The 72089-nt window shown below is 34.5% G+C and overlaps 1 pseudogene; it reads left to right on the top strand.

The window, feature by feature from the left end:
• Positions 1-38168: 38168 nt before the first annotated feature.
• LOC120196459 lies at positions 38169-39162 on the top strand (annotated as a pseudogene).
• The last annotated feature ends 32927 nt before the right edge of the window (positions 39163-72089 follow it).

Genomic DNA, 72089 nt, shown 5'->3' with positions numbered 1-72089 from the left:
GTAAACGTATGTTATGTGATTCTGATATCAATTATGTGATAATAAAATATATGAATATATGAAAGGTGAAATAAGCTAAATAATATTGACCTATGTGACCATGTGTGAAAATGTATAAGCCATGTGAATATGAGTTATGTGATTATAAGTGATATGATTACATGATCACAAGAGATAAGCCATATGATATGAATGATATGATAAGAAGCTATAAGAATATGTGTCTATGTGATTTGAGTATGTGAATATGTGGTAAACATAATAATAATGCCCATGTTATGTGAAATGAGAGTTAGAGGTATAGTTGGCATGGCAAGAGTCGAGGGTTCTACGTGGTCTTTCGGGATATGTATGTAATCATTTGGAACATATATACGGTACTTCGGTACACCTATTTGGTCCATTGGAATATGTATGTTATCCTTAAGGAGTGGTCCTTTGGGACATATATGTGATATGTGGTCCTTCGAGACATCTATGTGGTCATTCGGGACATTTCTACGCGGTCTTTCGGGACAAATTCATATGTCACTAAGTGGGAATTATACGAGCTATGGCGACAACATATGTGCACAACTTCTATGTACTCACATATCTTTAGTTCTTAGAAGTATACATGGGCTAATAAAGAGATAATAACAATTATACTATATGTGAGGTATATGCTTTTTTTGATATGAAATGTGTTACAAAATTTATATAATGATGTGTATATGGTTTGGTTAAAAATGTTAGGTACAAGAGTATATGACTAAGAGATAATAATGAAAATACTGCTAATAATGATAAGAATAATAATAAGGATCATGAGATGATATGTATATGTATGTATTTATGTTTTGATGCATAATGTGTTTTATAGTTTAATATGATTACATGAAGTGTCCATAGTAAGAATTATTATTGAGATGTTATATTTAAGTTTATTTATGTCTCACTAAGTCAATGAATTAGCGTGTGAGTGTTTCACACGTAGGTTCCGGGAACAAGAAGAGGAGCGAGACATGTCAACCTCTCCTTTACGAAGTTCATATCAAAAAAGAGTTCTGAATCATATTTATGTGGTTATATTAAATGTAGTTGGAATGTACTAATATATTTGAGTTGGATATACTCTGATATGTTTTCTAAAACCAATTGATTTTAATTAATGTAAAGTATTCATTTTATTGAATTATGAATTTAAAATTTTAACCAATTTGTAAAGAAAAACGTTTTGAAAAGTCAATGTGACACCTCCGACTCGGATCCGGGTCAGATACGGGTTGGGGTGTTACATTAATCCCTAAAATCAATTAATTTATTAATAAATTTTAATTTGAAAATTAGGGGTGTGACATAAAGTCTTGAATTCAAGTTCTTATGTACGCAGAAAATCCCTGTTGGGAGACTCACCCGCCAATGCTAGGTGTGCGACGTGGGTCGATCCGAATTAGTTAAGGCGAAGCCTTAGAATCGAGAGGGCAACAAAAAAATTTAATATACAAATGTTTGAATAATTATTTAATATCTAATATACAAATACACACAAATATTTTAAAATTATTGTAGGTACATGGATAATATTTTTTTCATAACATTTTTTTTTATATGAATACTTAATATACTTAATTTTGTATGTAAACAAAGTGTGTGGTTATAAACATTTGACCATTATAGTATCAAGTTTATGCATATTTTTGCTTAATAACATATCATTCTTAATATATATAATGTTTAACTATCTTACTAAGCTTTATGTTTATCTTTTGTATTCAATCACTTTGTAGGTATTTGATATTCATAAATCTATCGAGATTGTATTTAAGATATTGCAAGTCACCTCCGAAATAATTTAGTATAATTATTTGTTTGTCTAAACTCTTAGACGGTGGCATATGTCTTGTTATCTAATTAATAAGTAGTTCTTGAAGGATAAAGCCTGCCATAAAAGTCTTAAGATATATTAAATGATTTCATGTTGCATGATTTATGTCATTTTAATAATGTTTTATGTTCTTTGAATCTTGAATATGATGAAAGTCAATTGAGGATCATGAGTGTATTATGTAAAATAATTTCTTTGGTATGAAACCATATTATTGTTTGTACTTTGGTGGTGAATTTGATATGACCATATAGAAGCATGTATTTAATTGTATGTTGGTTATAAATGCATGTTAATCTTGATTCTTATGTATTTTGGATGATTCATAAATTTGCTTGTGGATTAGGTCATTAAAAATAGGATTTTTTGAGATTAAAGTATTTTTTTAGATTGCAGGGTAAGAATTTTGAAATTTTTGCTCCAGTTTCGAAATTTTACATTTCAGAAAATTTTGGAGTATTAATACTTTATAAAAGTTTCGAAACTTTGACCTCTAGTTTCGAAACTTCATGTTTGGAAGGTGAAATATTTTATTTTAGTCCATAGATTGACAATACTTTGCTGATTGATCCCTTTTCATGACTATTAAGTAATAAAATGAATTTTAAGATCTTATATGATAAAAATAACATGTGTAATTATGAATTACCCTTGTATTAAATATAATAAGAAATTCAAATATATTTTGTAGGATAAATTCTTAACTTTTGAATAATTACCAATTTACTCTTTGAACTTTTATACCATTATAATTTAGCCCCTAATAAAAAATTAAGGTTAATAATGTATTAATAATATTCAGTGTTTTTAAGTATATTTTTAAGGTAATAAGTTAATTTACGATTAAATTCTTAATAGATCCCTAATAAATATCATAAGTCATGAAAGGATAAATTGTATGTAGTTTATCTTGGACTAATTTCTAATACTAAGAGATATTTTATACGTTCAATATGATAAGATTATTAAAATAAGACTAATTACACATAGGTCCTTAATTTTTTAAAAGTTTCAATTTGGTCCTTAAGTAAGATAACAATTTTAAAATTACTAAGAATAATGATAATCAACGTGTGAGAAATGATGGGATTCTTATGTTAATTTTTATTATAATTTATAATAGTTGAATATAGAATTATGAATTTAGATAAATTCAACATGGTCCCTATTGTAAAGATAACTTATGAGTTGATAATATTTGATAAGTGTAATGATCTAATTATATATTTGTATTAATCATACTCTTAAGTGTCTCGTTAAGTTCAAGGCAAAAAGTTTATAAATTTATGAATTCCTATATTTACATATAGGTCCATTGACTTTTAGAAATTTGTAAAATAATCTCTAAGTATGAATTCAATTTATACTGTGTTAATGATTGGCTAATAAATAATAATTCCGATGATGTGATTTGAATTTTGATGATTTTATTTTATTTTAATGATTGTAAGTTGATATTATGCTTGTTCGAAGGACTGTTTCATTTTGGTTTAAGTTCTGTTAATATCCCGATCCAGATTCTATCTAAACCGGATAGAGGACTTTACACACAAACTATGAATAGTAAACTAGTTTAAGTGGATGAACCAAATCGATTAAGAGAATTATTCAAGTCATTGTTTCAAAGTAATTAAAAGAGGTTGTGACTTTCCAAAAAAGTTACTATTAATTTTTAGGGTAAAGTACATAATGGTCCCCCGATTACATGACGTTGCTTTGTTGAGTCTCCTACATATTAAAAGTTACAAAATGATCCATTGACTATGAAATTTTATATTTTTGAGTCCCCCAACTAATAAAAGTTACAAAATGGTCATCGACTATGAAATTTTATATTTTTGAGTCCCCCAACTAATAAAAGTTACAAAATGGTCATCGACTATTCATATGTTTCAAAATCGTCATTTTTGTTAAAAATTTGATGCTCTTCTAAGATGGACGTTAACCTACTGACTAAGATATGATAAAATTATATTTTAATAATTTCTATTGACACCGTCATTGCATTCAAGCACTGACTCGCCAGAATAATGTTTTAATCATTAGCTCAACAACATAATGTAAATGGAAAATCGATCCACAAAATACAACTAAAACGATTTTAGGATCATATTTTATCGTAACTCAGTCAACGAGTTAACGTTTATCTCATATGATCGCTATTTTTTTAATGGAAAGGGACGGATTTGGAACATATGAATAGTCGGGTGATCATTTTATAACTTTTAATAGTTAGATGACTCAACAAAGTAACGCCCTATAGTCATATAACCATTTTATAACTTTTAATAGTCATGAGACTCAACAAAGCAATGTTCTATAGTTAGGGAACATTTGTGTACTTTACTCAATTTTTTTAAAATTTGTGGCATTTCCTATTTCTAACGTGGAATAAAATAATATATAAAAATTATACTTCTACCTCGTTATTACCTACTAAAAGTCATGTTAGACGTACAATTAATTTTTTAACAACAAATAATTTAATTAATACTATTTAAATAATTAAATAACCTAATTAACAGAATTAATAAACCTACTATCTAAATAAAACGTACTCCTATCAAAGTTTCACCTAACAAAACCACGCCGGAGGTTGGAAAATCCTCGTCTGAAATAGTCTTTTACATTATTAAGTTTCCGTTTAAACAATGGAATACGATGGTGTGGAATGTAAAGTCAAGACAATGATTTTGCTGTTTCCATTTCTCTATCTAGATAAAAAAAAATAAGTAGTTTTGTTTTCTTCTTATTGTTGTTATTATTGTAACCCCTAGACCCAGGCTCAAATCTAGACAGTCACATATCGCATTCAGAAATTGTTTTCATATTTAAAACAACGTTAAAATCAATAAGAAAGATTCATATGATAAACATATATGTATACTGTAAACACGCATTTTTTGTCCGGGTCTCGAAATTTTATTATTATTATTATTTAATATTATTATTATTATTTAATATTGTTATTATTATTATTATTATTATTATTTATATTACCTATTACATTTTGCAGGCCTAATACCGAGGCCCAACTGAGGCCAGCCCCACCAGCCCAAATACAAGACCCAGCCAACCAAGGCCCAAACCAGATATTTCCCAATCCAACAGCCAACTACTGACCCGACTCAGTTCACATCCGACCCTGATCCAACCCACACGAGGATCCGAAACCTAACCCTAGGGGTATGATTTGCTGCCGCCGCTGCCATACTCTACTACTGTCGCCGCTACCACCAGAGTCAGTTCATGTGTTCTGCCACTGTCACAACAGGATAAGTTGCATGTCAGGAAATCATAAAGCATCGCAACCTAGCAAATAGATTAGGTTTTTAGTTATTATTTTAAGATAAATCTATGTGAAGAAAGGGTTATAAAACCCGAATGAATGTAAGAGAACATAAGCTTTTTTCCTCTCGATTTTTCTAGAAAAAATAGAAGCAAAATCAAGGGTAATTTCTTGTGTGATCGAAATACACGCAAACAAGTTTTTTTATGTTCGAAATACATGCAAATTATGTATATAAAAATAGTGTTTTTAGCAAGTAAAAACTCATGCATGTTACCTAATCTAAAAGAGAAAAGAGTGAGGGTTTTACCAAGGGGTGTCAGCTCATCTCCTTGGTGGCCGGAGTGAAAGGAAGCCCAAGCGCTCTAGTGGTTTTAGTAGTTATTTAGGACCATTTTAGTGGATTTGGGTTCAGGGAAGTAGATCTAAGTATTTGGAGTGTTTTAGGAGGATTCGGAGATTTCGACCACTGTGTGCGGTGGTCGGACGGTGTGCAGGGCAGTCGATAGCGGACCGACTGAGGGAAGTTTGTGAGAGCTCTCGAGAGCTCTATCATTTTTTCTGATTTTTGGGTGAAAATGAAACAAAAAACCAAAAGATTGATATATATATAGGGAAAGTTAATGGGTAAGTTTCATTTTAAATACCTCCATTTTAGCCGTGTTTTTACATTTTCGTCCCTGTAGGGACCAAAATTGTTATTACACCTATTTGTTATGCATGTGCTAATTATTTGGTAAATTCATTATTTTAGTTCTTCAAACTTAGTCGTGTTTTTACACTTTGGTCATTGGACCTTTCGTTTTTAATTTATTGTAATTTTATTACTCAGTTTTGTTTTATTTCAATTTAGTCCTTGTTAGTTTTTGATTTAACCACTGTTATTTTACTTTTTGCATTTTGATCATTGTTTATTTTTTATTTAGCTACTATCTTATTGTTTTCTTGCATTTTAATCATTATAGTTAGATTTTATTACAATTAGGTACTTGTATATTTTAATTTTCTTTATATTTTTTTTGTTGTTTTTACTATTTTATTATTTGTTATTTTAATTAAGTTTATTATTATTTAATTTGTTTCATAATTTCAATTTCCTAGATTTAGTTTTCAAATTAGGATTAACATTCGAATCAAACATAGAAATTAGGACGACACTCTAGTTTAATTAGGGAGCAATTCGAGTCGAGATTTCACATTATACACCCGATTACTCGAATTGATTGTTCGATTCTAAAATTAATTAATAATTTCTAAAATTTTTAGTGTAATAATTTAGGTTATAATTAGATTTTAATTAGCCCCCTAAATTTAAAAGTTGTCGTTTTAGGTCCTTAGTCTCTTAAGTCTTTTAGAACTCGGTACTTTAGAACTTGACCTTTTTAGTCCCTAAACTTATACTAGACTCTTAATATTGACATAATTAAATAGGATAAAATAGAGCCTCCACTTTTAGATTTTTTTAATATAGTCACTCTAATTTAGGGAATAATCCGAGTTGGCCCTCGAGTAAATGCTTAGAGGATCATCTTGGTTATTCAATTCAATAATTATTTAAAATCAAATAGGATTAATATTAGAGCCTACACATTTAAGTTTAAGTCCCTAGGTTCCTTAATTATCATAGTTTGACACCTTAAGTTAGGAAAAGCCTTAATTTACCTTAGATTAATTAGGATTGAATAAATTTTATTTGATTGCATTTTATTTTAACTCTAAGGCACTGTTCACTTATTTAAGGAATTAATAGTATATCTCCTGCAATCATGCTCAGGGGGTGACTACTGGTGATTCCCTAAATAGTCAACATCCTTTTCAAAACCACATCACATTTTCTAATAACGAGGTAATGTTCGATTATTAGACACAATAATTGATCTCCCGTATTTACGCTCGGGAACGAATGCTATCGGTCGCGATAAACGAATACCCTTTTCAACTTTACATCTTTAATAATTTTTAAATTAAATAAAGATCGAACTCAAAATTTTTTATTTTAAATACAAGGTAATCAACTAGGTATCAATTTTGGGCGCTTGTGGGGGTGCTAACCCTTCCCCACGCGTAACCGATTCGCAAACCTGATTTCTAGATTTTCACAGACCCAAAACTCGATATTTTGATAAAAATAAAAATGTTTTATTAAAATCACCCGGTTTTTACGGTGTTCCAATCTCACCTTAAATAATTGGTGGCGACTCCTCACATTTCGAAATATTTCAAAGAGAAAATCCCGAGTCGATATCGGTGTTTCCCCGCCCAGGCGAAAAATGGTATCGACATATACATATCAAAATACTGTAGAAAAGTGTATAAAACATTTACAGAATAAAATACCAGTAATACAGATATATCAAGACCGTATCAAAACAAATGTCATCAAAATATAACCGAAAGGTATATAGAAATATATACAGTGGTACAAAATTAGGAGAAGTTGGTCCTCTTGATGCCAAGTCTGCTAGCCTAGTCTGCTATTATCTGAAAAGGTTAAAATTTACGGAATGAGCTAAATAGCTCAGTGTGCTCCTTACGGTGTATAAAAATATACAGATAAAATATTTCAGTAAAATTGGTTTATCAAACATGTTTTAAAAACATGAACACTACCCTCGTCCGATCACCAGAATGTGTAGGTTCCCCATAACCATACACCCACATATACACCAAGTAAGGGCTTACCCTATGTACAAAGAATAGGAGCCTACAATAAGGACTTACCCTGAGCACAAAGCCAAGGAGTCTACGGAAAGCGGTAATGTCTTACAAGTCATAGTCTAGGCATGAGATACTTTTTTCAATAAAACCCCCAATGACAGAAATAACATTTATATAGTCGAATGAAAATTATAGTTTAATCCATTAAAACATGAAAATATTCCATTTTTAGAAATAATATAAAAAATATAGTAATCCAGAGATCATATTAGAAAGATAAAGTAAATCAGATATCAGATAAATCGTGTTCAGAAAATCAGGTATTGTGTCATCAAAATATTCAATATTATCAGAAATCTCAAACATTTCAGACAAATAGTTGAAAACAGTAATGTAACACCAATATGAAACACACTTGTATTGGTCTGAGTAATCTGATAGGGAAGCCTACTACTGAGTTTGTCAATCACAATCAGGGACAATGCTAGATCCTATGAATAAAAAAATCAATATCGGAATCCTAATATAAATAATATTAACCTTTATTTAAATAATTTACGGAAACCTAAAGGTATCTCTTGTAAAATATGGATCGAGTAGATCTGACGGACGGGAAACACCGGATCTAACTGACCCTCGGTCAGGTGAAACACGAGTACCTTCATAAAAATATCTTATTGGATCAATTTTATAACCCAATTTCAAATAAATAAGAAAAAATGTTAAAAATACTAAGCATTTTCCTGTTAACGAGCTTGATTCGGAGCTTTCAGGTTATAATTTGGCAAAAATATCTTTCTGAGTAAGCAAATACTTCAGACTCTTATGAGCGGTATAGATATAACACTTTTCTCCGTAGAGATAGTGTCTCCAGATCTTTAAATAAAAAACCACGACAACTAAATCCAGATCGTGAGTGAGATAGTTGCACTCATACGGCTTTAACTGATGTGACTTATAAACGAAGACCTTCCCATCTTGCATCAAAACACATCCTAATCTAGAGCTAGAAGTATCACTATAGACAGAAAACTCTTTCCCAAACTCAGGCTGAATCAACACTGGGGCTTGAGTCAGAACACTCTTTAATTTCTCAAAACAAGCTTGTTGGTTCTCAGACCAGACAAATAGAACATCTTTCCTCAATAGTTTCATTAGAAGAGCTACAATAATGGAGAACCTCTCAACGAAACGACGGTAGTAACCATCTAATCCCAAGAAACTACGAATCTTAGAGACCTTCTTGGGTTGCTTCCAGTTCAGAATAGCCTCCACTTTACTCAGATCCAACCGGATACCCTCAGTAGAAACGATATGTCCAAGAAAAGTCACTTCGTTGAGCCAGAACTCACACTTTCTCAACTTGGCGTATAACTTATTTTCCCTTAGAATATGTAGAACAATCCTTAAATGCTCATCATGTTCTGCTTCAGTTTTATATTACACCAGTATGTCATCGATGAGCACAACTATAAACTGGTCCAATTAAGGTCGAAACACTTGATTCATCAGATCCATAAAAGCAGCAAGGGAATTAGTTAACCCGAATGATATCACTAAAAAATTGTAATGCACATATCGAGTACGGAAAACAGTCTTTAGGACATCAGAATCTTTCACCTTGAGTTGGTAATAACCAGACCTCAAGTCTATCTTTAAAAAGATATAAGCCCCTCGAAATTGGTCAAATAGATCATCGATCCTAGGCAGAGGATATTTGTTTTTAACCGTGAGCTTGTTCAGTTTCCTATAATCAATACAAAGTCTCAATATCCCATATTTCTTATTGACAAATAGAAATGGGGCTTCTCTTGGTGATACACTGGGTCGAATAAATCCTCTATCCAATAACTCCTGGAGTTGGACTTTCAGTTTCTTAAGCTCATTTGGGGACATACGATAAGGAGCCATCAAAATCTGGGTAGAACCAGAATAGACTTCAATCTCAAAGTCAACTTCTCTATCTAGCGGTAATCCAGACAACTCTTCAGGAAAAACATCGAGAAATTCCTTAACAATCCGGATGCCTTCAATGTCAGATCGGGAACTCCTAGTTTCTAGAATATAAGCAATAAACGCCTCAGAACCCTTCCTGATCATCCTCTCAGCTACCAATACCAACAAAACATTTGTGAGGAATCCACAACGTTCCCCGAACATCACAATTGAGATGAACTCGATGCTTGTTCAACCAATCCATGCCAATAATCAAGTCAAACTCCTCCAAAGGTAACTCCATCAGGTCGGCCAGAAAGATCTCTCCATGGATCTCTATAGGACACCCTCTAAAAATACAATCTAACTTTATGGAGTGACAAACAGGAATTTGATCTATCACCGAATGCTCAATATTCTTAACAGGGATATTAAGACCCTCAGAAATGAAACAACTCCAGCAGCTACCAAAAACTTCAAAATGTCGACCGCATACATATTTCTAGAGACTCTACCAGTTCTCCTGAACATGCAAAAGATAACTCTATTAAGGGGGGTGTCCTCATCCATATCAGTGTCCTTGTCCTTAGAGACGGGAGGGTCTCTCGTAGGAGTAACCGAATCATCTCTAGAAATAGCCAGATCTATATGTGGGACAGAAGGATCTGGAGGTGACATAGGATCATCTATCGTAACAGAAGGTTGAGTCGCTCGCCCTCGACCAAAACCTCGGCCGAGCCTACTACCTCTAGCAACACTCATCGGACAAATCTATAAGGCTCTACATAAAATATTTTGAACCTAAATTAGACTAGCATCAGGAACCTCAAATATATTTAAACTCATAAAATAAGGTGACATGGTTTTTTAGAAAAATATATTGAAAATCCAGATTTTTAGACTCATCCACAGTATGAGTGTTTAAAATCAAAAGCTCTGATACCACTAAGTGTAACCCACTAAACCCGACCTGGACGCTAGACCCAAATCTAGACAGGAACATATCACATTCAGAATTTTTTTTCATATTTAAAACAATGTTAAAATCCATAAGAAAGATTCATACGATAAGCATATATGTATACATATGTCAGAAAACTGTATAAAACATATACATATCAAAATACCGTAGAAAACCATATAAAATATTTACAGAACAAAATACCGGTAATACATATATATCAAGATGGTAGCAAAACACATGTCACCAAAATATAACAGAAATATATATAGAAATATACACTGGTACAAAATTAGGAAAAGTCGGTACTCCTGATGCCAAGTTTGCTATTATCTGAAAATGTTAAAATTTACGGAATGACCTAAAAAGCTCAATGTGCTCCTTACGGTGTATAAAAACATACAGATAGTTCAGACAATAAATTAGATATTAGATAAATTGTGTTCAGAAAATCAGGTATTGTGTCGTCAAAATATTCAATATTATCAGAAATCTCAAACAGTTCAGACAGATAGTTGAAAACAATAATGTAACACCAACAGGAAACACACATGTATCGGTTTGAGTAGTCTGATAGGGAAGCCTACTACTGAGTCTGTCGATCACGATCAACGGCAGCGCTAGATCCTAGGAATAAAAAAATCCATATCGGAATACTAATATAAATAATATTAACCTTTATTTAAATAATTTACGGAAACCTACGAATAACTCTCATAAAATACAGTTAAGCAGATTTCACGGACGGGAAACACCGGATCTAACTGACCCCCAGTCAGGTAAAACATGAGTACCTTCATAAAAATATATTCTTGGATCAATTTTATAACCAAATCTCAAATAGATAAGTAAAAAAGCTAAAAATACTAAGCATTTTCAGGTTAACGAGCTCGATTCGGGGCTTTTGAGTCAGAATTTCGAAAAACGGACTTCAGAATCGGACTTAGGACCTCAGAAAACATAAAATATAACTTTTCAAAAATTTTGACTTTTTGGATCAAAGTCAACGATCAACTACCAGTCAACGGTCGGACCAGGTCGGGTGGAACACAGGTTAGCGGGTTAGGTCGGATTGACCTATTTCTAAGCAGTCCACCAGAAGGTGGAATTTCCCCACACCCAGGGACAGTGCGTGGGGGCACGTGCATGACCTACGGTGGTAAAAAAAATTCTGTAAAAATTCCTACAGCTATTTTAAGGGTTTTTGAGACACTTATCAAGCTCGGTTCACAATGGAGAGCTCGATTTTGAAACATCAAAAACTTGGTATTCCTCACCCCTCACACGCCGGCGACAACAGAGATAAGAAGGACACCGTTGGACTCGAGACGACGCAAGGAACACGATGGTGCGGGAGGTGTAAAAAACGGAGCAACTATCGGCAATGAAACGATGATAAAAGATTTGTTTATAAAAGAGAAAAATATTAAAGAGAGTAAATAAAAAAATTGTTTTTTTTCTAGTTTTGGGGTTATATAAACCCTTAAAAAGAAAATGGTAAAATCACACTATAATTCCTCCATCTTTAGTTACTTTTTGAATTTGAATCCAAATTTAATAAAAATTTCACTTTGGTCCCCGAATTAAATCAAAATTCAATTTAGTCCTTAAAAAATTTTAAGAGAATTTTCGACCCTATTTTGGGTTGTGACAATTATTAGGGTAAACTATACTATTCATCATTGAACTTTACTCTCTCTTTTATTTTACTCAATGTAAATTTTTCAATTTACTCACTGAACTTTCAAATTAGTCACGTTTTAGTCACTCTGAATTATTTTATTATTACTATTATATGATGTGACATTTTTTATCATTATTATAATAAAACAAGATTTTATTATTATTAAATTAAAAGATTTAAAATAATCACCACCTCTTCTCATCACCGTCGACCACAATTGACCTTTGAAACCAACATTTGTTTGATCCCAAATTGTATCGATATACTTACTTTGACACGCTAAGTCTGAATTTAGTGGTTGTTTCACCGAAAAATATCCCAAACCCATGGATATCGACTGAAATATTTTGGTTTCCTCACTTTCAATCTTCTATTCATGGACTTCGGAGCATGTTTCAACAAAATAGAGGTCAGATTCAGACTTAGGGGGTCTAGGCAAAGCAATCCAAGAAATCTGAGATCGAACGACCACCATCTACAGCGGTCGACATTTCGATTTCATCACTTTTGATCATATTCGGAGCATGTTCAGACAAAATAGAGGTCGGATTCGGACTCAGAGGGTCGAGATAAAGCGATCGATGGAATCTGGGATCGAATGGCCACCATCTACGGCTGTCAACGATGGCGTCCCACGATGACGAACAATGAACGACCACCATATGGTTTTAATTTTATATTTTAAATTATTTTTATATTGAATAATAAAAAAAATACCACGTCATAGAATAATAATAATAAAATAATTAAGAGTGACCAAAGCATGAGTAAATCAGAAGTTCAATGAATAAATTAAAAAAATCGAAAGAACAATAAGTGAAATAGGAGAGAGAATTAAAATTCAATGATGAAAAGTGTAGTTTACCCTTATTATTATTAAGCTAGTTTAAATTTGATTTTGTGCTTCATAAATTTAAATATATATTTTTTATTTTGAAACTACAAGCTTTTCTGAAAATTGCGAATGTAAATATTTGAAAAATTGGAATAATATATTTCTAAAAATAGATGATCTGTACATTTTTGTTTGTGAATACAGGTGATCATCGTTCATCCATTCTAATGGTATAGATTAATTATCGTCTATTAATTTTCATAATTAAAACAAAAGATAATTTTATCAAATCAATTCGAATTAAAAGAATAATATAATACTCACGTCAAGTATTTAACTAATATAAAAGAACATCTAGTCTTCGTATTAAACTAAGAAAAATCTTATTAATTTGAATTCGGTATTTGTAAGACGTATACATTATTAATGATTAAAAAATTCTTAACATATATTATTATATAATCACTACTATTATTTTTTTAACTTCATCTCTTATCTTTCTTTCGGTTTTCCTAATTCTTTTTATTAACTGAATATTTTGAAATTATGCCGAAAATAATTCTTTTATTAATATGAAATAAATACAAAATAATATTTATTTAAAAATAAATTCTCAATAATTTAACAATAAATACTTACACCCTTACATAAAACTTAGAATTGTACCGAAAACAGTTGAATAGTCATCATCATAAAGAGAGTTGACTTCAATTATTGCGAGTTTTTCACTGCTGTATCATGCCTACTCCATGGAATACTGCTCAAATTATTAGCTTTCTGAACGTTGGGCATTTATAATCTACCTATATTAAATCTGAATTTCGAACATTAAATTATTGGGTAAAATACACAAATAATCCCGACTATAGGATATTGATTTATTAAATCTCTTGATTATCAAATGTTATAAAATGATTCCTTAACTATTAAAAATTAATCCTTAAGATTCTAAGTTCGAGCACCATGAATGTCAGGAGTGTGAACATTTAATGTAAAATAGTTGAAAGTTATCGTTATTACCTTATACTTGTCCCAAATTAATAAAAAATTATAAATTCTAATGTTTTGAATTTAAAATTCATATATCATCTTTTATAGAAATAATTAAACTAAATTTTTGATTAAAAATCATAAACTATCCCATTGTGTATTTCAAAAGTGAAAATGTCGAAATAATTGTTTGGCAGATGACTAATAATCTCAAAGCCGGTTCAGATTCAAGTTGAAGACGCTGTGTATATTTTTAAAATATCTAACGACCTTTGGCAGTTAGAATGTTGTGCTCAAAATATATTTGAAATAAGTTCTCAGTCATATATATATATATATATATAAAGAGATATTCAAATATTTCTCTAAAAATTCATTGCATAGAAAGGACTCAACACCAGTTGTAATATTGCAGAATGATGTTCAACAAATTCGCCTACTCTCTGCCAATGGCTGCTTTCTTTGCTATAATTATTTCTCAAGCAGGAGGACTTCTAGGACACTGAAATCTTATTTAGACAAGTTTTAACACATTAGGGTCCCTTGCTAATGGTTTCTTGTCTGTTTTCTACTGTGTTTATAGGGGCATATGACTCTTTAGATCCTACTGGAAACATAATCAAATGGGATATCATGTCCTGGACTCCTGATGGCTATGTCATAAGTATAGCTTCAATTCAGTTTTATGATGTGTTGTAGTAAAGTTATTCTCGTATTATATTCGAATATTAAACCGTTAAAGGGTTGCCATTGAGGTAAGAGTCTAATTATAGTTTGTTTGGTAGTATGGCAGCTTGCAAGACATTGGATGAAACTCGATTATATTGATTGCATTCTCGTGGTAGTTTTGGTGTATGTCGAGTATAACTTTGTGTCTTGATAATTGAGTAGTTGTCGTTGTCCTTTGTTGGTAATTTCTTGGGGAGCTTTTAATATTTGTCCGGGTTGTAATATTTTTACAGGCCTTTATTGGGAGTTGATCAGTAGATTGATAAGGGGTTATTAGATGCTATAGCAAATGAGTTTTTGGAGTTGGGTTTTTTTGTTTTAGGCGTGATTCTCATATAGTTTTCTTAGGGGATCATTTTATATCCAGTGATTGTGGATTTTAATAAATAAAATATTTGATGTGCGAAAAAAAGAAAAGAAAAAGAATGCAAGCTTATATACTGGTATTATAAATAGGGATGTATCGAAGGGGATTGTTGGGGTACTTAATTATCTATGATAATTTAAAATTTTCATATATTTTAGATATTTTCTATAATAATCTGTGTGACGATTATTGTACACAGGCAGTAGTAACAATGACTAACTTTCAAATGTATCGGCACATAATGAGCCCTGGTTGGACCCTGGGGTAGGATTGCCGAAGAAGGAAGTGATATGGTCAATGGTGGGTGCCCAAGCCACCGAGCAAGGAGATTGTTCAAAGTTCAATGGAAACATCCCCCACTGTTGTAAAAAAAAAAACCCCACCGTCGTGGACTTGCTCCCCGGTGTCCCCTACAACCAACAGATTGCTAATTGCTGCAGAGGTGGTGTCGTTTCGTCCTGGGGCCAAGACTCATCCGCCGCAGTTTTGTCCTTTCAGCTCAGCATCGGTAACGCCAGTACTTCCAATAAAACAGTGAAACTTCCCTTGAACTTCACTTTGCTTGGCCCTGGTCTAGGTTACACTTGCAGCCAAGCTAAGAAAGTGTGGTCCACAGTTTTTATCTCTGCCGACGGTCGACGGAAAACTCAAGCAATGAGTAAGTTTTTCTCACCGTTTGTCTGGAACATGGAATGTGACATGGAATTACTTGTGTTGTAATTTGTTTTTTGCACTGACATGGAATGTGACATGCACATATTATCAGATCCTGGCTTCCCGATACCCTAGCTGTTGTGTCTCGATGTCTTCTTTCTACAACTCCACAATCACTCCTTGCCCTGCATGTTCCTGTGGCTGTCAAAACAAGAACAACTGTATCTCGTAAGCTCACACTGCCTTCTGAATGTGGATTCGAATCATATAAAGAAATATAAATACGGAATATGCTCTCGTTCTATTGAAATTCGAATAAAATTACAAATATACCCAAAATAAAGCCCTGAACCTTCCGAGGCCGATCGCCTCTGCCGGCCACCACCCATGGTGGCCGAAAAATTACAAATACACCCAAAATAAAGCCCTGAACCTTCCGAGGCTGAATCCGACCTTAGTTTTTCCTAAAAAGCTCCTAATCGGAGTAGATATACAATAATACCTTCGACATTTCAAAGGTTTTGGCGGCACGTAGTGTCTCCGGTCACCGCGTGGTCTCCTTGGTAAGCTCTCTCTCTTTTCTTTTCTTTCTGTTTTGGTTTACTACTGGTTGTGGGTTTGTGTTTGTTGTTGGTTACCTCATTTTTTTTTCCTGTTGGTTGCTCTCGTTCTTCTTGCTGTCTTCTCCATTTTTGTTTGCTTTGTAGGTGGTCGATGGCCTTTATAGGTCTCGTCGATGTCCTCTTCGGATTAGTTAAAGGATGGAAGCCTTGGTGAGTCACCAAAGCTATGCTGGTGACTCATCGTATTGGCGACGTGTGCGGCTGTCATCGTGGCAACAGAGCTTCTGGAGGCTTCGGTGGTGAGGTGACGTGGCACTGGAGTGTCGGTAGTAGGCGTTGGACCACCTGGCAGAGACGTAGCGACTGGAAGCTTGGAGGCGGCGACTAAGTGGCCCTAGGGGGATGATACCCTAGGGTTTTATCTGGTGCATCTGGGGACCGTTGAATCTAATCAGATCCAACGGTTGATAGAAACAGTGACTGTTGGAATGAGGTATAAATGCTAATCTGGTTTAGGGTTTGTTTTAGGCTTCTGGATCTGGGCCACCATGTTTGGGTCACTGTTGGGCCTGATGTAACCGGGTTGGGCTTGTAATGTATTTAGACCTGTAATATTTATTTAATAATAATAATAATAATAAATAATAATAATAATAATTTTAAAAATAAAAATGAAAACATTAATGTCTACAACTGCCCTTCTTTGCTCATTATTGTGTTAACAAGAATAGGGCAAAGACGAAAAAGACAATAATTTTTTCATTTGGCTTCTTTTGAGTAGGATGGAAATGTTGAAAACATTCTTCCTAGAGGTCTTATGAATGGCCCTGGGGTCTTATCATCTTGCACTGTAGGTCTTACAGATGACCCGGAGGATTTAAGATCAAGAAACCTTTGAAAATTAGTTTCTTAAAATCTCATTTGAAAACATCCTGCACTGGAGGTCTTATGGATGACCCTGAGGTCTTATTATCTTGCACTGAAGGGCTTACAGATGACCCGAAGATTTTGAAAACATCATGCACTAAAGGGCTTATAGATGACCCGAAGCTTTTGAAAACATCATGCACTGAAGGGCTTACAGATGACTCGAAGGTTTTGAAAACATCATGCACTGAAGGGCTTACAGATGACCCGAAGGTTTTGAAAACATCATGCACTGAAGGGCTTACAGATGTGGAAAATAGTTTACTAAGTAAGAAACTTTGGAAATCGTTTTCTTACTATTCAACAATTTCATTTCCAAAAAAGATTAAATGAAAAACTTTGGAAATCATTTTCTCATTGTTCAAAATAACTTGTTGATTGGGTAACATGCCCCATTTCAAAATAATGTTTCTTCTGTAGATTGCGTCCATCTATTCTTCAGATGTTTGCGTGATTCCTTTATTTGAGGTTTTTAATTCTACCATCTTCTTGTAAGGTATTTTTCATCATGAATCTTCTTTTTCATACGAAAATATGAAAAAACCTTATGTTTGAATACAATCAAATGTATTAATGTAATGCATTTTCTATTGTGCAAATGATGTTCTTATGAATGCATGAATGTTGATGCAATCTTCATTTGACTTCAAAGTGGAACTCAATCTTCCTTCACTTGATCATTTAATTCCAGGGTTACCTTTGGATATAAGTGTAGCAACTTATGCTATATTTCTGAAGAATCATATGATCAATCTGCATTTTTGTGACTTATTTGTTTCATGAAAGTCTCAGAAGAAATGTTTCATTTATGGAACTCTTGTCGTAGTCAGAACTATGACCCTTGATACCCCATTTTGTTCGAGATAACACCAACTTTCTTTGCATGGACTTGTGTAGAAATCCAATAAAGCTTTCATCTTTGAAAAGAGAATCTATCATCATTGAAAAGAGAATCTATCATCTTTGAAGAGTGTATCTATCATCTTTGAAGAATGTAGATGTAGATATGTCAAACTCAGCAGAGATTAATTAGGAAATCAGCGTCTGTTCTGATTTGACTCTTGAAACACATCATAAGGAGGATTTATCCTAATTCCTTTCATGTCCCCACATCTAATTGGATCTCAAACAAGGTAACTTGGACCATATCATGTCGAGATGCTTAACAACAACCTGTCGTTCAACCTTAGTTGGATCCACTAGTTTATTGTTATTAAAATTTCTGCTTCCCTTCTGTGGAAAGAAATCTCATCATATCTCACTTCTAACCTTGAGGTTGAAGAAGACAGACTTCATCTTGGATCCATAAATGGAAATACCATATGATTGCAACATTGGTTCAGCACCAGAATAACTAGTTCGTAAAACATTTGACAACACATTCATCATTTCTTGTGATTTTTGTACAGATGTTTCATAAACATTTAACAATACATTCATCATTTTCTGTGGCTTCTGCTCAGATGTTCGTAAAACATTCGACAACACATTCATCATTTCATGTGACTTCTTCACAGATGTTCGTAAAGCATTTGACAACACATTCATCCTTTCTTGTCGCTTTTGCCCAGATGTCTGGCCAATGAAGCTCTTTTCATAGTGTTTAAATCTTTTGTATGATGTCACAAGACCTTTTGAGAACAAAACTCAATGGGAATATAAGTGAGATGTTGGCGTGTTTCATGACCAAAAAGTTAGTCAAATTCATAAAATATGTTAATGCTGAATTGAATAAGAGATACCAACTGATCTTTATATCATCTTGAGCAAGGCAAGTGTGATACCGATCACGTTTTCTTCCATAATGAACATTGTAGGAAGTAAAAACACATCATCTATAGGATCCATGTACAGAAGGAAGGTTCATGGAATTCTTGCTGTTGTAGATGAAACGCACATGATAAACCAAATAGATGAAAACTCAGTTCACCCTGAATGGCAATGATAACCCAGTAACAACGGGAATAAAAATAACATAAGCTGAGCCTGTTTCTTCGATGTTATCTAGTAAGCGAAACTGTTGTGAAAAACAGCTTTGTAGCCCCAACAGTATGATTGAAACTAACCGCCAGAAACCTCAAAGAAATATTTCTAATCATCACCGATACATAAAAGTCAAAATTCAAAGCTGAGATCTTGAGGAACTGAACCCTAGATTGAATGGTTTGTATGGGGATCATCTTTATCCTTGCTGAGTAGATATTTGTTCAACAACATGATCCTAATGTAACTGCCTAATGAACGAAGCAATTATGTATAGTCAGCTCTACTGTCACTTTTTCACCATTTTCATTCTTCATTCCTTTCTGTCTTATTGGAAATATTTGCTAAAGTCAATGATATTTCCATAAGAAGATATGGATCTTCAGCATGCCCCAACATTAGCTAATACAAACGTTCAAAGTACATCAATATTCCTGATTCTGATTGAAAGGGGTTTTCAGCATGGCCCAACATTGGCTAATACAAACGTTTAAAATGTGTCAATATTCCTGATTATGATTGAAATGGGCTTTAAGCATGCTCCATCATTTTCTTCTTGTTAATCTGAGCCTTCAAAATGCCCCACATGGATCTGTCTGAAGTAACCTTTAAAATGCCCCAACAGTTGCTGATACAGATGTTAAAAACGTGCTCAACATTACTTCTTGCTGAGATGAGCCTCCAAGAATGCCCAAATATCCATATTACTATGAGCCTTCAAAATGCCCCACCATTCTATTTCTGGTTGAAATGGGATTTCAAGATGTTCCGTATGGATCTGTCTGAATTCGGTCTTCAAAATGCCCCTAACCTTCTAAACTGTAAGGCTTACTTTCAATGTTTGTTTGATTTCAATATCATGATCCGCACGAGGTCTAATTTTGACAATGTACTGTTGTGGGTACTTGTAACTTTATCCGTGCCCCAAATCTGTTTATCTTGAATACTCTCATTCTGGTGTCACTAAACAGCAGTTGTCAAGTAACATGAGGAGTTTTCTTCATATTGTCACAAATTTAAGAAGTACTCAATCATTCTGACGGAAATGTCTGAGATATATGCCTCTTCTGAATGAGGTGTCCATTTTTTTGGATCTGGAGGGATCTAGTAGGACAGAGTGGTATAAATCGCTTGGTAATTCATTTTAGGCTGACACAGTGAACCTCGTTTTCAGTGAAGGCTATTCCTGGAATATACTTTTCTATGGGAGAGAAACAAATTTATGTGAACATTAATCTTATTTTGATGTAATAGCAAGACTACATAAATAGTGGTAAAGGCTCTTGAAAAGTCCGCACCCATGCAACATGTTGATTCTGATAACTACTCATCTGATTATGAAGCGATCTTTCAGGATGATTTCACAGATATTGATAGTTCTTCTGATACCGAGGAAATCCTGAATTCTGATTATGATGAGGAGAATAAACTGTTATACTTGACGAAAATGGGGTACTCAGAGGCTGAGGCTTCAATAGCCATGGAGAGATGTGGTCCGAATTCATCAATTGCAGAGTTGAAAAATTTTATATGTGCTGCTCAAATGGCTAAGGCTGCTATCGCACTTATTTTGGTAGAAGATAGGAAGCCATTATACAATGATCCTAATTACAAGAAAAGGCGAAACTCGGGCTATGATTTTTTGAAAAAGGAAGAAACAGAGGAAACTTGAAAAGAAGCTTCTTATTGAAGACGATCATGCAGTTCATCTTCTAAATCTAATGATTAGTTTTGGGGTTCCTACCGAACCAGATCAGATAACTCAAAGAACACTTCCAGAAGATGCTATTGGGCCTCCTTATTTCTATCACGAGAACGTGGCACTTGCTCCAGTTGGTGTTTGGATCGAAATGTCACGGTACTTATATGATGTAGAGCCAGAATTTGTAGATTCAAAGTATTCTTGTGATATTGCATGGAAAAGGGGCTATATTCATAATCTGCCAATTGAGATCATATTTCCTCTTATTCCACTTTCTCCATGCACCATACATGATGCTTTTCCATTGACAAAAAAATGATGGCCTTCCTGGGATCCAAGAGCAAAGTTGAACTATTTACAAACATGTACAGGAAGTACCAAATTGATAGAAAGGATCCGTAAGGCTCTTGAAGCTTATGATGATGAGCCACATTCGAGTGTTCAGAAGTATGTTCTTGATGAGTGTTGAAAATGGAATCTGGTATGGGTTGAAAGGAATAAAGTTGTTCCACTTGAACCTGATGAGGTGGAAAATGATTCTAGGTTTCCCTAAAAACTATACACGAGGAGGAGGATCTGCTAGAGACATATTCCCTGGTGGTATAAAATGTCCTGTCTCTTTTTTCTGGGATCAGTGATGCAGAGGTTGCCTTCTACTGTCTTGGCATACCTTTGAAAACAGATGCACAAGAACTGAATGGTGATCAGTTAGAGCAATTAATGAGTAGATTTGGTGAATTTGACCTTGTTGTTGGTGGCATCCAGTGTAACAACCTTACCGGAAGAAATAAACATCATCGGGATGAACTAGAAGATTCTTGTTGGTGCATTTTCTTGCAATGACTGCTACAGTGTCTGCCTCTTCTGCTGCTTAAAGATATATACCTACATATCCCACTATTCCCAAACCATAGAAAGGTTTAGTTGATAGTAAAACTGGTTATCTTTACTTTTGGAATCCTGTTACTCCATATGAAAGGCCTAAAAATGTAGAATATGTTCCAATATTTTATTCTGTGCCTATAAGTTCTCAATTTCAAGTTCAACAATCTTCTGAAGGACATAATGAATATAATCCTGACAAGGAAAATGATTGACATGGAGGAAGCAGCAATGATGTATCAAGACTTGAGCCAACATCATGGTATAAACAGAGTACAGGTGGTGGACTTGTTCATTCCCATAATACACCTAATGAGACTTATGACTTTGTGATGTAATCTACTAGAGAACATGAATTAGTGGCTGGGGAAAATAATTTGTCTGGTGATGCTTATCGCCCTCAGCATGAGATAAGCAATAATCTTTTTTGATGGATTGCTAATGATGTCACAGGAGAGCGTCATAAGTTCAATTCTCCAAACTTTCTGGCTTCTTGGACCACTTATTTTCAAGAAAGTGAAATGCTTCATCATTCTGGCCTCGTTCATTCTTTTTCTTCAATAGAGGTATAATAGACAACAACTTGTTTCAAGGACCTTCCTCATTTGAGACTGTCCTGTTTGAAAATGTTTTTCTCCTTTCTTTATCAAAGAATGAAAGAATTTTGTAAAGTATTGTCTATCACAGATTCATAATATAATTAAATCATAACCATGAGTTTAATGAATGTCAAATAAATCAACTATACTTTTAAATCAAAAAATCATAGTCCTATGGCAAATGTCAAAATTATTGACTGATTTAAGGTGTAGGCTGATTTTGGTAAAGTAAGGTCTCTTCAAGTTGGTCCAGCATATATGTCTCTTTGAGCTTCCACTATCTTGAAGGAATGGTTGTTATGCCCATCTTATAGAAATACTTCTTAACTCCAGAATCTCAGGAACATCTTTGGGATGTGTGGTGCTTCATCAAGAGCTTAAGATCGTCTCTTATGTCGTTGTTGCACCATTCGATATTCGAGCTACCTTTTCAGGTTTTCAACTCGAATCCTCCTTTGGTTTCAAGATGTTATTTAAAAATTTACATCTTGAACCCCCTTTTTTCATTTTTCATATCATGCATTAAAGATTTTAAAAACCAATTTTTACAAATAAGAATCAATCTTAAGGGGCAGAATAAAATTTGAAGATAGTCTCTTTCATATAGAAATTCATGTATGATTAGAATGGAATTTTTAGGTATGTAAAGTAGGTCGGGGTTCATGGTTATGAAAGAAAAGGATAAAAATGCCCAAACAAGTGTTTAAGGGTAATTGAACCAAGGATCAATTCATCCTGATGCCTTCAATCTTACATTGCTTGACTTGGATCTGCTTTGCTGGGGATTTTTCCATAAGATTCATTCATCTCCAACATTTCTTGCGCTTCTTGTTGAATATGAATCTTTGAACTAATTGCGTTTGATCAACCTTGTAGATTGAAGCTCAATGAGTCACCCATCTTGATTCAATCAATTTTTTTCTTTTTTTTCTTTTTTCTGATGAATGAGTATATGACTCCAATTGCCTTGAGAACCTCATTTTCCTTTTGTATTTAGGAAATTCTTTCGTTATTCATGACTGGATTGATCTTCAAGTACTTTGCATTTGATCTACCTCGTGGTTCAAAAATCTCTTTATTTCATGGAGATTTGCCTTCGTAATAAAGATGGATTAACAATCTTTATTCTTATTAGCAGATATCCTTCACCTTGCCCCCCAATATGGAGGGTGATCCTTGGTTAGGGTTGAATCAGAAAAAAAATCATTCAGGCTCAAAAGGGGACACAACAAGGGATATATATTTTTTCTTTTGTAAAGGGATAAATGAAAAAAATGCCGTTCATCATTTCATACACAAAAGTCTTTGTAAAAAGAGGTATCCCCAGGGGGATGAATATTCAAGATTAACTTTATTTACATGAAAACAATGTAATTAATGCATGATATAATCATTCAAATCAATCCATCTTCTTTTTTTTCGTTCTTCTTACTTCAAGCATGCTCCCATTACTCGAAATCATCTTTGATAAGTTGGTCAATGATGCCTCATCTCGTCATTTCTTGCATGAAGATTCATAGGTAATTGAAAGTTTGGTTCTTTTGAGGTTTTTGGTTTCACCAGTAAAATGATGATTTTGTATTTGGAAGGACAAAGGTGTGACTTTTGAAGTCATGTGTATAGTGTAAGGTTATAAATCAACCAACTCTACCCAAGAAAGTAAACATTTGAATTTGGTGTCTCAAAAACATGGAGAGACATGACTTCAGAGTCTCAAATAAATGTATGGTCAAGATTTGGTTTTAGTAAGGGTCAAGTAATTGGCAGTGGATGGGATATGGAATGTATAATTTTACCACGTGCCAAAGATCTATAATTCTTGAAAAAGAATATTTAATTTACTTGATACTCAAAAAATTCAAGATTAAAATTTAATTTCTTGCTCATAACCATAAAAGCAACAAAAATTATTTATTGCACAAAAGGCGGAGAAAGGAACAAAAACATGTTCAAACAAGATGCTGAAAATAGAAAGTACTACAGTGGTAGATATCAACTTCCACTTGTTTGTTTATCATGCATCGTTACTCCTCTAATCTTGGATATGTAACAGGATCAGAGTCTTTGTCCTCATTTTCCCCTCATTTCTTGATCATTTCTCTTATCTGGGCTCGTTTGGATGATTCCTCAGGCGTACCAATCTCTACTTCTTTCTTAGCAGCTTTGCGGTCAGATCTTATCTCCTCGTTTATTAGTTGGAATTTGGGCTCAAAACAATTCTTATTGGTGACAATAGCTTTGTCCCGGTTCTGAACACATATTCCAGCTGTGATTGGCGTAGTATTTGTCATGTTCTCTAAACTGCCCAAAGTTTCATCTGTCCTCAGGAAGTCTGATATGGGTGTTTGAGATGTTTCCATGGTTGCATCTTCCTAGATTATTTTTAGACCTATGGGCCAATCTCGGATTACATTCATGGATGCCCTTTTGCTTTGATTTTCTTTCTCATTTTCTTGCACCCGATATTCTTCGCAGGATTTGGTCACATTAGTCTTTGTTGAGGCAACGATTTCTGAGCGTTGAAACTTAACCCCTTCTTTTACCTTGCATTTTTGAATTGCTTGCTCTAAAGGATCTTGGAAATTTCCCTCAAGGTTACCAGGAACCTTAGCTGAACAATTTGAAATTCCAATCTGGTTTATCCAAGGAACCTCCTTATAGGTCCAATTCTTTGGGAGGAAATTGAAAAGTGGAAGGGAGGAAATTGAAAACCCTGCACATTCTTTTTCTTCTTGATCAACCTTTGACCCTTTTCTATGCCCCTTTTCTTTGGGTAAAGCTTATTTCTTACAACGGAACTTTTTTCTTTCATTGATTCTTTATTCACCATTAATTTACCAATGCCTCTTGGGACCAAATCTTAAAGCTGTCTTGAATTACCATACTCACTAATAGGTTCTTGATCATCAGAGACTATCACGTTGAACTCATCATTATCATTCAGAACCTCATTCATAGCCTTCACAGCAGGATCCTCTAAGGGTTTCCCTCTATGGATCATTTCATTCATCATGTCTATTAACATGGTCATTTGTTCTTTTGAATCAGCCTGGAAATTTTTTGCATGATCAGTCATTTCTTGTTGAGTCTTGATAAGTTGCTCTTGCAATTTCTCGATTCTACCAACCCTTGCTAAAATCTCATTCATGGCTCTTATCCTTCTTTAGTAAGACCGAGGTAGCCCCAATTTTGTTTCAGAAATTCTGTCATGGAATCCTCCACGAATTATTCCCATATTGTCATGATTAAATTTATGTAAAATAGTTTGAAACAAAATGTAATTATGCAAAGATGCAAATGCCAAAAAAAAAATGAAAATGTAAATACAAACATAAAAATGTAAAGATGCAAAATGCAAATACAAATGTAAATATGTGAATGTAATAACAAGAATGCAAATTGTGCAACACAAAAGCAGACATAAAAGTATAAATGCAAAATGAAAATGCAAAGAAACAAAATGCAAATGCATGTATGAAAAGGTGTTACTCAAGAGTGATCATCTTAGAACAGATTTCATTGAACACAAAAGTTTCCGTGCATCAAACAAAACTTTTACATGTAGGGGATAGCTTTCACTCCTAATTTCTTTATTTCTCTTAAAAGCCAAATTAACTTCCACTCATGCTCAGGTGTGGAATTATCAGTCTGCTTTAATTGTCTTATAAAGCCAGCTAAGTCTACCATCTTATGAGCCACATTACTTGTTTGAGCAACAACTTCCTTCATGATGTTGTCTTTTTCCTTCATCTTCTATGTAAATTCTTGGAGTTGTAGGCAATGTTTCTTATTCTCTATTGTAAGAGAATCTTTTTGTTCAAGAAGTTCTTAGATAAGATCTTCATATATGTTGCAGTTCTTTTTTAGTTTGGTGACCCCTGTTATCCACTCTTCTGGGGTGTTTCCTATGCCAGCATTTTGAAAGGCTTGACTGATCTTCTGGAAATCTCCATGCATGGTTTCCATTTCTATGCTCAATTTCTTGTTTTGATCATTCAAATAACATGCTTGAGCTTCATAAAAACCTCCTTTATTCTGAATGCCTTGACTGATACTCTTACCGTAGAATGCTTTTGGTATCAATCTAACAGGATCTTTGAGGAATACTTTTGGTATTAATATAACAAGATCTTTGTGTCCATAGCTCGTTTCTATCCTCGGAGTTTTCTCAGGATATCTTTCTTTGGTTGGGTCATATTTTGTTTAATCATAAAACTTTTTTGTCCATTTATGATTTCTTTCCAATTTGATGAATAGTCTTTCAAGTCAACACCTTTTGGTTATGCCATGATCATGCAATGCAAGCAAAAGAAATCAATATAAAAAAGTTAAAGCAAAATAACATGCATGGGAAAAAATAAGGAAAAAAATAAAATGGTTAGTACCAACTAATGGAAAGAAAAATTCTATCTATCAAGGTATAAATCCTAACCTCATACTTTCTAGTTCTATGCTTTGTTTGGAAAAATTAACCTAACTGTATGATTTCTAGTTCGCATGCATTTATTCAGAAAAAGAAAATAAAATTAAAAACTAGAGCTTATTTCTCCTTTGTGTACACCTACGGACAGGGTTTCAGTATTGTCTTAGATCAGGAGAATTTCTTGGGTTTATTATATGCAGGGTTTTAGTTATAGGAGTAAAGGTACTCGAACTATCCTTGTTGGTGCCCCCTTGGGCGGCCAAACCTTCAATCTTAGTCCATCGCAGACTTAAGCGGACCGAGTTCAATTCGAGGGGACACATTTCTCTATGCCTAACACGGAGAATAAATTTTCACGAAGACGTCTCTTTCACTCCCACTTAAAAGGGACAAGCTTGATTATAAAGCTTATGTTATGCAATGCAATGTGTTGTGTGTGAGGAGAAATTTTCACACAAAGAATAATATTTAAAAAATAATTAAATATTAATATACAAGGGTATAAAATAAATTGAAAGAAATAAAAAGAATCATATATTAAATAAAATTGGATTCTCAATTTCTAACTATAGAGACAATATATAATTGACTTAGGTTTGACCAGAATCTCCAGCAGAGTCGCCAAGCTGTCGTAACCGGTTTTCGTCCGGGCACGAAATTTTACTTAGCGGGAAAAATAATGTGGATAAAAAATGATTTTGATTTTAAAAAGATGTTTTGGGAGTCGCCATCGACCTTTTTGGGTTAGGTAGTTCGAATACCTAAAAGTCATCTTTTAAAAGAGTTTTTAAGAAAACATCAGTTAAAAGATAAACTGGTCTGCGTTTAACCAAAAATTCATTATTTTTAGAAATAAAAAGGGATTCGTGGTCGGTTACGTTTGGGGAAGGATTAACACCCCTACAATGCCCAAAATTGGTACCTGTTGATTATTAATTGTCTCTAATAATAGAATTTAAAAATTCAAATATGAATTTAATTTACAATCGTGTTATTTCAAATTTAATATGATATTTCTAAGGAAAATATTAAATATATATATATATATTTAGGATTTTGTAAATATGACATTTATTTATTTAAAAATATCAGAAAAGGACATCTAGTTGCTTTAAGACTGCATTTTCTTTAATATTAATAAATAAATAAATATTAAAAAGAATATAATAATTTTCCTAAAAATAATGAAGTAAATATATATTTTTATAAGTATGATATTTATTTATTTTTAAAGTACCAGAATAAGACGTCCAATTATTTTATGATCGTCTTTTCTTAGTATTAAAAAAATAAATAAACATTAAAAATGTAATAATTTTTCCTAAAAAATAATTTAAATAAAACTAAATTATAATTTTTATAATATTTAAAATACCAGAATAGGACATCCAGTTATATTAAGACTGCCATTTTCTTTGATATTAAAAATAAATAAACATTATTATTTAATTAAATATATATTTATATGACTAAGATGAAAATAATAAAATAATAATTAAATTAATAATTTAAACATATCGAAAGTAATAATAAAAACAAAATAAAATTGCAAATAAATAATGATAAAAGAAATTAAAATTATAAAAAATTAAATTGCAAAGTATATTAAATAAAAATTATCGAACTATTAGGGATAAAAATATAGAATATATAAATTAATGGCCTAATTCAATTTATTATAAAAATATAATTACTAATACTGTAATCATCTATTAATTATTAATCAGTGATTAAATTAATATTTATTAAAATTAAAGGCTTTAACTCGAATAATAAAAAAACTAAGTGCTAATAATGTAATTTAGCCTTATTAATTAATACCTTCCAAGGCCTGAACATTCCAAGGCCGAATCCGGCCTTAGTTTTTCCAAGGCCTTATTCTCTTGGGTGTATTTATTAAAATTAAAGGCTTTAACTCGAATAATAAAAAAACTAAGTGCTAATAATGTAATTTAGCCGGAAAATTACAAATACACCCAAAATGAAGCCCTGAACCTTCCAAGGCCGAATCCGGCCTTAGTTTTTCCTAAAAAGCTCATAATCGGATTAGATCTACAATAATACCTTTGATATTTCGAAGGTTTTGGCGGCACGTAGCATCTCCGGTCACCGCGTGGTCTCCTCGGTAAGCTCTCTCTCCTTTCTTTTCTTTCTGTTTTGGTTTACTGCTGGTTGTGGGTTTGTGTTTGCTGTTGGTTGCCTCATTTTTTTTCCGTTGGTTGCTCTCGTTCTTCTTGTTGTCTTCTTCGTTTTTTTTCTTTGCAGGTGGTCGATGGCCTTTATAGGTCTCGTCGCTGTCCTCTTCGGACTAGTTAAAGGATTGAAGCCTTGGTGAATCACCAAAGCTATGCTGGTTACTCATCGTAGAGGCGACGTGTGCGGCTGTCATCGTGGCAGCAGAGCTTCTGGAGGCTTCGACGGCGAGGTGGCGTGGCACTAGAGTGTCGGCAGTAGGCGTTGGACCACCTGGTAGAGACGTAGCGGCTGGAAGCTTGGAGGCGGCGACTAAGTGGCCCTAGGGTGATGATACCCTAGGGTTTCATCTGGTGCATCTGGGGACCGTTGGATCTAATCAGATCCAACGGTTGATAGAAACGGTGGCTGTTGGAATGAGGCACAAACCCTAATTTGGTTTAGGGTTTCCTTTGGGCTTCTGGATCTGGGCCACCATGTTTGGGTCACCGTTGGGCCTGATGTAACCGGGTTGGGCTTGTAATGTATTTGGGCCTGTAATATTTATTTAATAATAATAATAATAAATGTTAATAATAATAATAATAATTTTAAAAATAAAAATGAAAAAATTAATTTCTACAATATCATACAAAAAAACACTAATTGAATTAACCATTGAACTAAATTATAAAGGGGTAAACTACTTGAATAACCACCTAACTATGAGGTTGGTGTCAAAATGACCATCATTTTTAAAATTTCGTCAATATGACTACTTAACTATTTAATTGGGTTCAATATAACCGCTTATCGTTAAAATCCAAACGACAAAGCTGACGTGACCATTATTGACTAACGAGGTGCATGTGTACATTAAACATTATTTTATCGTGAAAAAAGGATAAAAAAGACTTCAACTATTAAAATTCAATTCAGAAAAAATATTGGTTCATTCAAAGGCTGAGAAATCCTTTGAGAGTGATTTAAAATGAGTGAATTTTATCACAAAAAAGGAAAATCTGGTTCAAAATAAGGTAAGTAATTTTCTTCTTTCTGTTATATGATTTGTTTTTTTATGATTTAGGGTTAATATTTGAGATTATGGTTGAATAAATGAGTTTGAGGTTAATATTTTATATTTGGGTTAATATTTAGGGTTTGGGTTAACAAACAAGTTTGCTGTTAACATCTTGATTTAAGGTTAACATTTTAGTTTAGGGTTACTAAACAATTTTAATATTAACATCTTAGTTTAGGGTTAACATTTTGGTTCAAGGTTAATAAAAGATTCTAAAATTAATATTTAGATTACTATATTGGTAAAAAAATAGTATATTGTTAATTATTTGTTTAGAAAATAAGACTTTGTTATGTTCTAAAAAAATAAAAAAATTTATTATGAATTTATTTTGTTTTGAAAAAAAAAGTAAGCTTTTGTGGTTCTTTGTATTGAATGTTTTATTCTGAAAAAGAAAAAGATAAGAAAATAAACATTTGTTTTGATATTCAATGTTTGTGATCCTTAGTTTTTGGTTTGCACTAAATGTTTGTGTTCAGATAATATTTTAGTTTTATTCATTGATTTGCACGTACCTTGATTGTCGATATATTAAATTGAAAAGTATTGGTGGCCAGGGTCTTTTTTTAGGAAACATCTCAGACCACATGTTTTATTTTGTTTTGCTTTTCTTTTTCTTTCTCTTACTATTTGGTGATTGTATAATGTTAATTTAAGTTTATATTTCTTTTATTTATGGGTAACAATTTGTATATTGTTTCTTTCCATTTGATTCTTATTTTTTGTATTTTTTTTTCTATTATTAATAGTTTTAATCATACTGTATGATCTTTTTTGAATAATTAATAAATATATTTTAATTTGTTTCTATTAACATGGATTAATTTAGAGAAATTTAGTATTGTAATACACCATGATGATTTTATTGTTAGAAGACATAGGATAACTTTTACTAGAAAATTAGTGAATTATTTTGATAGCTTAGATGTTGATGCAATGCCAATATTTAAAATTAATGGTATGATTGAAAACTTGGGGTTCAGTTGTCCTGTTAAGGTATCATGGCAATTTTCAAAACATCCACTAGAACTGAAAAGATTGAAAACTGATAATGATATCACTGAGAAGGTTAGTAATTTACCTAAGAACCATTATGTTCACATTTATTGTGAAGAAGAAGTAGAGTCTGAGTTTGAGTCTGACTCAGAAGATGAGAAGTACGTTGCAGAGTCAACCACTGATGTTTCTACATTTTCTAACAGTGAAAATGACTTTGTTAGATAGAAGATGAAATGTACAATGAGAATATTGGGTTGGGAAGTGATGAAGTAGAGGTTCGAAGTGAAAATGGGCACTCTGACAGTGGACATTCTGACTCATTACACAATTTAGATGAGTCACATTTAAATGGTCCATAAAAAATAGATTTTTGAATTTAAGAGTAATTTAGATATGTCTAATCCTATATTGAAAGTTGGTTTGATATTTTCATGTAAAAGAATATTAAAAGAATCAATTAAGATGTATAGTATTAAAAATAGGTACAATGTAAAGTTAGGAGAAACGACAATAAAAGGATTTAGGTAAAATGTAAGAGAGAGTGTCCATGGGTTTTATGGACAACTCCAATTAAAGGTGAAGAACCTTCTACAGATACTTGACAAATTAAGTCATTGAAAGGTGGACATAATTGTCTTAGAGAATTTAAGAATCCTAATGTAACTTGTAAGTGGCTAGCTAAGAAGTACCACAATGATTTTTATGTTGACCCCACCTTCCCAATTAATTCTCTAAGATAAACTGTACACAATGACAAAAAATTTGGTTCTTGAAAAATTGCAAGGGGACCACAATAAGAAGTATGCAAAACTGTATGCTTTCCTAGGTGAATTGAGATACTCAAATCCAGGGACAACAAAAATTTGTCAGTTAGATGAAAGATTTTTCAAGAGACTTTATTTTTGTATGCAAACAATGAAGGATTGCTTCAAGGCACAATTGTAAGCCCAGTATTAGTCTGGATGGATGTTACTTGAAGAGGTATTAATGGGGTCATCTTTTAGCAGTTGTTGGGTAGATGCAGATAACTCAATTTATCCAATAACATTTGCTGTTGTGGAGAATGAGAATGAATAATCTTAGTGTTGGTTTCTAGAAATATTAGACAATGATTTGGAGATAAACAATTTCCAACCCTTCACCTTCATGATTAATAGACAAAAGGTATGCCTTAATTTTTTGTTTGTTTGTTTTGATAACTGAATTTTTTTAATTTAATTTGCCTATTAGATTTCTATTTTTTGTATGTATAGGGTCTAATCGAAGCTGTGACAGAATTGTACCCCTATTCAGAGCGCATAACATATGTTAGAGAATTGTACTCAAACTCTAAGATCGATGATTTTGTTGGAAAAGTATCGAAGGATCAGTTGTGGAAAGCTGCAAGGGCAACTTATGTTAAGGAGTTCCAATCTGCCAAGGATGAATTGAATGTGTTAAGACTTGTATTTCAATATAGTGAGGAGTTCCATTATAACCAATCTTTCATGAATAAATTTTGTAAGTTTTATTAGTAATTTCTTGGAAGTGGTTGTCACCTAAAAACCTCAAACAATGGTCAAAGCCACACTTTTCTTTCATATGCAAGTCAGACATGATTCCAAATAATAATTGCAAATGTTTTAATAAGGATTCCTCTCATTGTAAATTGGTTATTTGTAAATACACAATTTATTTATTTATTTATTAGTAATATTGCTATGGGGCCAGTTAATACTTGAAGCTATAGATAAACCTATCATTACATTAGTGGATTCCATCAGAACAAAATTGATGCAAAGATTTAGTAAAAGGAAAGGTGAAGCTGAAAAGTGGACTGGACTTTTGTGCCCTAAAATTAAAATAAAAACTAGACCATGCAACAGACCTAGCACATAAGTATAACCAGTCAGTTAGAAGAATTACTATTTTTTTGTTAAAATTATGCTAACTGATAATTTTTTTATACATATATCAGGTTTCATGTGGTCCTTCTAGCCAGTATTCAGTAAACATCCAAGCTTAGATATGTTCGTATAAAAAATGGGAACTACATTTTTAAAATGAAAATACTGGAACCTATCCTGTATGCATGTTACTTATGTTGTTTTGTTCATGTAGTTATAATTTCTTCATGAAGTTTATCCTTTTATACTAAGTAATTCTCATTTTAAGTAGGCATTCCATGTTTGCATGCAATTTTTATTAATTTGTCACTTGAAGATCGACCAGAAAAACATATTCACCATTGTTATTTTATGTCGACCTAAGAGGCTATTTACTCTCATTCTATCAGTTCAGTGAGGGGTGAGAAATAATGGACTCCTGAAGAAACATTGAAGCCTATCCTACCACCTGCCTTTAGAAGATATCCAGTAAGACAAAACAAGAAATGAAAAGGAGAGGTTGGTGAAACACTACCTCTTCTTCGTAGGATGTCAAAGAAGGGTGTTAGTTTTTTGTAAAAAATGTGAAGAAAGGGGACATAATATTAGAACATGTAAATGAAAGGTTGGTGACAATACCAGAAGACTTGAGCATCACATCTGTTACAAGAACTGTCAGAGTTCCAAAACTACCATTAAGTTTCATTATTTTCTAATCAAATTCTTTACACTTGAGTTACATGCTTGGTTAAATAGCTTATTATGCATTTTTTTGTGCAAATTAGAAAAGTTGGAACACCAACTTAACCTTCACATGACCATATTGTTAGATGGATGCTCGTCCCAACAACAAGTCAAGTTAGAACCATCTCAACAACAATTCAAGATAGAACCACCCCAAGACCAACTCGAACATCAACTCAACCTTCACAAGGCCATGTTGTTAGATGGATGCCTACCACAATAACAAGTCAAGATAGAACCATCCCAAAAATAAGTCAAGATAGAACCACCCTAAGACCAACTCCAACATCAACTCAACCTTCACAAGGCCTTGTTGTTAGATGGATGCCCACCCCGCCATACATATGAGTCGGGAGAGTTTTGTTTGTTACTCATCTCCAAGGATTGGTCATCCTTGATTCTGTTGATACCAATTTTTTTTTTGTTCTTTTTATTGTGTATTGCATACATTAGACCAAACTTTAACATGATCATACTCTTGTCATGAGAAATATCACGATCTTTTTGTTTAACTTACTTTAGCGGGTCACTAAGCTTAAAGATATGATTATGTATTGGTCAAACATTATGTAATATATGAATTACATTCCAAATTTAATGGAATTATGATATTATGTATTTTTTATTTTATTGTGTTCTCGTTTTACTTATTTAATGACATTATTCCTTCACCATTTGTTATTTATTTATGTTCTTGTTTAATACACAACTTCATAAGGAAAAGGTGTTTTTATTAGAAAATTGAGATTTTAGTACATTCCAAAAATTGATGACAAAAATTCCAACAACATCACCTTAAAATTACAAAAAACCTAGATACCCAACACCCCATTAATAGTCATAACAAACATCCCATCTAAAGAAGAAAAATTCCAGCAATCTAAATCTCAAGCATTAAAAAGTAAATTTACAGCAAATTAAGAGAAGATTATTCTGAAAATGAAACACACCAAAAGCAAAACACCAAGAAGTAAAATTCTAAGAGCTATTTCCTTCTTCCTTTCTTACTCCATAGCAGCAACCCTTCTAAGAAGATCAACAATAATCACTTTTGATATAGCATTCACTGGTGGATCTTACCAGTAAAAAAACTTACAATCCTTTACCCTTTTTCCATATTTTCCACAACCCAAAAATCTCCTACTTGGATTTTTATTAGTTCAACATGTTGTTAACGTAGAACGAGCTCCACAAAAGCACACACGATTCATCTCTACATTCATTTTCCACTATAATCTCTAAAAATTTTCTTCTTCTCGACAAAATAATAAGAAAGAATGGAGAAAATATCGAAAATGGATTTTAGGGTTCCTTTAAATATCCAAATGTTTCAATGTGTTTTATTTTCCATATTGTTTAGGTGGTATTCTGATGTGAACATTTATATGTCCAATGTGGAATAAATATTTTACAGAAAAATCTATGTTAGCTTTGTTGTTTGATTTTTAACAACAATTGGCTATATTGAACCCAATTAAATAGTTAAATGGTCATATTGATGAAATTTTAAAAATGATGGTCATTTCGACACCAACCCTATAGTTAGGCGGTCATTCAAATAGTTTACCCATTATAAAGTTTAGAAACAAAAAAAAAAGTTCAATTTAGAGATAAATGGAGTATTTAGAGCCTAAACTGAATAACTTGAAAATATGGTAACTTGAAAATACGGAAGATAAGACATGATATTTAGTCATACTGCTAAAAAATGTTCATAATATTTCACTAAATAGTCATTTTGGTCTCTATTCTTATTTTTTTTAAATCACTTTATCTCTCATTGTTTCATTTTTGAGCCAAAATGCCCATCTATGGATGAAAATCATTAGACAACTAATGATCAATACCTTGTAATGAAGTGACGACGAACCTACATGACATCACACGTTGATATGGCAATGTCATATAGGTATTGATGTGGCATAATGCCATGTTAGTAATTTAAAAAAAATTCATATCAGATGATGACATATGTAGTCATCTAATTAGTTTAAATTATCTATTTGGTTTATTTAAAAAAATCAATCTAATAAGATGACGACACATGTAATCATCTAATATACACATGTTTTTATGATTATGAACCGTAAAATCACACATTTTTTTATGATTATGAACCTTATCAAACATGCTTTACAAAATTTATACAATGGTATATACATACATATTCCACAAGACATGAGTTTTCATATCTTTAACCCAATGATAATTTCTCATAAATGGGAAGGCTCGTCCTATGTTCTCCAATTCCACAATCCAGGTATAAAGACAATCAATGTATTCACATTTACTCTAGCTTATCAAAATACACAAAATAACTTTGAGGATGACTTTAACTCCCAATCTTTTTCTTTCCTTTAGAGATTTCAACCTCCGGTTCTTCCATTAAAGTTATGAAACCATACACATGCAAAATACACAACTCATCAATACATAATATTACCACTAACAACATCATATATGTATAAATTCAAATATATATACATATATACACAACATGACATTAAATGTGAAATAAATGAAGGATGGCGGATTATCCAACTAGCATTAGCTCTATTTAATCCTCTCTTCATTAAACCTTAAATTATCTCTAGAACTCCATGAGGGTTTTCTAAGTTTTTTTCCCTACACTCACTAAAACCCCTCAATATAATACTTATCATAATTTTTTTTGACGAAAAACAATTTTATATTTCATGAGATAACTCTAAATCTCACTAAAATTGGAGGAAAATGAAGACGAAGTGAATGATTTACTTTTTTTTCTTTCATTTTAATCACCAATCACTGCTATTTGGGAGAGAAGATGAACTTTTGCCTCATCTTTTTTCCGTCCAAATAAAAATAAAAGATGAAACCTCCATCTAAATCCAATGGTCCCAATTGATTGTTTGCATACATTTCATACCTCTTTTGATAAATTATTCATTAAAGACTCATTGTTTCCTTATTTTCACTCTAGATATGTGTAATTCTTTTCTTTCAATTTACTCTTTTATTCCTCCATAAAATTCAATTCTAGGAATTAATGCTTCACTCCACAATTTGAATTAAATCCGATAATGCACAGAAATTACTCAACTTGTCCTTTAATTTTTTAAATTTACCAATTTAGTCCTCAATGAATTTTTGGGACATTAAATCTAAACTCATAGAATATATAAGTAAAAATGAGTAAATGTGTTATGAAACAAATTTTAAAACTTCCACATCACATTTCCATTAGTGACTAATGGAAATTTAATTATAGGTGACTTGATTGACACCAAAATAAAATTTAGTGAAAGAATTGATAAAACTTTTAATCCAATGGTCAAAATAGAATTGAGTCAATAGTGTACTAAGCTGAGTAATTTACCCAAGAAAAAAATATCTAGTCTTTATTTTTTTTTTTCATTTTAATAGGACTACACATTTAAATTTTAGTGGTTCAAAATGAAGTTTTCCGAGGATGCACATCGATGGAAACATGACACAACCACCTTGTATGTCCAAAGTTGTTTTTTTAAGCATTTTTCTTTAAATTAAGCTGAGATATCATTTTCATAGAGAGAGATATCGTTTGCATCATTGTATATTCAGCTTGACATATGTGGTTGAACCATATATACCCCTTTTAACCACAACAAGCAAACGATAGTAACATTTCAATAGTACACAAGAAAACCCTAATTTGTGTTGGTGATTGTAAGACATGCTTGAGCAATTCAAAATATAATGCGTGTAAAATTCTAAAAATGAGTATTGAACCCACGACCTAAGGGAGAGAGGAGGTGTTAACTGAGAGTTTTTAACCTAATATAGTATTTTTTTATAATCTTTCACATCTGTTCAGACCCAGAACCTCGAGAGATAATAATTCTCCCTTTAACCACGGAAACCACTAAAAGAATTTTAGATAAATTCTTTTTAAAAATCTTCATTCCCAACTTAAATTGTTTCTCCACCATCCATTCCCAGGTTTTGCTTCAAAAGGCAAAAAAAAAAAAAAACACTTCACCATTAAATAGATAGGGGACTTTAATAAAGACGAAAATATCCCATGAAATGTTAACAAGTTGGTAAGCCATTTTCAAAGCAATATTCCCCACCATTATATATTTTCTCTCCCTTTCGGTCTCCTATGAGTTCTTGCTAATAACTTGGGATTTCACTCAAATTTCTGCGGGAAAAAAAGGAAGAAAGATAATGGGATTTGATCAATCCATCAAAACATCTTTAAGTTATTATGAATGTGAAAACACTTCTCATTTCTAGAAATGAAGTTCATATTTGGTCTACTAGTATTTCTTGTCATCCTTCCCAATGCTCGTAAAAGTTCTTTCTCAATAAATCATATTCAAATTTCAGCTTTTTCTATCTATGTGCTGATTTCATTCCATTTGAATGGTTTTGTAGCTGCATATGATCCACTGGATCCAACTGGAAACATAACAATAAAATGGGATGTTGTCTCTTGGACAACCGATTGTTATGTGGTGACTTTCACATGTCTACTTTGCTGCAACTACTAATTTTTCTGTCCTAATGATGGTGATGATTTATCAGGCATCTGTGACGATGAGCAACTTCCAAATGTACCGTAGCATCATAAGCCCAGGGTGGACCCTGGGGTGGTAATGGGCTAAGAAGGAAGTGATATGGTCCATGGTTGGGGCTCAAACAACTGAGCAAGGTGACTGCTCCAAATTCAAAGGAAATGTGCCTCACTGTTGTATGAGAACACGCATTGTGGTTGATTTTCTCCCTGGAGTTCCTTATAACTAGCAGTTCTCCAATTGTTGTAAAGCCGACGGTGTTTCTGCTTGGGGCCAAGTTCCAACAGATTCCGTCTCCGCCTTTCAGGTCAGCGTCGGACTAGTCGGAACTTCCAATAAAACCGTCAAACTACTCAAGAATTTCACTTTTCTTGGTCCGGGGCTAGGCTACACTTGTGGCCCTGCTAAAGTTGTGCCTTCTACGGTCTACTTAACACCGGATCATCGGCGAAAAACGCAGGCCTTAAGTAAGCATTATTTCACTTTTTAGTTCTTATAATATGTTTGAAAATACAGATTCTATGAAATCGATCAAATTACCTAATGTTTTCAATTGTATACAGTGACATGGAATGTAACATGCACTTATTTGCAATTTCTCGCCTCGAAGAACCCGAGCTGCTGTGTTTCGTTCTCGTCTTTCTATAACCAGACTATCACACATTGTCCAAAATGTGTTTGTGGTTGCCAAAATAAGAACAATTGTATTGTGTAAATCCCTCTTTCACTTTCTCAGACTAACACATATGCGTCTCTCGTATGTAACTTAAATCGATCACCACCCGAGTAGTTTTAACGTTCTGGAATCAACCATATCGATTTCAGGAGTGATTCAAAGCAGTCACATAGGGCAGGAATCAACACTACAAGGAAAGAAAATGCGCCATTGTTGCAATGCACGAATCACATGTGCCCTATAAGAGTGCATTGGCATGTGTAGCTTAACTACAAGATTACTGGCGAGTGAAGATTGCCGTTACTAATTTCAATTATTGGATGGACTATACACAGTGGACGCTTGTTGCTCAGCATCCTAATCATCCTCATCCTCATCCCAATTACAGGATGAACTACACACAGTGGACGCTTTGTAGTCAAAAAGACTTTGAACATTCAAAGTCAAGAAGATGAACAAAGAGAGAATATCTTCCATACAAGATGTCACGTGGGAGATAAAGTTTGTGTGGTGATCATTGATGGAAGAAGTTGAACAAACGTAGCAAGTACTCACATGGTGGAAAAGTTGGGTCTCAAGACTTCTAAGCATCCTCATCCATACAAACTTCAGTGGCTTAACGATGTGGGTGAAGCCAAGGTAACAAAACAAGTTGTTGTACCTTTCTTAATTGGAAGAAACAATGATGAAGTCCTTTGTGATGTGGTGCCCATGAGTGCAAGCCACCTTATACTAGGACGTCCTTGGCAATTTGACAAGAATGCTACTCATGATGGATTTTCCAACAAGTATTCTTTCCAACATCAAGGAAGGAAAATCATATTGGCGCCTTTACTTCCAAGTCAAGTTCATGAATGTCAAGTGACCCTTAAGTCACACATAGAAGAATGGGAGAAAATGAAGGCCAAAAAAAGAAGCTTTGAAGAAGAACGTTTTGAGGAGACAAGAAGAATTGGAAATGAATTTGTTGAAGTTGAAAAGGATGTTTTGTAAGTAGTGGAGCAAATTGAAAGTGGCAAATTTGAAAAGGATGAGTGTAGAGAAGAGAAGCAGAGTGAAGGACAAATTTTACCTAACAAATCTTCTTCTAATATTTCTTTTTCCTTGTAGGATATTCAAAGAGACATATCTTTTCAAGTAGAAAATTCAAGAAACATGTCTTTTGAAGAACCAATTGATGTGACCTTTGGTAATGCACAAGACATGTCCTTTGACATTCCAACAGTTATGTCACTTGAAGTTCAAAAAGATGTGTCACTTGAAGTGCCACAAGTTGTGATCATTAAGGCTCCAAGTACATTACAACGATTGAAGAGATTTCAGCAACCAATGGAGTTTTCCATCATTAAGCAACCAATGCCCATTAAACATTCACCCTGGTTTGCAATTTCCTTTCACCTCGTTAATAGTTTTTCATTTACTAACTTTGATTTATTTTGTAGCAACTTGTTTCATCCTTATGGTGAAGAAATCATACCAACCTTCAAGGCAATAATTTGGAGATGCACAAAGGTGAAAGGACATGATGATTTAAATCATCACCAAGGAGTCATTCAAAGAGCACTTATCTTCACCAAGCGACGTGATGACTCCAACCAAGAGACGAACCTTTTCACCAACAAGCATGATGAATTAAAAGGAGGAAATGAAGACATAGAGGTCCTTTCCAAGCATTGTGATGATTCAAAGAATAAAGAAAAAGGATCAAGTTGGTTCATGAAAGAATATATCTCTCCTGTTCAAATGACATGTGATGGTTCCCAAACATCGTGTCCTCCCATTAAAGGACGTGAAGTTACCAGATTTGAAGCCAAGAGGTTGAACATTTCGTATGAATCATCTATTGGAGGAAAACATAAGGATTCAATCCTTTCTACATCAAGAAGGTCTTCAATAAGAAACTACTTCGATTAGAGGACAAATCGCCTAAAAGAAGGGGAGGATGATACGATCCAAACTAGCTCCAACTTTCTCCATGACTTGAACACACCATGGATGTTATTCAAAGTTGATTCTATGGGAGTTCTTTCTTACCTTATCTTATATTATATTATATCATTTATACATTCTATTCTATCATAATCATGCATTCACTTGTTAGTGTAAATTATCATATCATTCATACCATCCTATGTTTAGTTCATCATGTTTTCCATATCATTCATATCTATACTATGATTACATATCATTTCTTGGGATATTATTATTACATGTTTCCATTTATCATTTATTATGAATATCATGTTATATGATATTTATGCATATAACATATCCACATGTTTATATTAATTGCTACACAATGATACTTCAAGCATGTTATTGTTTCATATTCGTTTTGCATTCATCTAAGTATGTTTCAATACATTCATGACATGGCAGCATTCTTAATCATTCATTTGTTAGCTCATTTGCATTCATTCCACCTCCTAAGTCATATAAATTATCTCACATATAGTATATGATGATATACTTACCTCATGTCATGCATTCATAGCTCACAAGACCATGATCATGAATGACAGCAAGGTAATTAGGTTATACAATCTCAATGCCATTGAATTACCTTGTTTTCTTTGTACATGTAGGTACATTGGAGCATGGCACACTTGGGACAGCTTTGTAGAGTATTTGGACGTCATATGCAGCTCACAAATATCAAGGCAGCTCGTGGAACACTAAGGAAAGCTCAACTTAGCTAGAGGAGCTAGCATATAGCTGAACTTAGCTGGAGGAGATCTTTGGACCAAAGTGTTAAAAAATGGACTAAAGGTAGCTGGAAGTAGCTGAGAGAGTAGATGAGGAGCTGAGAAGACCAAAGCTAACTAGCTTAAGTTCATCAAGTTATAGCTCACCTAGTTAGCTACCAAGACACTCACCTAGCTTACCTTGAAGCTAGTTCATCTCTAGGCTACCCATGGACTTCAAGACATCATCCTATGGTTGCAACCTCACCAAAACATTGCAAGAAGACCCATGTGCATTCAAGTAGGTTGCCATATGCATCATTCAAGCATGTGCACTCCATGTGACATCAAATCGGTGCCAAAACCCCAAGGGATGCTTCCTATTTGGCCAAAGACTCTTTCCTTTTATTTTGGCACCTAAATTACTTCCAAATGCATTCAAATCTTCCTTAGGGCCGAACCAACACATAACCATTCGGCCAAGAGCTTGTATCTTCATTTAAATCATATATATTCATCAAAAATCATGTATTTTTAAAGGGGTTTCAACCTTGGTCGAACCATCAAGTGTTTATTCGGCCTAAACCCTTTGAAAACTATAAATAGGCCATCATATTTCATTTGTAATCAGACATTTTTGATTAATATAAGTGAGATTATTCTCTTTCTTAAGTCCTGGTGACTTTTTATCGACTTATCAAGTATTTTTAATACTTGTGGCGTCAACCCCTTCCCCTTGATACTTCTGGTTCCTAGTTCTTATAACTAGTGAGTCAAAGTCCTTAATACCACCCCTTAATAGCATTGGTTCTTCTTTGAGTCTTCTTTAAGATACTACCTCACAACCACATACTTGTTTCATCAGCTATAAACCATAACCATATCAACCACATTTCGCTTTCATCATTCATTATTTAAATAGCCTACTAATTAACCCATACATTTACCACCCATAACCATCTCTTTTGAGCCATTCACTTGTGCATGTTATTTTGCTTCATTCCTAGATCCAGAATCAATCGATAAAGTACACGTTTCATACATCAAGCTGTTATCAGAGCTTTGGTGGAAGAAGCAACGTGCAACAACAACAAAAAGAAAGAAAAAAAGAAGTGCAAGTAAAGTGCAAAGTCAAAGAAATAAAAAAAATCAGAAAAAAAAAATTGAAGCACTCCAAAAGAAGAAATTTTCAACACTCAAAAAGAAGAAAAGTAAAGAAAAGAAAAGAAAGAAAGTTGAAGCACTCATCAACAATTCTCATCACCAAGCCATTCAAGTAAGCCTTTTAAATTGATTGTGGTGATAGAAGGTTGTGAAGTGGCTTGTGTAGGTAACCCTTTTGTTCTCTTCTTTCTATTTCTAAGCTACCCTTTCATTATATTTGTTTTTTCATTCCTACTAACCCATTTGTAGCCGATGCACAACAAGTAAAATTTACTTGATACGATTTTGAGTAAAGTCCTCTAGAACTTGGGATAAGAGAATCGAGAGGAAAAAGGCTTGAGCGTGTGTGAGATCATAAGAGGACAAGTAAAAGCCATTAAAGTCCGAGAGCGTAAACACGGGCGGATTAAGTGACATTCAAGTTTCCTTGGAGTGACTCATGAGGCTTTGTGAGAGTATATTCTAGTAAGGTCCTACACATATTTCGTTTTTCCTTATTTGCTAACATGTCTCTTCCATCCAACATCTTTGTAGTCAAAAGGACTTTGAACATTTAAAGTCAATAAGATGAAAAAAGAGAGAATATCTTCCATACAAGATGTCACGTGGGAGATAAAGTTTGTGTGGTGATCATTGATGGAGGTAGTTGTACAAACGTAGCAAGTACTCACATGGTGGAAAAGTTGGGTCTCAAGACTTCCAAGCATCCTCATCCATACAAACTTCAGTGGCCCAATGATGTGGGTGAAGCCAAGGTAACCAAACAAGTTGTTGTACCTTTCTCAATTGGAAGATACAATGATGAAGTCCTTGGTAATGTGGTTCCCATGAGTGCAAGCCATCTTATACTAGGACTTCCTTGGCAATTTGACAAGGAGGCTACTCATGATGGATTTTCCAACAAGTATTCTTTCCATCATCAAGGAAAGAAAATCATATTGGTGCCTCTGCTTCCAAGTCAAGTTCATGAATGTCAAGTGACCCTTAAGTCACGCGTAGAAGAATGGGAGAAAATGAAGGCCACAAAAAGAAGCTTTGAAGAAGAACGTTTTGAGGAGACAAGAAGAATTGGAAATGAATTTGTTGAAGTTGAAAAGGATTTTTTGCAAGTAGTGTAGCAAATTGAAAGTGGAAAATTTAAAAAGGATGAGTGTAGAGAAGAGAAGCAGAGTGAAGGACAAATTTTACCTAACAAATATTCTTCTACTATTTCTTTTTCCTTGCAGGATATTCAAAGAGACATATCTTTTCAATTAAAAAATTAAAGAAACATGTCTTTTGAAAACCCAATAGGTGTTACCTTTGGTAATCCACAAGACATGTCTTTTGACATTCCAACAGTTATGCCACTTGAAGTTCAAAAAGATGTGTCACTTAAAGTGTCACAAGTTGTGATCATTGAGGCTCCAAGTACATTACAACTATTGAAGAGATTTCAGCAACAAATGGAGTTTTCCATCATCAAGCAACTAATGCCCATTAAACATCCACCCTGGTTTGCTATTTCCATTCACCTTGTTAATAGTTTTTCATTTACTAACTTTGATTTATTTTGCAGCAACTTGTTTTATCCTTATGGTGAAGAAATCATACCAACCTTCAAGGCAATAATTTGGAGATACACAAAGGTGAAAGGACATGATGATTTAAATCATCACCAATGAGTCATTCAAAGAACACTTATCTTCACCAAGCGATGTGATGACTCCAACCAAGAGACGAACCTTTTCACCAACAAGCATGGTGAATTAAAAGGAGGAAATGAAGATATAGAGGTCCTTTCCAAGCATTGTGATGATTCAAAGAATAAAGAAAAATGATCAAGTTGGTTCATGAAAGGATATATCTCTCCTGTTCAAATGACATGTGATGGTTCCCAAACATTGTGTCCTCCCATTAAAGGACGTGAAGTTACCAGATTTGAAGCCAAGAGGTTGAACATTTCATATGAATCATCTATTGGAGGAAAACATAAGGATTCAATCCTTCCTACATCAAGAAGGTCTTCAATGAGAAACTACTTCGATTTGAGGACAAATTGCCTAAAAGAAAGGGAGGATGATACGATCCAAACTAGCTCCAATTTTCACCATGACTTGAACACACCATGGATGTTATTCAAAGCTGATTCTATGGGAGTTCTTTCTTACCTTATCTTATATTATATTATTTATACATTTTATTCTATCATAATCATGCATTCACATGTTAGTGTAAATTATCATATCATTCATACCATCCTATGTTTAGTTCATCATGTTTTCCATATCATTCATATCTATACTATGATTACATATCATTTCTTGGGATATTATTATTACATGTTTCCATTTATCATTTATTATGAATATCATGTTATATGATATTCATGCATATAACATATCCACATGTTTATATTAATTGCTACACAATGATACTTCAAGCATGTTATTGTTTCATATTCGTTTTGCATTCATCTAAGTATGTTTCAATACATTCATGACATGGCAGCATGCTTAATCATTAATTTGTTAGGTCATTTGCATTTATTCCAGCTCCTAAGTCATATACATTATCTCACATATAGTATATGATGATATACTTAGCTCATGTCATGCATTCATAGCTCACAAGACCATGATCATGCATGACATCAAGGTAATTAGCTCATACAAGCTCAATGCAATTGAATTACCTTATTTTCTTTGCACATGTAGGTACATTGGAACATGGTACACTTGGGATAGCTTTGTAGAGTATTTGGACGTCATATGCAGCTCACAAATAGCTCACAAATAACATGGTAGCTCGTGGAACACTAAGGAAAGCTCAACTTAGCTGGAGGAGCTAGCATGTAGCTGAACTTAGCTGGAGGAGAGCTTTGGACCAAAGTGCTGAAAAGTGGACTAAAGGTAGCTGGAAGTAGCTGGGAGAGTAGCTGAGGAGTTGAGAAGACCAAAGCTAACTAGCTTGAGTTCATCAAGTTATAGCTCAACTAGATAGCTACCAAGACACTCACCTAGCTTACCTTGAAGCTAGTTCATCTCTAGGCTGCCCATGGACTTCAAGACATCATCCTATGGTTCCAACCTCACTGAAACATTGCAAGAAGACCCATGTGCATTCAAGTAGGATGCCATGTGCATGATTCAATCATGTGCACTCCATGTGACATCAAATTGGTGCCAAAACACCAAGGGATGCTTCTTTTTCGGCCAAAGACTCTTTCCTCTTCATTTTGGCACCTAAACAATTGCCAAATGCATTCAAATCTTCCATAGGGCCGAACCAACACATAACCATTCGGCCAAGAGCATGTATCTTCATTTAAATCATGTATTTTCAACAAAAATCATGTATTTTCAAATGGGTTTCAACCTTGGTCGAACCATCAAGTGTTTATTCGGCCTAAAACCTTTGAAAACTATAAATTGGCCATCATTTTTCATTTGTAATCAGACCTTTTTGATTAATATAAGTGAGATTATTCTCTTTCTTAAGTCCTGGTGACTTTTATCGACTTATCAAGTATTTTTAATACTTGTGGCGTCAACCCCTTCCCCTTGATACTTCTGGTTCCTAGTTCTTATAACTAGTGGGTCAAAGTCCTTAATACCACCCATTAAAGAAGCAATATAAAGAATGGGTCTTTGATCTCTATAGCATTGGTTCTTCTTTGAGTCTTGTTTAAGATACTACCTCACAACCACCCATTTGTTTCATCAGCCATAAACCATAACCATATCAACCATCTTTCGCTTCCATCATTCATTATTTAAATAGCCTACCTATTAACCCATACGTTTAGCACCCATAACTATATCTTTTGAGCCATTCACTTGTGCAGGTTGTTTTTCTTCCTTCCTAGATCCACAATCAATCGATAATGTACAAGTGCCATACATCATACCTACTGATAGAAGTAGGCCCCCAGGGAAATGTACAGTCAGAGGTTCTGTTAAGGAAAAACAAGCATACATTTACGTTAAAGCATGATGGGCATTTCCTCGGAAAGTCTACTTCAACGGAGATGAATGCTTGCTGACTCCTCCTGATACCTATCCCTTTCTTCCCAACTCTGTCCGTGTTAACCACATTCACATCTCCACAATCGCACTCTCAGCCCTCCTGTTTCTTTTAATCATGTAATTAAGTGTTATATATGATAACAAGAAGATTGTGGGAAACTATTACATGATCAAAGAAAAATGGTTTTGATTACATTGGAGCTTTATTTCTTATAGGGGTATAAATCATAATTTGATTTTGTAAACTTGCGGATCGGAAGTTGAATAAATTGAATTTCCAATTCTCAATTCAATCCATTGAATTGATATGATCTATTCGATGCATATATATAATATGTTTTATGTTAAATAATTATTAAATATAGCTACGGTTAGTACGAATTATGCATAATGGTGATATAAGTTTTAATATATAACTAGGGTAAATTATATCGTTTGTCACTCAATTGTCTCGCTCTTATTTTGTTCACTAGATTCTAAAAATTTCAATTTAATTATCGAACTTTTAAATTACTCTTATTTTAGTCGGCTCTAATGACATAAATTATTTTAATATTTTTTTTATTTTGATATTGTATATTTTATTAATATTTACAAATGTGTTTTAAAACAAAAATAAAATCATGTCAAACCACAAATCACAAATCCTAATTCATACTCGTTAAAATCTCTATTTCATTCTAAAGCTCCAATAATAGGGTAGGTGTGAGGGTTATGATTTGGGTGTTGCGATATGGGATTTGGTTATTGTATTTTGAAGTTTAGTTGTTATAATTTGGAGTTTAGATATTGTGATTTAGAGTTTAGGGTTATAACTTGGGTTTAAAGTATTGTAATTTAGGGTTTAGGTCTTATAAGTTAGGGGTTGGATGTTGTAATTTAGGGTTTGGATTATGCAATGTGGGGGTTTTAGGTTGTTATTTGGTGTTAGGTGTTGTAATTTAGGGTTTGTGGTTTGTTATTTGGGGTATAAGGTTTTAGTTTGGAATTTATGTATCATGATTTAGAGTTTGGGTTTTGGTCTAGGGTTGAGGTATGATATAGGGGTTTAAATTTTATTTTTTTATTCTAATCCTACGTGGTAAAAACAATATTTAAACACGTCACATTATTAAAAAAAATTAATATAATGTGTTAGAGGTATCAAAACATTAATAATTTATAAGTTTAGTTATTAAATTGATTTTTTTTTAAATTTAAGTGATAAAAATAAAAATAAAAATATCATGATTATAATGTAGTATCAATTCATTTTTTTAAATTTATTGACAACACATATCTTACAAATGCAGTTGTTCAAATTCAAAACCTTTACAGAAAACAACGACATCTGTTAGCACTGAGTGAAAAAAATATTTGAGCGATGAATTGTGTAGTGTTGAGAAATGAGAATTAACTCAAAAAACTATTACTGCATATTCATTGATAACTAGTGAAGAATTACATGGTTTATATAGCACTTGGTTGCTGAACCAAGAAGCAATCTTCCTAACAGATTTTGACAAAGATAACTGTGCCTATCAACAGTCTAACAACCTAAGGTTTTGATTGTCTGCAACACAACGCACACCTTCAAGCATGAGCTTGACTGCAAGCTTCTTGAACATTCTCCATGCACGCCATGCAACATGTCATGCAAGTTGATATGTAGCTCGATCATTCTTCTACCATTCCTCCTTCTTCTTATTTTTATCATTCCTTTATTAGACAAACATTCACTTACTCTCGAAATAACGTAAAAGCTAATTTGGATAAAGGCTTTGTGAACCCTTCTGCAAGTTGATGTGCATCAAGAACATAACTAACATAAAATTGATTTCCAGCAATTTTTCCCCTGAAAAAGTGCACATCTAAATCTACATGTTTAGATTGTGCATGTTGAAAATGATTAGCACTTAAGGATATTGCACTTTTGTTATCACACCAAATGATCGGATTTTCTTGCCTTGTCACTCTAACATCATTCAACAAGGCATCAATCCATGTACCTTCTGCAACTGAATCTGCTAGGCTGCGATATTTTGCTTCCATGGTAGATCTGGAGACTACCTTGTGTTTCTTTGTACTCCAGGAATCCAAGTTACCACCTAATAGGACACAATAACCTGACATAGATCTTCGATCATCCACACAACCACCCCAATCAGCATCTGTGAATGCTACAACTCTTAGTGCTTCATTTGATGGCTTGAAGATTAAATCATACTCAACTGTGCCAGCTAGGTATCTTAGAATACGTTTGGCAGCCAACATATGATTCTCACGTGGTTCATGCATAAATTGAGCAATCTTGCTCACACTATATACTATGTCTGGTCTCATGTAACATGCATAAAGCAACACACCAACCATACTTCGAAACTCTCGAGCATCTTCAATAAGTTTTCCAGCATCTCTTTAAAGTTTATTAGATACTACCATAGGAGTGCTGGTAGGAGTTGCCTTTGACATACCATACATTTCTAATAATTCTGAAATAAACTTCTTTTTAGACAACATTATACCATCAGGACAATGGTGGGCTTTAATTCCCAAGAAGTAATATAACTCACCAAGGTCATTCAATGAAAAATTAATTCTGAGTGAATGAACCACTCGTTCGATTGCAGTAACTGATTGACCAGTGATCACAATTTCATCTACATAAACAAGTATATAGGTTACTTCCCCTTGAGCAAGTGAAATAAACAAAGATGCATATGCCCTTGACACTTGAAACCCCATTTATATCAGATTATCTTTCATTTTGTTGTTCCAGTTCCTGGGAGCTTAACGCAACCCATACAAAGCTTACATACAAGTTTAGTGCCATCCTCAGCCAACTTCTCAAAACCAGGTGGTTGTTGCATGAAAAATTCCTCATTCAAATCACCATGAAGGAATGCATTTTTAACATCCACATGTCGAAGTGGCCACTTATTTGTTACAACTATAGAGAATAATAATTAGGGTTGGAAACTTTACCACTGGGCTAAAGGTTTCTTTGAAATCTTGTCCTAGTACTTGCAAAAATCCCTTGGCAGCTAGCCTAGCTTTGTAACGTTGAACTGTGCCATCAGAATTTTTTTTCAACTTAAATAACCATTTGCAGCCAACTGGTGTTCGTCTAGTTGGCAATGGAACTAATGACCACGTTCCATTTTGTTGTAAGGCAGCAAGTTCATCGTGAACAGCTGATGTCCATTGACTAGACTGCTTAGCCTAATGAATATCAATAGGTATAACAACATCTTCCACAACAAAGAACACCTTTGGTTTAAAAATACCATGCTTGCTTCTAGTAACCATATGTAAGTGTTGAGTAGTGGTATCTAATCAGGAACACTGACATCCTCAAGTGAATGCTGAGCTGATTCATTAATTCCTCCAGCACTGGCCATAGGAGGGCTACTCATATGTTAACTTTCAGCCGAGTGATCTGAATATTAAAGTACATTACCCAACTCATCATCATGACTAACTTCATTCTCAATATAACTTTCCTGAGAGGATGCAGTAGTAGATTCCAGAATTAGAAAATCGCCTCAGTGACCAAAAATGCCTTATAATATACGATTTTAACCAACTTTTTCGGATTTGCCAAAATGACCAACAAAATTGCAATGCGATTGCTAATTCGCAACGCGATCTCCATTATCGCAAATTCGCGTTGTATTTCGCGTTGCGATAGTTGGAAATCGCGTTGCGATGGTCTACAGTGTCGTTGCGATTTTCCTAATTCGCAATGCGAATAAGTAAATCGCAACGCGAATTGGGAAAATCACAATGCGATAATGACTATTGCAATGCGATACTTACTATCGCAATGCGATAATACAAAATCACAACGAGATACTGACTTTCGCAACGCGATTCTGACTTTCGCAACGCGATTTACATAGCGCCATTCATATTAACGCGTAGTTTTTTTCAAATTCCAAACACGAATTTTTTCTTAATAAATCGGAAACTGAACCATCCACAGTAATCGTACCTCATAACCTCAAACCCAAAATCACAACACTCAGTCCCATCTCCATCTCTCACTCTCTACGACAAAATCCGTCCCCATCTCCGAAGATTTCCGTCCCCATCGCCGGCGAAATCCCTCACAACCATTCACAGTCAAAAATCCCTCACAATCATTCAGAAATGGAAAATCAACCTCCGAGGGTTAGTTTTGTTTTATTTTAATTTTGAAATTTTTGCATTATTTTAGGTTTTTCATATTGAGATTGAAGTTTACTGGTAATTTCAATAATAGATTAACCATTTCACTTAGATTTCTTATTAAATTCATTCGATTGCTGCCAAAACTGCTAAACTGTTTAGCCTGTGAAGTTAGTATTTGTCTTTGTTTTGTCTTTTGGTTGAAGTAATGCAGAAGAAGAATAGTTTCGAGAATGAAAATCGCAACGCGAAAATAACTATCGCAACGCGAAATAAAAATCGCAACGCGAAACCAAAATCGCATTGCGATTTTCATTTCGCGTTGCGATTCTCTCGTTGCGATTTTCATTTCGCGTTGCGATAGTCATTTCGCGTTGCGATTCTCTCGTTGCGATAGTCATTTCGCGTTGCGATTCTCTCGTTGCGATAGTCATTTCCGCGTTGCGATTCTCATTATCTCGTTGCGATTTTCATTTCAACCAAAAGACAAAACAGTGTTGCAAATTTTAGTTTCAAGAATAAACTACTATTTATGTTTATTGTTTTTGGTATATCTTGACAGTGTTTTTTGGTATATCTAACTTGGTATGTTATTGTTTTTGTAGAAATTTTTTTCGGCTTCATTGACATTAATAAAAGTTAGCCTAGCCACTACAATTGCTTCGAAGCTTTCACCTGCACAAAGAAAATTGTTTGAGGAAACCTGCTTCGGGCCATGGCTGAGAGTACATCATCCGGGTGGAGATGCTAATTTGACCCATTTGTGGCTTCAGACCATGACTAGAGATCTACCCGACAATATACAACGTGGTGAGGAAGAGATATGGTTTCATTTTCCACCGGCGTATACTTGTTTTGGGCGGAAGGAGTTCTGCTTAATCACTGGTCTACGATTCAGACACGATGTAGGCCGATACACCGTCATATCACCCGCCCATCATGGTTATCCAGGGTTTTCCTGATGAGTTAATAGAGAAGCCGAACTTACACGTCGACGACATGAAGAAATTGTTTAATAAGAAAGATGGTTTTACTCGGATGAATGACGTCGATGTTGTCCGAGTATGCCTTCTACTTTTGTATGCCGTTTTTAGGCAGAGAGGCCAGACAACCTATTCCTCAGGAGCTAATATTATTGGTAGAGGACCTAAATGCATTGAATCTGCTTCCGTGGGTTCGTATATAGGAAAGCTACCTGGACTAAGTTGTCGTCTGCCTTTGATGACCGCAAAGTTTGCGGGGCGATGGGTCGAATACACTTTGTCAGGCTTTGTTTGGGCCTTTAAGGTAAGAATTTATATATAATGTTTCAAAATTATAATTAATTATTTAACATTACTAATGTTTGTTATTATATTGTTTGTAGATTTGGATATTCGAGGCCTTTCCCGCCATGAAGACATATGCAATAAAAAACTTCAATTGTTATTCCCAGGGCTTTTTCCTGGAAGAGGAAACGTCTATTGGATTGGGAAGACTTATACCATATGCGACAATAAATAATGTAAGCTAACACAAATACTATCATATATAAACAAGTTATTAATAGTAGACGTTTAACTTTGTTTGAGTTTTTATATTTTTAGGAGGCAAACATTCCATTAATTAGACTGACACCCACGGAGGCTGAGTCAGCATTTTCTTGATGGCACGAATGATGAGCAGCCTCCACTTCCTCCACTTCGAGAGCCATCACCTCACCCAGAGCCATCACCTGATCGACCCGACTATACACTCTACAACGAGAGCCATCACCTATCCGTCACATCATCGAGCCTCTTCTCCCCATCACCTCATGATAGGCGACCGGCAAAGATGCCACGACTTCTATCTCCCTGTTCTCCACCTCACGGGATGAGTCAAGGGAGTTACGTGATGAGGTCAATGCCTTGCGTGAGGAGATCGGTACTCTACTCGATAACGATGTGCATGGCGTGTGGAGGTGTTACTTTACGTGGTGAAGTTGCCGCCTACGTGAGATGGTAGTATCGTTGCAGAATGAGGTTCATACTCTACGCAACGAGGTAAGTTAAGATTTCCATATTTAACTTGATGATAAATTTACTCGTAATTTCACTTAAATTAACCATTTCACTTAGATTGCTTAGTAAATTTATTCGGTTGCTGCCAATACTGCTAAACTGTTTATTAACACTGTGAAGTTAGTATTTGTCTTTTTGTTTTGTCTTTTGGTTGAAGTAAATTTATTCGGTTGCTGCCAATTCTGCTAAACTGTGTATTCTTTAACACTGTGAAGTTAGTATTTGTCTTTGTTTTCTTTTGGTTGAAAGTTTGAAATATATTTGTCTTTGTTTTCACTGTTTAAATATCATGTCTATTTATTTACTGATATTTGTATTTAATTATTTAGCGGACCGATAAGGTGGATGCTTTACGTCGGGTTTTTTCTTGCACGACAGAGTTCACGCATCAAACGGCGTGCACGTGCTATTAAGTCTTAGTATACCCCAATAGTGCGAAGACACCGCAAGAAGAAGCCCGACTCGCCTGTCATCCCTCAAGAGTCCACTCCTATCGTTGAAGAGGCCCCTATCATTCCTCGAGAGTCCCCTCCCACCGTTCAAGAGGCCACTGTCATCCCTCAAGAGTCCACTCCTATCGTTGAAGAGGCCCCTATCATTCCTCGAGAGTCCCCTCCCACCGTTCAAGAGGCCACTGTCATCGTTGAAGAGGTCGCTCCCACCATTCAAGAGCCCGATTCACATGGCATCATATGTAGGATTCTTGAGAAACCCTCTGACGTGCTGGACATGATGGATTCAAGTTGACTCTCGTATGAGTTACCGGCCAGTACCATACCGGTATCTGAAGTGGAGAGGAAACAACTACCGGACACAATTCTGGATAACACCCTTTGGGCTAAGACCACAGTTGATTTTTATCTACATGAGAGAAGCCAGGGGGTGTTTCACTGACATATGCAAGCTCAATGATGATATCTATTTGTTGCTTGATCGGTCTTGGTGGGGTGTATTATTAGGGGTCGAAGACAATGGCTATTTCGATGGAGGGGTAAGTCTTATATTTTCTTATATTTTAATTTGATTATTTTTTTGTAAATTTATGTAAGTTACTAATATATGTCTTTTTTTGTAAACACCATATCGATGGGTGTCACGTCTTCTAATAATTAGGAAACTTAAGGAAAATAAAATAAACACACGATATACAATTATACCAACGTCTTTAACGCCGTTCACTGAAGAATCAACGAGATCATTTGCGTTGGGCAATGGACAAGCTAAACTTTATTCTGCATGGTGGGAGGTCGATAAGGTTAGTGTTTATTTTAGATTGAGTTTAAAGGTATTCATAAATAAGTGCGCAAATGAATGAATTATTACTTATGATTGCAGGTGTTTATCCCTGTTTTGGAACGTAACCATTGGCTTCTCTTCGAGCTTCAGATCCCATCCCTTAAGGTAATAGTATATGACAGCATGATAAATTACATATCATTGGCTGATTTAAGAGATATTATTAAGGGATGGAGCTCTTATTTGGCTAAATTCTTGGATGCGATAAATTATTGGACTCGTTCTGGAAACAAGAAGCCAAGAAGCTCAATATTACAGTTAGCAGAGACGAGACCGCACCACAACAAACGAAAGGACCCAGAGGGGATTGTGGTCCTCTCGTATGCTTGGCGTTGGACCGTTTGATCACGGAAGTATAAAGTATCTACCTCCCACCGATATAGATAGAGCTGCAGTAGGCTTTGGTTTCTACATTATATGGCTAGATCGATATATACGAGACGCTGCCTACCTGCATCCGCGTTATAAAAATGTCCATAAATAATTGGTATGTTTATAGGCTTGTGGTTTGAAAATGTTTGGGTTAAGTACCTAGAATTCAATAATTGTTGTTTGTAGGTTTTAGATGTGTAGAAAGTGTTGTTTGAGCAAATGTTTGGTTTATGCAGGTTAATCTCAGAAGTGAGCTGCGTGAAAATGATGTATGGTTGCAAAAGTTGATTCAATAGTAGAATTGTTATTTTCTCTAATAATTATTGCTTATTTTTTGATTGTTTAATTGATTTGTAAAAGGTGATTTGTAAAAGTTGATTTGTTTAATTGATGTTAACATAATTCTTATTTGTGCTTGTTTAATTGATTGAAATGTAATGGTTGATTTTGTTGATTTCAATCTGCATTATGTTGAAGGCAAAAAGTACTATCGCAATGCGAAATGAAAATCGCAACGAGAGAATCGCAACGCGAAATGAAAATCGCAACGCGAAATTAAATTCGCGATGCGATTTTCATTTCGCATTTCGATTCCCTCGTTGCGATTTTCATTTCGCATTGCGAAATTAGCGTTGCGATTTTCATTTCGCATTGCGATTCTCTCGTTGCGATTTTCATTTCGCATTGCGATAGTAATTTTCGCGTTGCGATAGACATTAAGATGATTGCCTATTAAGTGATAACAACTGAACAGATCATAGCAATTTTCAAACTCAAGTTACTAATACATGCCTAACTGAAAATGTTAAAAGTTCACACATAAAATCTACATAATACAACGTTTGCATTTAAAAACCACCTAAGTTAACAGTCCCAAAAGGTGAAGCCAGTTGTGATTGGGATTTTAAAGATGATTGCGATTTTGATTGTCTTTTTCTTGACACCATATGAGCTTTGGATTTTGATGATGATCCATATTTTGGTAGAGGAAAAGATGATTGTGATGGCACTGGTGATCCACATGTCAACCTTGTATGACCACTTTCCTTGCATCGACTACATGTCGATCTCTTCTTCTCTTCACCCTTAGACGGTATACGATCGTGACTTTTTGGTCGGCCAGGTAGCCTTCTGTCCATGGCTGGTGGCAAAACTGTTTGTAAGTCATCTGGTATGTCCCACTCAGAAGGATGTGGAATAGGGTAGACAATCTCGGCATAAGTCTGTCGATATACTTCTGTAGTGTAGCAATCCATAGCGTATGTGCTTGAATCATCTTGGTTTAGATGAAGAGCAACTTTTATAACATGGCCACATGGATAACCAGATGTTTGCCATTTCATACAACTACACGTCCTTGCATTTAGATCGACAAGCCCATTTAAGTTATTATCCAGTACTTCAAACAAAGTGTTTGAACATGGTTCAACTCTCCATGACGTTGACTTCACAACACGTTTCGTTATCTTTTTTTCAGTCCATGGTGTAACACGATGTTCCAATGTTCCTGTAAATTTAAATAAATAATACTTAGTAAAATATATGATAAGTTACGAATTCAAAGAAATAATACCTGCATGGTTTCTTTTCTTGTAGTACCACTGTTGAATAGAGGCTCGAAAAAACTCCATTAACATAGTAATGGGTAATTTCCAGGAATGACGACTTAGAGCGTTGATTGATTCTGCACTATTAGACGTCATGAAACCATATCTTGCTCCAAATTGATGTACTCTTAACCATCTTTCAAACCTGACATCTTCTAGTGTTTGAGCACACTGAGGCAAAACACGTCTTAAATAGTTTACATGCTTATTGAAATCCACTTCTCGATAAGCTTTTACAGCCTTCCAGTATGTCCATTTGTGCTTTTTTATACTAGCAGACCTTGATTTTAGATTTCTATACAAATGAACACCACAAAGTCCATGAAAAGCATCTGGGAAACACCTTCTAACAGCGTTGTCAATTGAGTTTGCCCTATCGGATATGATTGTCAGATTGCTAATAGGACCTATGTAATCCCTAAGATGCCCCATAAACCATGTCCATGAATCAGAGGTTTCAGATTTGCCAACCCCGTAAGCTATTGGCAATATCCCATTGTTAGCATCCATGGCTACTGCTAATAAGTTTACTCCAAGGTATCGACCTTTCAAATGTGCTCCGTCAACTATAATAACTGGGCGCATGCAAGTAATAAACGAACGAATCTAAAAAATAATATACACAAGAAATATAATCATTTAAATGTGAAATGCATGTAACTAACAGAAATGAGTCAATAGAATTATATTGATTTACTAACCGCAGCACCAATGGTGATAAACAGCAACTCAAAGCATCCATCTCTATTTGTTTTGATATGAGTTACCGACCTAGGATTTTTCAGCTTTAAATTGTGACAATAAGCCGGCAGTTGGGCAAACGATGCTTCTGGCGACCCCCTCAACAATTCCAAGGCATAACATTTGGCTCTCCAAGCTTGAGAATATGATATACTAATCTTGAACCGAGCATTCATGTCAGTCATAATTTCATGTCCCCGATATACCCTGCCATTCAAAAACATTAACTCAGCCAGAAAACCACCCAACACCTTTTTGTTTGCCTGTCTATGGTTAGGAAAAACTTGGGTTCTTGAACATGTATGTTTATCAATAAAAGTCCTAACTTGAAATATTTCGCAATCTTTTATCCTCTTTGCAATCATACGCCACGTACAGTTTTTGTCAATCATACACCTTGTTTCGAAACGATCTTTGCTTAATTTGTTAACTTTTAGTTGATAGCCATCATCCACACATTTCGTATGCAAAGCTATCTTCAAGTCTTCCTTTGTATCAAAACAATCATCTTTCTTGATACGAATAACTTTTGTGTAACAATCAACTGCTTTCTTTACCAACTCTTCTTCCTGTATCTGAAGTAATTCTGGCATATTCCAGTTATACTCCCGTGGCATTTTCTTTTCTTCGGGGACTTTTTCTTCTTCTTTTTCTTCTTCTTTTTCTTCTTCAGGATTATATGAATTACAGAATGGTTGTTCAACATGTTCATTCACAGCCTCCACTTCCTCCTCATTATCATCAACAACATCTTCCTCGGCAACGGTTGTTTCATCATCAAAATTCGGGTATTGACCAATATCAAAATCATTACACGCAGGGTCTGTTTCTTCTTCTGAAACATCATCAAAATCTGAGTATTGACCAATATCAAAGTCCGGGTATTGACCAAGATCAAATTTCGAATACTGACTAGTACTCACAATTTTTTCTCTTGGCTCATCATCGTCTAATTGGTCAATACGAAAACCGGAATTTGGTGCTGAATGTTGATTGGGATTTGGATTAGAGAAAGGTTGTAGGTTTTGAGAAAAACTTAGTTGATTACTACCCGCTACTGACCCAACAATACTACTTCTAGGTTCAACAACGTACAATGTAACATCATCACTTGAAACACTAATGTAAGCAAAGAATCGTTCAACATCTTCATTGTTGGTTAACAAATAAACTTTACCATTCCTCTGATAAGATAGCCTAAATCCACTTAGGGGCTCTAAATTCAATTTCTTTGAAACACGTAACATTAGAGTTTTATAAGTTAACTTTTTTAATGACAGTTTTAGTTGAAGATTCATGGGTAAAGGCATATATTGTAAAACACCATGAACATTCTCCCATGACCCTCCAAAACACAAATCTATCCAAACATGATCAACATTAGATGATTTCATGGTTGTAAATTAATTTACTAAACAAACGGGCTGCGAAACTGAGACATGTTACCGGATGGGGAAGGATGTAGGAACGGATATAGGAACGGATGTCGCCGGAGAGAGTGATAGATGGAGATGGAATGAGTTGTGATTTAGGGATTTAGGTTATGAGTTGTTGCTTCTGCGTAGATATATACACAAAAAATTTGTGTTGCGAAACTAAAACCTATTGCGAACTTTGAAAATCGCATTGCGATTCTGTATTATCTCGTTGCGAAAGTAAGTATCGCGTTGCGATTTTCCTAATTCGCAATACGAATAAGTAAATCGCAATGCGAATTTGGAAAATCGCAATGCGATACTGACTATCGCAACGAGATTCTGACTTTCGCAACGAGATTCTGAAAATCGCAATCATCTTCAAAATCCCAATCACAACCGGCTTCACCTTTTGGGACTGTTAACTTAGGTGATTTTTAAATGCAAACGTTGTATTATGTGTATTTTATATGTGCACTTTTAACATTTTCAGTTAGGCATGTATTAGTAACTTGAGTTTGAACATTGCTATGATCTGTTCAGTTGTTATCACTTATTAGACATTCATTTGACTATCGTAACGGGGAAATCGCAACACGAAAATGGCTATCGCAACGCGAAAATGGCTATCGCAATTCGAAATGAAAAATCGCAACGTGAAAATGGCTATCGCAACTAGAAAATTGCAATGCGAAATGAAAATCGCATTGCGATTTTCTCGTTGCGATTTTCATTTCGCATTGCGATTTTCTCGTTGCGATAGTCAGTTTCGTGTTGCGATAGTCTGTTTTGCCTTCAACATAATGCATATTGAAAATCAACAAATCAACTATTACATTTCAATCAATTAAACAAGCACAAATAAGAATTATGTACACATCAATTAAACAAATCAACATTTACAAATCATCTTTTACAAATCAATTAAACAATCAAAAAATAATAATAATTCTTATTTCTTCATAAATAATTGAATCAATGAATCAACAACTTTGTGACCCCGTACATCCATTTCACGCAGCTCACTTAAGGATTAACCTGCAGAAACCAAACATTTGCTCAAACAAGACTTCCTACACATCTAAAACCTACAAACAGCAAATTATTGAATTCTAGGTACTTAACCAAACATTTTCAAACCAAAAGGAGTATATATGTTAACAAAACTTGCATTTGACTTACCAATTAACAATAGACACTTTCATAAGGCGGATGCAGGTAGGCAGCGTCTCGAATATATTGCTCTAGCCATATAATGCCGAAACCACAAGCCTACTGCAGCTCTATCTCTATCGGTGGGAGGTAGAAACTCTGTGCTTCCCGTCATCAAACGCGCCAAGCACAAGCATACGAGAGGACCACAATCCCCTCTGGCTCCCGGCGATTGTTGTGGCGCAGTCTCGTCTCTGACAACTGTGACATTGAACTTCTTTGGCTTCTTGTGTCCAGAATGAGTCCAATAATTAATCCCATCCAAGAATTTAGCCAAATGAGAGCTCCATCCCTTGATCATATCTCTCAAATCAGACAGTGATATGTAATTTATCATGCTGTCATACACTATTATCTTCAGGGATGGGAGCTGAAGTTGGACAAGAAGCCAATGACGACGTTCTAAAACAGGGATAAACACCTGCAATCATAAGTAATAATTCATTTATTTGCGCACTTATTTATGAACACCTTTAAAAAATTTAAAAAATAAACACTAACCGTATCGACCTCCCACCATGCAGGATAAAGTTTAGCTTGTCCGTTGCCCAACGAAAATGATTCATCTCGTTGATTCTTCAAGTGAACTGCGTGAAAAGCCGCCGGCATTATTGTATATCACTAATTTTTTTTTATTTTTCCTAAGCTTCCTTATTATTAGTAGACGTGAGACCCACGCATCGATATGCTGTTTTACAAAAAAATACATATATTAGTGAATTACATTAATTTTTAAAAAAATTAATCAAAATCATATATAAGACAAATATAATACTTACCTCCCCATCGAAATAGCCACTGTCTTCAACCCCTAATAGCACACCCCACCAAGACCGATCAAGCAACAAAAACATTTCATCGTTGAGTTTGCTTATGTCAGTGTATCACCCTTGGCTCCGCTCATGTAGATAAAAATCAACTATGGTCTTAGCCCAAAGGGTATTATCCACAATTGTTTCCGGTAGTTGTCTCCTCTCCACTTCAGATACCGGAAGGGTACTAGCCGGTAACTCATACGAGAGCCAACTCTCATCCATCATGTCCGGAACCGGTGGGGGTTTCTCAATACTTCGATATATTACCCCATGTGAATCAGGCTCTGAAATGGTGAGAGGGACCTCTTCAACGATGACAGTGGCCTCTTGAACGGTGGGGGGGGACTCTTGAGGGAGGATAGGGGCCTCTTGAACGATTGGAGGGGACTCTTGAGGGATGACAGGTGAGTCGGGCTTCTTCTTGCGGAGTCTTCACACCATTGGGGTGAACGGAGACGTAATAGCACGTCCACGCCGTCTGATGCGTGAACTCCGTCGTGCAAGGAAAACCCGACGTAAAGCATCCACCTTATCGGGCCGCTAAAAAAAATTAATACATAAATCAGTAAATAAACAGACATGATATTAAACAAAGACAAATATGTTTCAAACTAGCATTGTATTCACCCAAGTCATTATTCTATCATAGTTCACAAAATGCTCAGATAACATTCCAGAAGTAAGCACTTATATAAACATTTAAAAGGATAACATATATAAACATTCCAGAAGAAGAATAGTTTACTTTCGCAACACGAAACTTAAAATCGCAACGCGAAAATGACTATCGCAACGCGGAAATGGCTATCGCAATGCGAAATGAAAATCGCAACGACAAAATCGCAATGCGAAATGAAAATCGCAATGCGAAATGAAATCGCAACGACAAAATCGCAAAGCGAAACACAAATCGCATTGCGATTTTCATTTCGCGTTGCGATTTTGTCGTTGCGATTTCATTTCACATTGCGATTTTGTCGTTGCGATTTTCATTTCGCATTGCGATAGCCATTTCTGCGTTGCGATAGTCATTTTCGTGTTGCTCAAGTAAACTATTCTTCTTCTGCAAATTGAAACTTGAATGGATTGCATTACTTCAACCAAAAGACAAAAACAAAACCAAAAACAAATACTAACAAAAATAGTTTAGCAGTATTGGCAGCAACCGAATGAATTACGAGTATGAAAAATCTTAAACTTACCTCGTTGCGTAGAGTATGAACCTCATTCTGCAACGATGCTACCATCTCACGTAGAGCGGCTACCTCATCGCGTAATGTAGACACCTCAACACGCCATGCACCATCGTCTTTACGTAAAGTACTGACCACCTCACGCAAGGCATTGACCTTATCACGTAACTCCCCTAACTCATCCCGTTGAGGTGGAGAACAGGGAGATAAACGTCGTGGCATCTTTGCCGGTCGCCTATCTTGCGGTGATGGTGGAGAAGAGGCTCGATGATGTGACATAATAGGTGATGGCTGTCGTTGTGGAGGTGTATAGTCGGGTCGATCAGATGATGGCTCTAGGTGAGGTGATAGCTCTGGGCGAGGTGATGGCTCCCGAAGTGGAGGCTGCTCATCAACCGTTCCATCAAAAAAATGCTTACTAGCTTGCCACCAATCAGTGGCAAGCTCAGCTTCCGCGGGTGTCAGCCTCTGTAGAGGAGTGTTGGCCTCCTAACAATATAAAAGCTCAAACAAAGTTAAACGTGTACTAGTAATAACTTGTTTATAAACATATGGTAGTATTTATGTTAACTTACATTATTTATTGTCGTATACCGTAGTAAATCTTCCCATTGCAAGGTCCGTTTCCTCTTCCAGGAAATAGCCCTGGGAATATCATTTGAAGTTTTTATTGCATATGTCTTCATGGCGGGAAAGGCCTCAAATATCCAAATCTACAAACAATATAATAACAAACATTAGTAATTATTAAATAATTACTTATAATTTTGGAAACATTATATAAAAATTCTTACCTTAAAGGCCCAAATAAAGCCTGTCAAAGTGTATTTGGAACCATCGACATGCAAACTTTTTCGATCATCCAAGGCAGACGATAACTTATTCCATGTAGCTTTCCATAAATACGAGCCCCACGGAAACAGGTTCCACGCATTTAGGCCTTCTACCAATTTGATTAGATCATTTGGAATAGGTTGTCTGGCCTCTCTGCCTAAAAAGCCGGCATGCAAAAGAATTAGAAGGCATACTCGGACAACTTCGACGTCATCCATCCGAGTAAAACCATCTTTCTTATTCAACAATCTTGTCAGGTCTTCTACGTGTAGATTCGGCCTCTCCATCTCAAGAAAAACCCGGGATAGCCATGATGGGCGGGTAATGTGTCTAGTGTACCGACCTACATCATCGTGTCTGAAGCGTAGACCAGTGATTAAGCAAAACTCCTCCCGCCCAAAACACGTATACGCCGGTGGAAAATCAAACCATATCTCTTCATCACGACGTTGTATAGTCTCTGGTAGATCGCTAGTCATGGTTTGAAGAAGCAGGTGTGTCAACATCGCATCTCCACCGGGATGTTGTACTTTCAGCCATGGCCCGAAGCATGTATCCTCAAACATTTTTCTTTGTGCAGGTGAAAGCTTCGACGCAATTGTTTTGGCCAGGCTGACTTTATTTCTTAAGGTCAATTGAGCCGAATAAAAGTTGTACAAAAACAATAAACATACTAAGTTAGATATACCAAAAACTACACTATGAAGATATACCAAAAACAATAATAAACATAAAGAGTAGTAGTTTATTCTTCAAACTTAAATTTGCAACACTGTGAATTTCGTATTTGTCTTTGTTTTTTGGTTGAAGTAATGCAATTCATTCAAGTTTCAATTTGCAGAAGAAGAATAGTTTCTGAAAATGAAAATCGCAATACGAAAATGACTATCGCAACGCGAATTTGACTATTGCAACGAGAGAATCGCAATGCGAAACTAAAATCGCGTTGCGATTTGCATTTCGCGTTGTGATTCTCGGTTGATTTAATAAGAAATCTAAGTGAAATGGTTAATCTATTATTGAAATTACCAGTAAACTTATCATTAATTTCAATATGAAAAACCTAATAATAATGCAAAAATTTCAAAAAGAAAATAATTAAAAAGAAAATAATCGGAGATGGGGACGGATTTCGTCGGAGATGGGTGAGAGAGTGAGAGATGGAGATGGGACTGAGTTGTGATTTTAGGTTTTAGGTTATGAGTTGCGATTACGGGATATACTGTGGACGGTTCAGTGTTCCAATATATTAATATTTGTGTTTGGAATTTAAAAATAAAATACTTGGCCAGGATACTAATGGCGCTTTGAAAATCGCATTGCGAAAGTCAGAATCGCATTGCGAAAGTCATTATCTCGTTGCGATTTTGTATTATCGCATTGCGATAGTAAGTATCGCATTGCGATAGTCAGTATCGCATTGCGATTTTCCCAATTCGCGTTGCGATTTACTTATTCGCATTGCGAATTGGGAAAATCGCAACGACATTGTAGACCATCGCAACGCGATTTTCAACTATCGCAACGCGAAATGCAACGCGGATTTGCGATAATGGAGATCGCGTTGCGAATTAGCGATCGCATTGCGATTTTGTTGGTCATTTTGGCAAATCCGAAAAAAGTTGGTTAAAATCGTATATTATATGGGAATTTTGGTCACTGAGGCGATTTTCTCTTCCAGAATTGGTGCCACTGCATGAGAACAGTCATTATGTCTTCTAGGAATGATATCTAGTGCTGCTGATCGTGGAGAAGTTGCATGTGATGATCATTACCCTGTTTAGCAACTAAAAAGGGAAACACAAGCTCAACAAACTTAACATGTCTATTAATAAAAATACGACCATTTGCTCCAAGGCATTGAAAGCCTCGATGTTGGGAGCTATAGCCCAGAAATGTACACTCTTGAGATCGGGACATTAACTTATGAGGTTGAAAGTCTCGCAGATGTGGAAAACATCTACAGCCAAAAACTCTTATGGTTGTGTAATCACGTTTCTTAGTAAATAGATTCTCAAAAGGAGAAACATTATTCAACACCTTAGTTGGCAGTCTATTTACTAAATACGCAGTTGTGGTTACTGTATAGGACCAAAACTTGATTGGGAGAGATGTTTGTGCCAGCAACACAAGAGCCAACTCAATTAGATGTCTATGCTTACACTCAACAACTCCATTTTGCTTAGATGAATGAGGATAAATGACTCTATGAAAAACTCTTGCACGAGCTAACTCATCTGACCAATTTCTGTATTCACCACCTTAATCACTTTGTACTGCTTTGATTGGCAATGAAAATTGAGTCTGGACCATGCTTTTAAACAACCTAAAGGTAGCTATAGCCTGTGACTTATTCTTCAACAAGTATACCCATGTATGCCTAGTACAAGCATCTAAAAATGAGATATAATATCGAAAGCCAGTTAAGGGCTCAGGTGAAGGCCCCCAAAGATCTGTGAACACAAGTTGAAATGGCTCATCATACACTGTGGTTGAGTCAACAAAAGACAGCTTGTGGCTTTTACCCAAACAACAAGCAACACACAATTGATTTACATTATTTGGAATGTTAACAATAATGGAATTACAAACCAATTTCAAAGTAGAAAAATCTGGATGTCTTAATCTCCTATGCCAAAGTTCAAACGAGTTACAATGACCATGTACTGTATAAACCTCAGCATTATTACAAGCACTCAGCTGACTATCCAAGGTAAAAGTATAAAGTCCCCCCTTATGCCTTCCTCAAAGAAGTACTTTGCCTGATACTTCATCTCGAACACAGCAGTCATCTTCATGAAATTCGAAGAAGATGTGATTATCCCTAGCAAGCTTTGAAACCGAGAGAATGTGTTTAATGATTTTAGGAACATACAACAGATCATTAAGTAGAAAAGTTTGAGAAGATGATCTTAAGACAGAATGACCTACTGATTGAACATTAAGGGAAGATCCATTTCCAGCCACGAGATTACTTAGTCCATCAAGATCAATGGAGTGATTAATATGAGAAGCATCAGGAATGACATGATGAGTCACACCCGAGTCCACAATCCACTGAGCACGAGATGATTTCACACTTGTAGAAGGAGCACCACCAGCCTGTGTAGACACTGAACCAGTTCCAGTCTTACTAGCACATCACGTACAAGCAACACTATCTAGGTTAACATAGTTAACACTACTCGAATCATCCTTGTACTTTGATCGAGCATTAGTGGCAAGAATTCCTGCAAAATCACGGTCAAATCTGTACCAGCATCGATCAACTAAATGAATCTTACCACACAATTAACATTGAAGTCGTGCACGACCTCTACCACCAGCTCGACCACCACACATCGTCGATGGCTGCTGTTTAAATTCATGAGAAGTTCCAGACCTTGCAGATCTACCATGTATTTGTCCTTGAGCCACATTCGCACTCATAGGAAGATTCTTGGGCTGTGAATCAAAGCCAGTCAGTTGTGTCTCCGCATCAACTAGCATGGAATAAACCCGATCAAGTGAAAGTGTGTTAGGGCTCTATGTTATGACAGCCATAAAAGACTGATATTCTCTTGGAAATCCTTTCAGGATGCTAACCACATGTTCCACCTGCGAAACCGGACTGCCACATGATGCAAGTGCATCACAGACTTCTTTGATACGAGTGAGGTACACACGCATCGAATCATCACCCTTCCTCAGTGATTGCAGTTTATAATGCAAATTCATCACTGTAGTTGTGAATTTATTAGCAAAGAACTAGATAACTGTACTCCACACAGCCGTTGCAGACTCAGCACCAACAAACTGAGGCAGAAGATGAGCGCTAATCGTCGACAAGAGCCACGAGGCAAGAGCATTATCATGTGCTATGAAATCCTCAAATGCCTCGTTAACAACAGATGCACCTTTAGCGTTAATAGTGAACTCATGTGGAACATGCATCGTGCCATTGAGAAGCCGCTCCAAACAATGACCGCACACTGTAAGCAGAACCTGCTGCCTCTACAACAGGTAGTTCGTCTCATCTAACACCACGTTAACCTTTTTATTGGTAAACATGATGCTCAACAAGAACTTAAGGATTAAGCAGCAAGAAACATAGAAGCCCCAAGACCCTTAACGAAAGATACCATGTTGAGAAATGAGAATTAACTCAAAAAACTATTACTGCATATTCATTGATAACTAGTGAAGAATTACATGGTTTATATAGCACTTGGTTGCTGAACCAAGAAGCAATATTCCTAACATATTTTGACAAAGATAATTGTGCCTATCAACAGCCTAACAACCTAAGGTTTTGATTGTCTGCAACACAGCGCACACCTTCAAGCATGAGCTTGACTGCAAGCTTCTTGAACCTTCTCCATGCATGCCATGCAACATGCCATGCAAGTTGATCTATAGCTAGATCATTCTTCTAACATGTAGTTTACTCATATAATTAACTTATCAAAGGGTCATATTTACTAATTAAATATAAATACAACTTTAAAGAAAATATATAAAATATTAATTTTCACTGATTCCAAAGGAACATAATTCTCTTGCCCCCTTTTGGTGCCCCGCCAATAATAAATTGACATATGAATTAATTGATTAATACCATTAATATATTTTTCCAATTAATTCACCCACCGTTAAGTTGGCGTTAATGCCAAAAAGGAAATGAAATCTCTCCAGTAAATATTTGATCAAAATCTTCCATATCTAAATCACAATTACCTGTAAATTTTCTCTCAATCCTTTTACCTTCTATATATTTTGGGTTCTCGAACAATCCCTCTTCTTTGGGCTTAATAAAAACTTATTATGGTCCTTATTTCACTGAATTTACTACCTATCAGAATCTAATTTCAGCCAACTGACGAGGAGTTGATCGATTTATACTTACCATCCAAGATATATGGAAAAAGGATCAATGAGGTCGGAGTGATGCATGACATCAATGTTTGTAAATGAGAGCCTTGGGATTTGCCTGACGCCTTCTATAATAGTCGAGACCAAGAGTTTTTCCCGCTCGGTCGGAACTACCCGAACGGAAATAGGCTGAATCGCGCTATCGTTTCCGGTTACTGGAAGGTTATGTGGGTAAGGATCAGACGATAAATTCCAAATCTACCTTGACCGGCATGAAGAAAACTCTGGTGTTTCACATCGATCAAGGTCCTAAGGGAAAGCACCAATTTGGGTTATGCACAGGTACCCATACTATCCTCACTGAGTTCGACGGCACTAAGCTCGGACATGTCTTTTTCTTTTGACTCGAATATTGAGTTTTCAGTTTAACTTCAGTTGAGGGTTCTATCCTTGGTATTTCTGGATTTAGATACATATTATCTATGAGCTTGCATTATGTTTAAGTACTTGAAATGTTCATTAGACTTGTTAGTAATTACCATAAGTTTTCAATTTTGAATGTCTTTTACGCGGAAAGATGTATAGTTAGCATTAATAGACACTCATTTACAATGAACAACTCATTTACACTGCACTGTTGTGCATTTAGTTCGGTAGAAAAAAGAAAATAAAAGGCTACGAATTTTTTGGCTTATTATAATAACTTTTACTTTACCAGTGGAAACTCGTTAACAAATTCATTATGGTACAAGATGATGATAATCGAGCTACAGTTTAAGAAATACCGATGCATATTCGATGAAGAAGAGTTATTCAGTTCATTTTTGTTCAGGAATACCATTTTCTAACTTCTGTTGGGTTGTGACTAACCTTAGTAATATATTTTTAGTTACTATTAGGGATGAAGTATCTCCACTCAGCAAACATCCTTCACCGAGATTTGAAGACTTGGAACCTCTTTGTCAATGCTAACTTTGACTTAAAGATAAGTGCTTTTGGGCTAGCTTAAACTTGTTGCTCCATGTGTTGATTAATTTTACTCATATTGTTTGATTTTTCAGTTCATATATATGTATTGATAAGGTCACTCGTGATATTTTGATTACATGAATTTCTTACAAATTGTATGTTTGTTTTTACTTGCAGAGCTCTTGTACAAAGTTGACATGGGAACACTTAATCATAATTGTATTTTTTTTTCTTCAATAAACAATAAAATTAAGTTCGATTCTAGTCAAAGAGAGACGGCTCTAAACAAGTTTTGCTTGAGGAGAAAAGATAGATGCTTTAAAGAAAATGTATAGTTATCATTAGTTGCCAACATTTTACATGACATGAAAGTAGCAACATCTTAAAAACAACTAATGTTTCTACAGAATTCTTTATACATGTCCAATACGAGAGCTGAAACAAATTTTCTGAGCAGAAACATTAGTTGTTTCTAAGATGTTGCTATTTTCATGTCATGAAAAATGTTGGCAACGAATGATCACTCTACATTTTCATTAAAGCATCTATCTTTTCGCCTCAAGCAAAACTTGTTTAGAGCCGCCTCTCTGACTAGAATCGAACTTTATTTGACAACTTTGTAAGACGTTGCTACTTTCATGTCATGCAAAGTTTTGACTAGTTATATCAATTAAATATTTGACAACTTTGTAAATGTCCGGTGTTGTCATGGCCGGTAGCTTTATTTGTATCAAATACAGACTATTTTGTTAGTGTTGGTGGGACATTTGATAACACCGAAAATAGACTAATTTGTTACTGAATAACTAATCAATCGTGAGAGATCATCTAAGATAATTTTATTATCAAATGGATATCTAATGAAATTCACAATCTAAACATTAACAAAAAAAGTATTATGAATATTTATCGAATTTTTTGTAATAATCATTATGATTATCATATTGCAAGAATTCACAAACTCAATAAAAAAATCTTAGCACGTATCATCGTGTCTTACAAATTAAACAAACTTATGAATCATAATATTTTAGAAAGATAAAATGTGAGATGTTCAAATCCTAGATTCCATCAATATTTGAAGTTCAAATTTCATCAATTTTTTTTTCTTTTAAATTTTCTCTCTGTAACAATTGAACTTGTGGCATCTGATCCTACAAATATTAAAATATAAAAGTATAATAATCAAATTTCTTTATTACAATATAAACATTACCTGTAATACATCTATCATACTTGTGATTGTAGATTGATTCATGATGTTCATGTCCAAGTTTGAATCTTATTGTGACTTGTTAATAAAAAATAAGTTAGAAAAATATAAACTTGATAATGAACTTTACATAAGTCAAGTATAAGCATTAAACTCAAATTATACGTATGTGTTGAGATATAGATAAATCACGAGAATTCAAAACATCCAAATTTAATTGATCGATGTCAACTTGAGATTGCTATCAAATATTTAAATATATAATCAATATAAAATTAGTTCAATAGGTATATAAGAAAATTAAACAAATAAACAAAATATAAATTATAAATTATGATATAACTAGTTAATATATGTTATATTAAAAATAATCAAGAGTAATATATTAAAATATTAAGAGTTTATCATTATTACCTCTATATCTAGTATGATCTTTCTTAATTTTTCATTTAGACGATTTTTCTTTCTTGTGGCTTTTTCTAAAGTAGTTGTTGGTCGAATATATGATTTGTCTCCTTTTCTTCTGGGTTTACACTTGATTCCTTTAAATATTTCTCTCATTATACTCAATTTGTTCAAATTCACCAACTTGAGAATTTGTATTCTCCACGCGCATTCAAATATTCTTCAATTAATAATTGTTTTAAGGTTGCCTCAACTTTGCTTAATGTCTTTTCTCCATCAGCCAGAGTAATATCAAATGATTGTTCACTCATTGCAGCTCGTGTCTCTAAATGAGAATTTCATCTAAGTAAAATTTTGTAACGAGTTCCTACATCTACTTTAGGATCATTTGATCTAGTAGACATTAATGAATTTAATGTAACTCCAATCTTCGCTTCCCTCATCCATTTTTTCAAAAGTATTGATTTGAAAATCGTTTGAAATTCTGAAATGAGAGCATCTTCAAAGCATGAGAACATAAAATACCAACAAATTGAAATTTCTTACAACTACAATTGACTGTAGAATTTGATGAGTCAAACACTGAAGAAATGACTTTATAACTAGTAATAGTTCTTTTACTTTCAATAATATGCATTTCACAATGCCAAGTATGTCATACTTTCGAAAAACTTTAAATATTGTTAACGTATGATCATCTGTAGCATGTTTCAATATCTCTACAGGATATGGAAGAGATGGCTTACTTTGGTTGTTCTTGTAATCGACTTTCAAGTCTTCGTAGTGTCTATCAGCCAATAATCTTTTAAAGTGCTGAAATAATTGTAGTAAATCATAGTTATAACCAATGTACATCTTTATCTGGTTATTCATACTTTCACTTCTTTTAGTAGTGGACATATCTGCAAAGAAAGTTTGTCTTCCATAAATTAAAGCTCATTTTTCTCTCAACTCAAATTGTTTTTGCAACCAATTATTATTTTTCAAATTGTACTCTTCAAGCATTTTATCTCATGCATTTTAAAAAAATTCCTCTTCATCATGATCAAAAACACAACTACAAAAATCTTTAATAAAGTTATTAAATTTCTCAAATACATCACGAAGATGTTTAACTGCATTTTGGAACATATTCCACACAAATAATCGATGACATATTTTAGGCCATTCTGAAGCAAGAGCTTTTGCAATTGAAGCATCTTAATCTGTAAGACTGTAGCTAGTTTTTTTCTCCAACATTACTTTTGAAAATGAATCAAATAACCAAATAAAGGAATTACATGTTTCATCATACAATAAAGTTTCACCAAAGATAACACTTTGCTTATGGTGGTTAACACCCACAAATAGTGCCAAAGATCTATCATCCTTATTTTTTCTATATGTTGTATTAAAACATACGACATCTCCAAAAGATCCATAATCTAATTTCATCCTGCTATCTGTCCAAAAAATATTTGTTATGAAGTCATCAAGATCGACTTGAATGACATAAGAAAAATCTGGATCATCATGTTACATATTTTGTAGATACTCCAATACCCTGCCAGTATCTCCAACTTTCATCTCTTTTGTTCTTCTATTATGAAAATAATTATTATAGTCTTCGAGAATAAAATCAACATTCTCGACTCCACCAACTTTTCTAGCTAAAAATCCAACACTTTCTTTTGGGGTTAATCTTGAGGGATCAACGATTTCAAGTTACAGATTGGGCAAGATTGATTTTCCTTTGATATCTTAGAAACATATGCTTAAATGAAGTCAATGTGTGATTATGATCTAAATTAAATTTTGTAACTCAAAATTTACCATCAACCCGCTAAACTTTTAATACAGCTAAGCACCTAAATCTTTTTTCTAGATAGTGATATTTTACATCATCATCTCGTCTATCCTTAATGTGGGTACCTTGACAAGAACAACAAAAACTCTATTTACCCAATGACTATGTTGATCTCTATGTCCTTTGCTTCTTCAGATACTAAATCCTACCT

Source organism: Hibiscus syriacus, unplaced genomic scaffold (genome assembly GCF_006381635.1).
Source record: "Hibiscus syriacus cultivar Baekdansim isolate YM2019G1 unplaced genomic scaffold, ASM638163v2 tig00117034_pilon, whole genome shotgun sequence".
Classification (NCBI taxonomy): domain Eukaryota; kingdom Viridiplantae; phylum Streptophyta; class Magnoliopsida; order Malvales; family Malvaceae; genus Hibiscus; species Hibiscus syriacus.
The sequence above is the reverse complement of the archived record's forward strand: the minus strand, read 5'-3'. Positions and strand labels throughout refer to the sequence as shown.